A 72,089-nucleotide genomic window follows, 5' to 3' on the forward strand; every position below is an offset into this window, starting at 1 on the left:
AATGTTTCCACCTCCATGTTTGACGGTGGGGATGGTGTTCTTGGGGTCATAGGCAGAATTCCTCCTCCTCCAAACACGGCGAGTTGAGTTGATGCCAAAGAGCTCCATTTTGGTCTCATCTGACCACAACACTTTCACCCAGTTCTCCTCTGAATCATTCAGATGTTCATTGGCAAACTTCAGACGGGCCTGTATATGTTCTTTCTTAAGCAGGGGGACCTTGCGGGCGCTGCAGGATTTCAGTCCTTCACGGCGTAGTGTGTTACCAATTGTTTTCTTGGTGACTATGGTCCCAGCTGCCTTGAGATCATTGACAAGATCCTCCCGTGTAGTTCTGGGCTGATTCCTCACCGTTCTTATGATCATTGCAACTCCACGAGGTGAGAACTTGCATGGAGCCCCAGGCCGAGGGAGATTGACAGTTATTTTGTGTTTCTTCCATTTGCAAATAATCGCACCAACTGTTGTCACCTTCTCACCAAGCTGCTTGGCGATGGTCTTGTAGCCCATTCCAGCCTTGTGTAGGTCTACAATCTTGACCCTGACATCCTTGGAGAGCTCTTTGGTCTTGGCCATGGTGGAGAGTTTGGAATCTGATTGATTGATTGCTTCTGTGGACAGGTTTCTTTTATACAGGTAACAAACTGAGATTAGGAGCACTCCCTGTAAGAGTGTGCTCCTAATCTCAGCTCGTTACCTGTATAAAAGACACCTGGGAGCCAGAAATCTTTCTGATTGAGAGGGGGTCAAATACTTATTTCCCTCATTAAATTGCAAATAAATTTATAACATTTTTGACATGCGTTTTTCTGGATGTTTTTGTTGTTTTTCTGTCTCTCACTGTTCAAATAAACCTACCATTCAAATTATAGACTGATCATTTCTTTGTCAGTGGGCAAACATACAAAATCAGCAGGGAATCAAATACTTTTTTCCCTCACTGTATATGCCAATTATTTGATGGTCCTACCGCATTCTGTCCCATCAATACTTTTTCAACTTTAGGTGCCAGCGAGAATGACATCAGAAAGTAGTCAAGACGACTAGCTTGATTGAACCTCCGCCATGTATATCTCACTAGGTCAGGATATAAGCCTCCATATACCTACTAGTTCCAATATATCCATGATATTCGTGATTTCCTTAAGTGCATGAGGGTGATAGTTTGTAGTGTGATTTCTTTTACCTTCCATTGAGGTATTTAAATGTCACGAATTCAGCCGAGGCTGCTCCTCCTCTTTGCTAGGGCAGGCTTCGCCGTTTGTCGTCACCGGAGTACTAGCTGCCACCGATCTATGTTTCTGTGTTCTACTTGTTTTGTCTATATTGCACACACCTGGTTCCAATTACAATAATTTGTTTCCCTATTTTACCCTCTGGTTCTCTCATGGTGTTGTCATGGTTTGTTGTTTTGTTGTCATTGACATTGTGAGTCTGTATTTTCTTCCCTGCGTGGAAGATATGTTTATTTACTTGTGACAAATAAAGTACGTCATTGACTAAGTTCTGTGTCCTGCGCCTGACTCCATCCTACCGCTACACACTGACGCATGACATTAAAACCATATTATAATCTCCCACCCCTAATAATAGAGTCTTGTATTGCTTGTTGGCTTGATCAATTATTATATATATTTTCAAAGAAGCGTGGATCATCATTATTTGGACTGTATAGTTTAGTAAGCCAAATCTGTTTATGGTTCAATAACATATTTAAATAATCCATCTACAGTACTTTGCGGATCTGTTTGAACAATTTGCACATTCAGATCAAAATTATTGTTAATTAATATCATCACCCCTTTTAAGTTTCTTTGCCCATGGGAGAAGTATATTTCGCCATCCAGGTCCTTTTTCCACACAACTTCATCTAAAATGGTTGAATGAGTTTACTGTAAACAATAGATATTATATTCTTTCTCTTTTAGCCAGGTAAATACTGATGGTCTTTTCTTATTATGTGCTAAGACATTACAATTACAACATCTTTAAAATTTAGGTCAAAATAGTTCATATTAACAAAGGAAATAGAGGGACTAACAGTACATATGGATAGCAACTGTATCATAGAGGCACAAAAACAAAAAGAAATGGGGGAACTTATTCAAGAAAGATAAAGTGTAATATATTATAAAAATAAAGCGAACTGGATGGAATATGGGGAAAAATGCACCATAAAAAAAAAAAAATCTTAAACATAGAAATGCTACCATGGGCTGGGTGTCTAAGGCTCTGCACACTCTTGGATAACATCCTTACCTGGCAGGCCGCTCCTACCAGGTTACGTGGAGAGGATCTGTGTCTGTACCACGTACTCTCACTACTGGTGTCCCCCAGGGCTCGGTTCTAGGCCCTCTCCTCTTCTCTCCATACACCAAGTCACTCGGCTCTGTCATATCTTCACATTGTCTCTCCTATCTCCTATCATTGCTTTGCGGATGACACTCAACTACTTTTCTCCTTCCCCCCTTCTGACACCCAGGTGGCGACACGCACCTCTGCGTGCCTGGCAGATATCTCAACTTGGAAGTCGGCCCACCACCTCAAGCTCAACTTCAACAAGACGGAGCTGCTCTTCCTCCCGGGGAAGGCCTGCCCGATCAAAGACCTCTCCATTACGGTTGACAACTCCACAGTGTCGACCTCCCAGAGTGAGAACTTTGGCGTGACCCTGGACAACACCCTGTCATTCTCTGCCAATCAAAGCAGTGACTCGCTCCTGCAGGGACATGTTCTACAACATCCATAGAGTACAACCCTACCTCACACAGGAAGTGGCGCAGGTCCTAATCCAGGCACTTGTCCTCTCCCATCTGGACTACTGCAACTCAGTGTTGGCTGGGCTCCCCGCTTGTGCCATCAAACCCCTGCAACTTATCCAGAACGCTCCAGCCCACCTGGTTTTCAACCTTCCCAAGTTCTCTCATGTCACACCGCTCCTCCGCACACTCCACTGGCTTCCAGTCGAAGCTCGCATCCACTACAAGACCATAGTGCTTACCTACGGAACAGCAAGAGGAACTGCCCCTAACTACCTTCAGGCTATGCTCAAACCGTACAACCCAACCCGAGCACACCATTCTGCCACCTCAGGTGTCTTGGACCTTCCACCACTATGGGAGGGCAGCTGCAGCTGCAGCCCAGTCCAAGCTCTTCTCTGTCCTGGCACCCCAATGGGGGAACCAGCTTCCCCCTGAAGCTAGGACAGCAGAGTCCCTGCCCATCTTCCAAAAACATTTGAAACCCTACCTCTTCAAACAGTATTGTAATTAATCCTCCTCCTCACCTCGACCCTCCGCCGCCTCCCCTATGCCTGTGATATGTGGTTGTCCCACCTAGCTATTTTAAGATGAATGCACTAACTAAGTCGCGCTGGATTAGAGCGATTGCTAAATGACTAAAATGTAGTTGAAGTGATCTGTTGGTTTATTCTGAAGGTTGAACTAAGGGGAAGGAAAGATGGATGAAGAGGAAGTGACCTGGCTGACGACTGTGGCACATTTTGCGAGCATGGAGAGGCCAGAGATAGCCATACTATTAAATTGGTCTAAGGAACAGAAGTTGGGTATTGGAGAAGGGCCATCAGTGCGTGTTCTGAAAAGAATACAGTGGATGAAGGCACGCCATGAACATGGTGAACGGATATACGTGGTTATGGACAGCGAGGAAGAAGGAGAAGAGCTGAGTGCAGAGGGAAGACGTGTGTTGAGGAAGAATGGCACCAAGTACTACATTCCGTACTCTGCTGTCTCTGATTGCTCAGAAATTGAACCTGACAAGAGTGAGAATAAATTACCTGTGGTGGCAGGTGTGGTGAAGACCTCCGAGCCTCACCCTGATGGTAATGCAAAAGATGATTCTGGCCCAGTGGGAGTGACATTTTTGGAGAAAGTGGATCCCTGCCTTTCGGCTGACCTGTATGTAGTCTCAGGTTGGGTAGAAAATAAATTGAGTACTGGTAAATCAGTGAAGTTAGCTCAAAGAGGACTTGTGATGATTTTCTGTGTTTCTTCTGCCCAGAGGGAGCGGGCGCTTTGCATCACACGCCTCGGGCAAGACCTGTGACTTGCTTCGCTCTCCAGAGCAGGGCGCCTTTGAAATGAGTGATTACTGGGGTGGCGTTAAGTGTTGAGGTGGATCAACTGAAATTGAAGATTTCCTGTGTCTGTGACGCCCGTCGTTTGGCAAGCGTGGTGAAACTGAGAAGAAACTGTCTGTCCTTTTGAGTTTTGAAGCAGTCTTTACCTGACAAAGTCAGTTATCCCGTGATAGATTTTGTGCCAAACCCTCTAAGGTGTTTTAGATGCCAAGCATATGGTCATGTTACAGCAGTGTGTTGCTGGGGATCAGACGTGCCCAGTGCGAGAGAGACAGGTTAAGGTTGCCCGGGTCAGAGTAGAACAGAAGGTGTCGTATGCTGAGGCAGTATAGAGAGTAGAGGATGATGGGTCAAGGGTGAGTAGTAGGCCGAGGCCAATACAGAGTGATACCAATTTGTGCTTCAGTAATGTTGGCTTTTTAGCATTCATTGCCATGGTTATCAACCGTACCACAGAAATTGAACTTAAATTACAGAGAATAGATGTTGTGGTGGCAGCTGCAGAATAGTACTTGGGTGTACGAGGTTTTACTGCAGAAGAGTTACAAGGTGTGTTGAACGAAACAGTCCCGTCCTCCCAGGCCATTGGCCTGGAGTAGGATCAGTTAGGATCAAATAGTGGAATGGGGTGGTGTTTATATTTTTTTATGAAATAGTGTTATATAGGTGTAGGGTTAGTTGGTGGTGCAATGTTTTCCTTTCCCCCTTCCTTTTTAAGTTTTGTATCACAAAATGTAACGCGATCGACCACACACACCTGCACAGTAGGTGGCGGCATGCACAAACAAATGTGGGAACGCCATTATACCGAAGAAGAAGGTTGAATTACTTTGAACATCATCACTGCCAGTTTTAAAAGGTCAAAATGGGAAAAAAAGGAAAGGGTGATACCTAGTCAGCTGAATGTATTCAACTGAAATGTGTCTTCCGCATTTAACCCAACCACTCTGAATCAGAGAGGTGCGGGGGGATGCCTTAATCGACATCCATGTCATCGGCGCCTGGGGAACAGTGGGTTAACTGCCTTGCTCGGGAGCAGAAAGATAGATTTGTACCTTGTCAGCTCTGGGATTCGATCCAGCAACCTTTCGGTTACTGGCCCAACGCTCCTACCCGCCAGGCTACCTTTAATGATATTTCCACACTGCGAGGTCGAAATAACACTATGAAATTGTGAAAATGATGATAATGCCCTTTTAGTGAAAAAACATGCCTGTAATTTCAGCCTGTTCAGGTGTGATGGAGTTTATTCTGACCAGTCATCTTTTATTTGCATATGTATCCTCCTACTTTGAAGGGGTAAGAGGGGTAGGCTCTAGGGCAGGGATCTCCAACCCTGTTCCTAGAGAGCTACCGTCCTGTAGGTTCACTCCAACCCTTATCTAGCACACCTGATTCTAATAATCAGCGGGCTGATAAACTGATTGAGTTACAACTGGGATTGGAGTGAAAACCTACAGGAGGGTAGCTCTCCAGGAATAGGGTTGGAGTGAAAACCTACAGGAGGGTAGCTCTCCAGGAATAGGGTTGGAGAGCCCTGCTCTAGAGTCTAGACGATCCTATCTGCCAATCAGGGCTTTGTATGTCAATATATGTAGCTCAGCTGGTAGAGCACGGCGCTTGTAACGCCAAGGTAGTGGGTTCGATCCCCGGGACCACCCATACACAAAAAAAAAATGTATGCACGCATGACTGTAAGTCGCTTTGGATAAAAGCGTCTGCTAAATGGCATATTATTATTATTATTATATTTAAATTGGTATTTGTAATATTTTTTTAGTCATTTAGCAGACGCTCTTATCCAGAGCGACTTACAGGAGCAAATAGGGTTCAGTGCCTTGCTCAAGGGCACATCGACAGATTTTTCACTTAGTCGGCTCTGGGATTAGAACCAGCGACCTTTCGGTTACTGGCACAACGCTGTTAACCACTAAGCTAACTGCCTGCCGCCGTATCAACACACCCACACAATCAATGAGCATTTCAAATTGCAAAAGGAGGCTCAACTAAATAAATGATAAAAACAAATACATGGAGTTATTTTCATGAAATAAACTTAGTGATTTATTAGACATACGGTGATGCTTAAAAAAAAAGTAATTAAAAAAGACAGCATGGGGGGCTTTAAAGCTTTTGAAAAAGCTAACATAAGTGCATGTGATAGATGGGAGCATTAATACATATTCTGTTGCAATCTTCAACTGGCTCCTCTTATCTATATTACATGGATTTAAAAGTTATTATCGTGATATAATGCTTAATTCATTGAGAATGTATGTGCAGTTGAAATTTGGCCATAGAATCAATGACCAAAAAATATGTATTTTCAATGTCCATAAATCACTTATTTTCAACTTTCATTCCGAAACGAAAATTAGCCGGATTTCAATGTCCAGCAAATATGTATTTTCAATGTCCTGAAAATACATATTTTCAACTTTCATTCAGAACCAAAGAGAACCTGATTTCAACATCCGGAAAAAATGTATTTTAAACATCTGGAAAATATGTATTTTCACCTCATTCAGAACCTAAAGTGAACCTAACTTCAACATCTGGAAAATATATTTTCAAATTAATTTTGCTTACTGGAAAATCAAAGACCAGAGACTGGTTTAAGTAAATACATTTACTTACTGAGTATACATTTTAGGGACATTCAGAAAGGCACTTCTTAAAACATGATATAACAATCTCAGAGTCACTTGAAAGGACATTACAATTTTCAGTAACAGATGTTTCCCTTATAATTATCTCAACATTGATTGTCTCTATATTCTACACGCAAAAAAAATTGTTTTACAACTACAACAAAATAAAGCCAACAGTTACACTCTCTACCAGCACTGATTACTAACTGTATTACAACTTCAGTAAAATGCAGCCATTAATATATACATACAGTACCAGTCAAAAGTTTGGACACACCTACTCATTCCAGGGTTTTTCTTTATTTTTACTATTTTCTACATTGTAGAATAATAGTGAAGACATTAAAACTATGCAATAACACATATGGAATCATGTAGTAACCAAAAAAGTGTTAAACTAATCAAAATATATTTGATTTTCTTCGAAGTAGCCACCCTTTGCCTTGATGACAGCTTTGCACACGCTTGGCATTCTCCCAACCAGCTTCATGAGGTAGTCACCTGGAATGCATTTCAATTTACAGGTGTGCCTTTGTTAAAAGATAATTTGTGGAATTTCTTTCCTTCTTAATGCGTTTGAGCCAATCAGTTATGTTGTGACAAGGTAGGGGTGGTATACAGAAGATGGTATTTTACCAAATAGGGCTAAGTGAATATTATTGCAAGAACAGCTCAAATAAGCAAAGAGAAACAACAGTCCATCATTACTTTAAGACATGAAGGTCAGTCAATCTGGAAAATTTCATGAACTTTGAACGTTTCTTCACGTGCAGTCGCAAAAACCATCGAGCGCTATGATGAAACAGGCTCTCATGAGGACCGCCACAGGAAAGGAAAACCCAGAGTGACCTCTGCTGCAGAGGATAAGGCCATTAGAGTTAACTGCACCTCAGATTGCAGCCCAAATAAATGCTTCACAGAGTTCAAGTAACAGACACATCTCAACATCAACTGTTCAGAGGAGACTGCGTGAATCAGGCCTTCATGGTCGAATTGCTGCAAAGAAACCACTACTAAAGGACACCAATAAGAAGAATACACTTGCTTAGGCCAAGAAACACAAGCAATGGACATTAGACAGGTGGAAATCTGTCCTTTGGTCTGACGAGTCCAAATTTGAGATTTTGGTTCCAACCGCCGTGTCTTTGTGAGACGCAGAGTAGGTGAACGGATGATCTACGCATGTGTGGTTCCCACTGTGAAGCATGGAGGAGGTGGTGTAATGGTGCTTTGCTGGTGACACCGTCTGTGATTTATTTAGAGTTCAAGGCACACTTAACCAGCATGGCTACCACAGCATTCTGCAGCGATACGCCATCCCATCTGGTTTGCGCTTAGTGGGACTATCATTTGTTTTTCAACAGGACAATGACCCAACACACCTCCAGGCTGTGTAAGGGCTATTTGACCAAGAAGGAGAGTGATGGAGTGCTGCATCAGATGACCTGGCCTCCACAATCACCCGACCTCAACCCAATTGAGATGGTTTGGGATGAGTTGGACCACAGTGAAGGAAAATCAGCCAACAAGTGCTCAGCATATGTGGGAACTCCTTCAAGACTGTTGGAAAAGCATTCCAGGCGAAGCTGGTTGAGAGAATACCAAGAGTGTGCAAAGTTGTCATCAAGGCATAGGGTGGCTACTTTGTTTAACACTTTTTTGGTTACTACATGATTCCATGTGTTATTTCATAGTTTTGATGTCTTCACTTTTATTCTACAATGTAGAAAATAGTACAAATAAAGAAAAAGCCTTGAATTATTTAAACTTTGTTTTTGAACTGGTATCACCAAATCTTTCTGATATAAACTGAAACGTTCTCAGTAAATGAAAACTTCTGGCATGGCCTTAGCTGGCTGGAGTGGAAGATTCTGGCACTGTCACTGAGCAGCGGTCTGGAAGGCTGAGTAGGCCAATGGAGGCGTTTTTCACCTTGTCCCTACCTGACTGCCCTTCACTACAACTCCCATTCAGGGCAGGGGTCACATTGACTAGCCCTACTGCCCAAACAACTCCTCTTGCAGTACACTCCCCTCAGGACGCCTGCCTATATTGTCTGTACACTATAAACTCATCTACACAGAAACAAATGCGTTAGTTTTCTTTAGAGTAAATGGGTATTTTGATAAGCAAAATCCCTGATTCATGCTTCAAATTCAACACAATCATATGGACGTTGCGAGAATACACACTCCCCTGTAATGGATTCAGTAAACATTGGATTTTGCATAGTCATCTAGGTGAGAGAACATCGCAACTCATTGCAATGTTATTCCTGGCTGGCTTCAATACATTCGTCACTGCACCTATTAATGTATTCCAGGAATTTAAGCATTCAAAGAAAATGGGAAATGGCACGCAATCATAACAGTGTATCTGAAAAAGAAAAACAATTACATTGATGTATAGTAACAGCATTATAATGACTCTGCATTTTTTGGTTTGTTCATGTGATCAAGAGTACAACCAAAATAGTGATCACCTGTAGAAAATAAATATTATCTATGTGAATTAACTTCTTACAATCTCATTCACCTTGAATGTAAATAGTTTGGTTCCAGAAAGCTAAGACAACACAATATCAATCACTACTTCAACAAGTTGCAGCCCCAAAAACAATCATGTATCATTTTAAAAGCTACATAACGCTGACACAATCTTATATGGCATTCAAAACAGACAACATCTTCAGTGACTATATGACCATTCACCTTATTAACGGCAGCTCTATTTTTGCCAGAGTAACAAAGGAAAAACTAATTCTACAACAGTAACATTCCCACTGTTTGCACAAGAACCAAACATGGAGGAATAAATGAGGTGCTAAATCATGGACCAAAACCATCTCAGAACATTGCTATAAAAAACTTTGTCCTAAAGCTTGACATTGCATGACAATGCATTCTATCTTTGATGAGATTGTAACAGAAAGTTTGTTTTGGTCCACAGTTGGTCCACAGTCTGACAATGATAGAAAATAAAATAATCTTTGCTCAAAATGTTACACTGTGTAGCTATACTGTAAACATGACATTCAACTTCCGCCTCGTAGCAGAAGATGGCCACCCCAGGCTGGGTCTTGCAAAAAGTATCTAGAGAAAGGCACAGCATCTTGGATACATTTACACATGTTCCTGTATGGCTCAATAACAATATCGGTTGTGTTTTATGTTGTTTGAGATAGATACTGTATATGTATAAAACATTAGGAACACCTCTCTAATATTGAGTTGCACTTCCATTTTCCCTCAGAACACTCTACAAGTTGTCGAAAGCATTCCACAGGGATGCTTGCCCATGTTGACTCCAATGCTTCTCACAGTTGTGTCAAGTTGGCTGAATGTCCTTTGGGTGGTGGACCATTCTAGATACACACGGGAAACTGTTGAGTGAAAAACCCAGCAGCATTACAGTTCTAGACACACTCAAACCGGTAATCCTGGCACCTACTACCATACCATGTTCAAAGGCACTTCAATCTTTTGTCTTGCCAATTCACCCTCTGAATGTCACACATACACAATCCATGTCTCAATTGTCCCAAGGCTTAAAAATCCTTCTTTAACACTGACTGAAGGTGACATCAATAAGGGATCATAGCTTCACCTGGTCAGTCTATGTCATGTACCAGGGTAGGGGAGGGAATGGCCGGCAGGGATGTAGCTCAGTTGATAGAGCATGGCGTTTGCAACGCCAGGGTTGTGGGTTCGATTCCCACGGGGGGCCAGTATAAAAAAAAATATGTATTCACTAACTGTAAGTCGCTCTGGATAAGAGCGTCTGCTAAATGACTAAAATGTAAATGTAAAATGATGTAAAGAGGAGGTGTTCCTAATGTTTTGTACACTCAGTGTATATGTTGTGTATTAAGTAGGGTTGCAAAATCCCAGGAACTTTAAATTAATTCCATGATTTCCCAGAAATCCTGGTTGGAGGATTCAGGATTTCCTGCCTATTCCCTTCTGATTCTGGGAATCCTCCAATCAGGATTTCAGGCAAACCAGGGACTTCCCAGAATTATGCAACCCTAGTATTAAGATCTATTTCTGTAGATATACAATCTTTAAAGCTGTTGTTAACAGGACGTGTCACATTCTCCATTTTGAGATGAGAGGCTATGTGAGTAGTGGACGGCATTGCTGATGGTGAAAAACATGTTTTCCTTCTCTTCCTCAGGGTAGTAGCCACCTCTGTCCAGTGACTCCAGTACTGAGGTATTACACTGGGCCAGGAACACCTGCACCCCCAACTCCTTATAATCCTTACAGACCTCCTTCAATGCATTCACCCCTGCTGTGTCCAGAAACAGCACCGGGCTACAGTCTATCACCACAGAGTGGAAGTTGACTTGATTTGGTAGGAAGATTCTGGTGGCGTTGGTCAACTCTGTCTCTTTTTTAATCTTAGTCCCTCCCTCCCCTCCTGCTGTCATTGCTGCTTCTTCCTGTTTCTTCCTCTGTTTCTCCAGTTTCCTCCGCCGGGCCTTCTCCTTGACGGGGTCCAGGCCCAGGCGGCGGTACAGGGCCTTCTTGAACAGGCTCTGGTTGGCGTAGTAGATGGGCGCCTCGTAGCGGAAGATGGCCACCCCAGGCTGGGTCTGCAGGCCCTTGTAGGAGGCCAGGTCCTCGTAAAGCTCCCGTTGGCCGGCCCGGCCCAGCTCTAAGGCCTGGGCTCTCTGAGTGCGCCCCAACACACAGAAGGCTGAGACCATCACCCCCACCAGCAGGCCTAGCTCAGTGTTTATCAACGCTGAGGTTGCCATGGTCACCAGCCAGATGGCAGCATCCACACGGTTCACACGCCACATCCGCGGGATGTCTGTAAACTTCCGCAGCGCTCCCCGGAGATTCACCACGATGATCACTGCCAGCACACACCTAACAGACAGCATGAAAACATAGCAGGTTAATAAAGTAATCGCCAAATCAGTGGAAGACAATTATCTGGTAAACATGAGATGAACATGTGTAGAAAAGCCGAGTACACTTAGACACAGAATAGCATGGTCTTACTTCTGTAGAGAGTAGAATAGGGGAGCGATGACCAGCAGCACCAGTAGCAGCACCAGGGCCGTGACCAGGCCAGACAGCTGAGTCTGGCAGCCTGTGGACTCCTTCACCAGGGTCTTGGTCAGGGCAGCGCTGGTGGTGAAACAGCGAAAGAAGGAGGGCAGGATGTTACAGAAGCCTATGGCATACATCTCCTGGTTGGGATCCACCACATAGCCGTGCTTCTTGGCAAACATCTCAGACAGGGAGACGGTGATGGCAAAGCCCACGATTGATATGGAGAAGGCATCTACTGCCACATTGGGGATCAGAGACCAGGACGGGAGCTGGGGAGGCAGGAAGCCCGTGGGGATGGCACCGGCCACATCTGAGCCATACGTCTCCTTGAAGTGGCCGAAGTGGGAGGCCATAGTGGCGCCGATGACAACAAACAGCTCAAAGGGGATGGGGGCTTTGAGCTTGGCCTTGAAGCGATCGTTGAGCTCCTTGGTGGGGACCAACACCGTCAAGCACACCAGGCTGGTGACCAGGTCACACAGGTTAGTCTGGCCCAGGTTCTGGAAGAGGCTGACCCAGGTCTTGATGAGGGAGCCCCAGCCCTGGGCGCGAGGCAGCTTCAGTCCCAGGAGGTACTTGACCTGGGAGGTAAGGATGGTGAGAGAGGCCCCCGTGGCAAAACCGCTCAGGAGGGAGTCTGACAGGTAAACAGATACAAAGCCCACCTGCAGGAGGCCCATCAATACCTACAACCACAGATTGAAAACAGAGAGGGAGTAATGGCATTAGAAAAATGTATATACAATACAATTCATACTTTTTATGACCAATGTCAATCAACCTGTTAAAACATGAATGAGTTCTGTTTGTCAGTGCTTTTTATCACGTGAGACATGAGAAAAAAAAATTATTACACCATTCCCTTTCTGCACATATTTACCTGGTAGACCCCTGCTGTAAAGGTGACTGTGGCCCCCACCATGATGGCATAGCAGCTCCTATCACAGACCGGCCCTGTGGTGGCATTCCCCAGGCCCAGTGTAGTGTTGTTACTGCTACTCTCTGTGAGGTACCCTGCCAGGGCCAGCTCCCTGTCCACCACCTGGCCCACCAGCAGGCACAGCACCCCGAAGATGCCCACGGAGATGTGGCGTGAGGTGCCAAGCAGGGTGTAGATGATGCTGGAGTAGAAGGAGGTGTAGAGGCCGTAGATAGGGTCCTGGCCCGCCAGCAGAGAGTAGGCGATGGACTGGGGCACCAGCAGGATGCCCACTATCAACCCTGACATGACGTCACCCAGGATCCAGTCTCTGAGCTGGTAGCGTGGCAGCCATTTTAGGATGGGGACAAACCCCAGAACCTGGGCCTTGGCTCGCTCTGAGCTGCATGTGCACTGCTTTTTTAGTTGGTGTGAAACGGCTGTCCTCCAGTTTTCCTCCTTCTTCTCCCTTCTCTCCAGCACTAAGGGGACGTGTCGGCCACTCTTCGCTCCCTCATCTGCTGAGGCACAGCAGTCCTCTTCAGCCATCATACCAGGCCCCTGTTCTGTCCACTTTAGATAGAAAAAGTAAGTTAAAGTCAAGACCCAGCTAGCACATTTGGTTCCTTGGAAGGTGTGGGAACATGCGTTTTTGGTTTCCTATTGGTTCTGGGAATGAAGCCATACGTTTCCTGACCTGTAAAACTGAAGAAATATTTAACGTTCTAAAAACGGAAGTGAAAATGTCACCTTAATTTGTTGGTTGGAGGGAGATACTGAGAACGTTTTACTATGGTTCCCTGAAAGTTTTCCTGGGAGGTTTTATTAACGTAAGTGAGAACCAAATTTTTAGGTTATTTGGAGGTTTTTGAATAACTTTCTTAAAACTTTCACTGAACATTTCAATAAGACCGCTACCTTAGTTTGGGTTAACTGTTTTGAACTCCAAACACAGATAGGACATTTGCTTATGCATTAAATCGTGCAAACACATTTCTTTTTTATTGTGGCACAGCATCAGTTAGTTGAACCTATGATCTTTTGAACCTATGATCTTTTGATATTTTCGTAAAAACTACTCCACATATATGGCTCTTTTGCAACTTGTGGATAAAATCTTTACAGCCCTTAACAATAATGAATACGCTCTTGGCATCTTTTTAGATTTATCCAAAGCGTTTGGCACAGTTGATCATGAAATATTACTTTCTAAATTGCCTTATTACAGTTTTCATGATTATACATATAATTGGTTATATAGTTATGTTTATGATAGAGAACAATTTGTTTATGCAAACAGCTGTGCAACTACCAGGGCTAAGATATCCTGTGATGTCAAATCAAATCAAATGTTATTTGTCACATACATGTGTTTAGAAGATGTTATAGCGGGTGTAGCGAAATGCTTGTGCTTCTAGCTCCGACAGTGCAGTAATATCTAACAAGTAATATCTAACAATTTCACAACATATACCCAATACACACAAAACTAGTAAGGAATGGGATTTAAGAATATATACATATATGGACAAGCAATGACAGAGCGGCATGGACTAAGATACAGTAGAATATTATAGAATAGAATGCAGTATATACATATGAGATGAGTAGCGCAAGATATGTAAACATTATTAAAGTGACTAGTGTTCCATTTCTTAAAGTGGCCAGTGATTTCAATAGGCAGCAGCAGCCTCTAATGTGCTAGTGATGGCTATTTAACAGTCTGATGGCCTTGAGATAGAAGCTGTTTTTCATTCTCTCTGTCCCAGCTTTGATGCACCTGTACTGACCTCGCCTTCTGGATGATAGCGGGGTGAACAGGCAGTGGCTCGGGTGGTTGATGTCCTTCATGATCTTTTTGGCCTTCCTGTGACATCGGGTGCTGTAGGTGTCTTGGAGGGCGTGTAGTTTGCCCCCGGTAATGCGTTCGGCAAACCGCACCACCCTCTGGAGAGCCCTGCGGTTGCGGGCGGTGCAGTTGCCGTACCAGGCGTTGATACAGCACGTCAGGATGCTCTCAATTGTGCATCTGTAAAAGTTTGTGAGGGTTTTAGGTGCTAAGCCGAATTTCTTCCGCCTCCTGAGGTTGAAGAGGCTCTGTTGCGCCTTCTTCACCACACTGTCTGCATGGGTGGACCATTTCAGTTTGTCAGTGATGTGTACGCCAAGGAACTTGAAGCTTTCCACCTTCTCCACTGCGGTCCCGTCGATGTGGATGGGGGGGGGCACCCTCTGCTGTTTCCTGAAGTCCACAATCATCTCCTTTGTTTTTTTAACGTTGAGTCAGAGGTAATTTTCCTGTCACCACACTCCCAGAGCCCTCACCTCCTCCCTGTAGGTGGTCTCGTCATTGTTGGTAATCAAGCCTACTACTGTTGTGTCGACTGCAAACTTGATGGTTGAGTTGGAGGCGTGCTTGGCCACTCAGTCATGGGTGAACAGGGAGTACAGGAGGGGGCTGAGCACGCACCCTTGTGGGGCCCTAGTGTTGAGGATCAGCGAAGTGAAGATGTTGTTTCCTACCTTCAACACCTGGGGGCGGCCCGTCAGGAAGTCCAGGACCCAGTTGCAGAGGGCGGGGTTCAGAACCAGGGCCTCAAGCTTAATGATGAGCTTGGAGGGTACTATGGTGTTGAATGCTGAGCTATAGTCAATGAACAGCATTCTTACATAGGTATTCCTCTTGTCCAGATGGGATAGGGCAGTGTGCAGTGTGATGGCGATTGCATCGTCTGTGGATCTATTGGGGCGTTAAGCAAATTGAAGTGGGTCTAGGGTGACAGGTAAGGCAGAGGTGATATGATCCTTGACTAGTCTCTCAAAGCACTTCATGATGACAGAGGTGAGTGTTACAGGGCGATACTCATTTAGTGCAGTTACCTTTGCTTTCTTGGGTACAGGAACAATGGTGGCCATCTTGAAGCATGTGGGATCAGCAGACTGGGAAAGGGAGAGATTGAATATGTCCATAAACACACCAGCCAACTGGTCTGTGCATGCTCTGAGGACGTGGCTAGGGATGCCGTCTGGGCCGGCAGCCTTGCGGGGGTTAACATGCTTAAATGTCTTAATCGCGTCGGCCATGGAGAAGGAGAGGCCACAGTCGTTGGTAGTGGGCCTCGTCAGTGGCACTGTGTTATCCTCAAAGCGGGCGAAGAAGGTGTTTAGCTTGTCTGGAAGCGAGACGTCGGTGTCGGCGATGTGGCTGGTTTTCCTTTTGCAGTCTGTGATTGTCTGTAGACCATGCCACATACGTCTCGTGTCTGAGCCGTTGAATTGCGACTCCACTTTGTCTTTATACTGATGTTTTGCCAGTTTAATTGCCTTGCGGAGTGAGTAGCTACACTGTTTGTATTCTGCCATATTCCCAGTCACCTTGCCATGGTTGAACGCGGTGGTTTGTGCTTTCAGATTTGCGCGAATGCTGCCATCTATCCATGGTTTCTGGATAGGGTAGGTTTTAATAGTCACAGTGGGAACAACATCACCTATACACTTCCTGATAAACTCAGTCACCGTTTCAGTGTATTCGTCTAAATTATTTTCGGAAGCTACCTGGAACATATCCCAGTCCGCGTGATCAAAACAATCTTGAAGCGTGGATTCCAATTGGTCAGATCAGTGTTGAATAGTCCTTAGCACGGGTACTTCCTTTTTTTGAGTTTCTGGCTATAGGAAGGGAGAAGCAAAATGGAGTCGTGGTCAGATTTGCCAAAAGGAGGGCGGGGGAGGGCCTTATAACCATCCCGGAAGTTCGAATAGCAATGGTCGAGGATTTTAGCAGCGCGAGTACAACAGTCAATATGTTGATAGAACTTCAATATGTTGATAGAACTTCGGCAGCCTAGTCCTCAAAGTTCCTGTATGTTACTACAATTACACCATGAGTCGCTAAATCATGAAACACACACCTCCGCCCTTCTGCTTCCCGGAGAGATATTTATTCCTGTCTGCGCGATGAACTGAGAACCCATCTGGCTGGACCGATTTCGACAGAATATCCCAAGAGAGCCATGTTTCCGTGAAACAGAGTATGTTACAGGCCTTGATGTCTCTCTGGAAAGAAATCCTTGCCCGTAGTTCGTCGACCTTGTTAACCAAAGACTGAACATTAGCGAGTAGTATACTTGGAAGCGGTGGGTGGTGTGCGCTCCTCCTAAGTCGAACCAGCAGACCGCTCTGAGTGCCTCTCCTCCGCCGGCGATGTTTTGGGTCAGCCGCTGGAATCAGTTCAGTTGCCCTGGGGAGAGCAAACAAAGGATCTGCTTCGGGAAAGATATCCAATAGTTTTTCCCGGCTGCATGTAATGATGCAAAACACTTTCTGAGCTAATAGTGTAAAAAATAATACATTTAAAAAAAATACTGCAAAGTTTCCTAAGAGCTAGTCGCGAGGCCGCCATCTTCGTCGGCGCCTGGATACATCCTGCCACAGGGTTCGATAATTGGGCCTTTGTTATTCCTAATCTATATTAATGACCTTGCTGCCGTGTATTCTACTGTACTTCCCATTCTCTTTGCTGATAATACCAATTTGATTTTATCACACAATAATTTTGATTCACTAATTAATGAAGCCAACTCAGGTGTGGCCAGATTTTCTGAATGGTTCCGGATAAACTAATTATCTTTAAAAAAAAAAAAACTTTGTATTGTATTCACTATTCAGAATAAGAAATATTGTTTTTTTTTTAAAGAGCCAGAATCTCAATTGGTGGGAATGAAATGGAACAAGTCACATCCACTAGATTCCTCAGAGTTCTAATTGATGAAAACTTTTCCTGGAAATATCATATTCAATGTCTGCAGCAAAGTGATGAAATCTGTTGGTATCATCAGAAAGATTAGTGGTTTGGTTCATCAGGCTTGCTTCCTAACTCTACACTATAGCTTAATTCACCCATATCTCATTTACTGTAATATTGTCTGGGCCTGTACATATGCCTCCTATCTACACAAATGACTCATCATACAAAATAGATTTACAAGACTAGCCACCTCCTCTAATTACCGGGCTCCATTTTTATTTTACCTTTATTTAACTAGGCAAGTCAGTTAAGAACAAATTCTTATTTACAATGGCGGCCTACACCGGCCAAATCCATCTGCACCTTTGTTTAAGAAACTCAATATCTTGTCTATTTACTAGGGTTGCACAAGCCTGATGAACCAAACTATCCAATAATTCCCTCCATGTAGCCTAACTCTCTCTCTCACACACACACACACACACAAACACACAATCAAACAGGGTTTTTCTTAAATACTGAGTATATCATGTACAATTATAATTAATATGCTTTGTTTAACTAATTGAACAAAAAAAATATATAGGTCTGTAATTTTTATCAAAGGTACACTTCAACTCTGAGAGACGGAATCTAAAACAAAAATCTTAGAAAATCACATTGTATGATTTTTAAGTAATTAATTTGTATTTTATTGCATGACATAAGTTTTTGATCACCTACCAACCAGTAAGAATTCCGGCTCTCACAGACCTGTTAGTTTTTCTTTAAGAAGCCCTCCTGTTCTCCACTCATTACCTGTATTAACTGCACCTGTTTGAACTCGTTACCTGTATAAAAGACACCTGTCCACACACTCAATCAAACAGACTCCAACCTCTCCACAATGGCCAAGACCAGAGAGCTGTGTAAGGACATCAGGGATAACATTGTAGACCTGCACAAGGCTGGGATGGGCTACAGGACAATAGGCAAGCAGCTTGGTGAGAAGGCAACAACTGTTGGCGCAATTATTAGAAAATGGAAGAAGTTCAAGATGACGGTCAATCACCCTCGGTCTGGGGCTCCATGCAAGATCTCACCTCGTGGGGCATCAATCATCATGAGGAATGTGAGGGATCAGCCCAGAACTACACGGCAGGACCTGGTCAATGACCTGAAGAGAGCTGGGACCACAGTCTCAAAGAAAACCATTAGTAACACACTACGCCGTCATGGATTAAAATCCTGCAGCGCACGCAAGGTCCCCCTGCTCAAGCCAGCGCATGTCCAGGCCCGTCTGAAGTTTGCCAATGACCATCTGGATGATCCAGAGGAGGAATGGGAGGAGGTCATGTGGTCTGATGAGACAAAAATAGAGCTTTTTGGTCTAAACTCCACTCGCCGTGTTTGGAGGAAGAAGAAGGATGAGTACAACCCCAAGAACACCATCCCAACCGTGAAGCATGGAGGTGGAAACATCATTCTTTGGGGATACTTTTCTGCAAAGGGGACAGGACAACTGCACCGTATTGTGGGGAGAATGGATGGGGCCATGTATCGCGAGATCTTGGCCAACAACCTCCTTCCCTCAGTAAGAGCATTGAAGATGGGTTGTGGCTGGGTCTTCCAGCATGACAACGACCCGAAACACACAGCCAGGGCAACTAAGGAGTGGCTCCGTAAGAAGCATCTCAAGGTCCTGGAGTGGCCTAGCCAGTCTCCAGACCTGAACCCAATAGAACATCTTTGAAGGGAGCTGAAAGTCCATATTACCCAGCGACAGCGAAACCTGAAGGATCTGGAGAAGGTCTGTATGGAGGAGTGGGCCAAAATCCCTGCTGCAGTGTGTGCAAACCTGGTCAAGACCTACAGGAAACGTATGATCTCTGTAATTGAAAACAAAGGTTTCTGTACCAAATACCAAAAGTTCTGCTTTTCTGATGTATCAAATACTTACAGTGGGGAAAAAAAGTATTTAGTCAGCCACCAATTGTGCAAGTTCTCCCACTTAAAAAGATGAGAGAGGCCTGTAATTTTCAGCATAGGTACACGTCAACTATGACAGACAAAATGAGAAAAAAATGTCCAGAAAATCACATTGTAGGATTTTTAATGCATTTATTTACAAATTATGGTGGAAAATAAGTATTTGGTCAATAACAAAAGTTTCTCAATACTTTGTTATATACCCTTTGTTGGCAATGACACAGGTCAAACGTTTTCTGTAAGTCTTCACAAGGTTTTCACACACTGTTGCTGGTATTTTGGCCCATTCCTCCATGCAGATCTCCTCTAGAGCAGTGATGTTTTGGGGCTGTCGCTGGGCAACACAGACTTTCAACTCCCCTCCAAAGATTTTCTATGGGGTTGAGATCTGGAGACTGGCTAGGCCACTCCAGGACCTTGAAATGCGCTTCTTACGAAGCCACTCCTTCGTTGCCCGGGCGGTGTGTTTGGGATCATTGTCATGCTGAAAGACCCAGCCACGTTTCATCTTCAATGCCCTTGCTGATGGAAGGAGCTTTTCACTCAAAATCTCACGATACATGGCCCCATTCATTCTTTCCTTTACACGGATCAGTCGTCCTGGTCCCTTTGCAGAAAAACAGCCCCAAAGCATGATGTTTCCACCCCCATGCTTCACAGTAGGTATGGTGTTCTTTGGATGCAACTCAGCATTCTTTGTCCTCCAAACACGACAAGTTGAGTTTTTACCCAAAAGTTCTATTTTGGTTTCATCTGACCATATGACATTCTCCCAATCCTCTTCTGGATCATCCAAATGCACTCTAGCAAACTTCAGACGGGCCTGGACATGTACTGGCTTAAGCAGGGGACACGTCTGGCACTGCAGTATTTGAGTCCCTGGCGGCGTAGTGTGTTACTGATGGTAGGCTTTGTTACTTTGGTCCCAGCTCTCTGCAGGTCATTCACTAGGTCCCCCCGTGTGGTTCTGGGATTTTTGCTCACCGTTCTTGTGATCATTTTGACCCCACGGGGTGAGATCTTGCGTGGAGTCCCAGATCGAGGGAGATTATCAGTGGTCTTGTATGTCTTCCATTTCCTAATAATTGCTCCCACAGTTGATTTCTTCAAACCAAGCTGCTTAACTATTTCAGATTCAGTCTTCCCAGCCTGGTGTAGGTCTACAATTTTGTTTCTGGTGTCCTTTGACAGCTCTTTGGTCTTGGCCATAGTGGAGTTTGGAGTGTGACTGTTTGAGGTTGTGGACAGGTGTCTTTTATACTGATAACAAGTTCAAACAGGTGCCATTAATACAGGTAACGAGTGGAGGACAGAGGAGCCTCTTAAAGAAGAAGTTACAGGTCTGTGAGAGCCAGAAATCTTGCTTGTTTGTAGGTGACCAAATACTTATTTTCCACCATAATTTGCAAATAAATTCATAAAAAATTCCTACAATGTGATTTTCTGGAGAAAAAAATCTCAATTTGTCTGTCATTCTCAAATTGTCTGTCATGATGAAAATTACAGGCCTCTCTCATCTTTTTAAGTGGGAGAACTTGCACAATTGGTGGCTGACTAAATACTTTTTTTCCCCACTGTATGTCATGCAATAAAATGCAAATTAATTACTTAAAAATCATACAATGTGATTTTCTGGATTTTTGTTTTAGATTCCGTCTCTCACAGTTGAAGTGTACCTATGATAAAAATTACAGACCTCTACATGCTTTGTAAGTAGGAAAACCTGCAAAATCGGCAGTGTATCAAATACTTGTTCTCCCCACTGTATATACTTTTTGGTGTGGTTTTCATATGAGCACTTTTGGTCTTCCAACCTCACCTGCACACCGTTGTTACCCAGTTTTTTTTATCTGTACGGTTTTGTCTTTCACTTCTTTTCTTTGGTGCAAATAAATAAAACCTAAAACCTTCTATATCCATGGAATTAATCCACTGCGCCACCAGGATGGCTCTAGCATGCCATGTTTTTTTTAACTCATACAAAGCTGTTCATTTTAGTCTTAAAACAGACCCCATTTCAAATTAAACAAGCACTCATTAAGATCAGGTGTGGCCAATTAGTGGACACGGCCAACACATTTAACAAAAGAGGATTTTGTTGACGCTGAGAACTTAATGTATAGGTTTTTCAATAACATTCTTTGAACGTTACTAATGTTGTTTTCTTGTGATTTTTATGGAAAGTTGAGGAAAGCTGCAGAAAACATTGTGCTGAAGTCAGTGTTAATTTTGGCACTCTTTAGATTTAGTCTTAGTCATTTTGACTAAAATATAAAATCTTAGTCACAATTGTCATTTAAATAATGAATTAGTTTACTTATGATGAAAACAATAGGCCATTTTAGTCACATCACATTTGTATTGCCTCAACATATAGACAATATAAATCACTGCCTTCCAACATACAGTGCATTCGTAAAGTATTCAGACCCCTTGACTTTTTCCACATTTTGTTATGTTACAGCCCTATTCTAAAATTGATTAAATTGTTTTTTTTTCTCTTGTCAATCTACACACAATACCCCATAACGACAAAGCAAAAACCGGTCTTTAGAAATGTTTGCAGGTTTATTAAAAACAAAAAACTGAAATATCACATTTATATAAGTATTCAGACCATTTACTCAGTACTTTGATGAAGCACCTTTGGCAGCGATTACAGCCTCGAGTCTTCTTGGGTATGACGCTACAAGCTTGGCACACCTGTGTTTTGGGAGTTTCTCCCATTCTTCTCTGCAGATGCTCTCAAGCTCTGTCAGGTTGGATGGGGAGCATTGCTGCACAGCTATTTTCAGGTCTCTCCAGAGATGTTAGATCGGGTTCAAGTCCAGGCTCTGGCTGGGCCACTCAAAGACAGTTGGAGACTTTTCCCAAAGCCACTCCTGCATTGTCTTGGCAACGGTGAAGCTGCCACCACCATGCTTCACCGTAGAGATGGTGCCAGATTTCCTCCAGATGTGACGCTTGGCATTCAGGCCAAAGAGTTCAATCTTGGTTTCATCAGACCAGATAATATTTTTTCTCATGGTCTGAGAGTCCTTTAGGTGCCTTTTGGCAAACTCCAAGTGGGCTGTCATGCCTTTTACTGAGGAGTGGCTTCCTTCTGGCCACTCTACCATAAAGGCCTGATTGGTGAAATGCTGTAGAGATGGTTGTCCTTCTGGAAGATTCTCCCATCTCCACAGAGGAACTCTAGAGCTCTGTCAGAGTGACCATCGGGTTCTTGGTCACCTCCCTGACCAAGTCCCTTCTCCCCTGATTGCTCAGTTTGGCGTGGCGGCCAGCTCTAGGAAGAGTCTTGGTGGTTCAAAACTTCTTCCATTTAAGAATGACGGAGGCCACTGTGTTCTTGGGGACCTTCAATGCTGCAGACATTTTTTGGTACCCTTCCCCAGATCTGTGCCTCGACACAATCCTGTCTCGGAGCTCTACGGACAATTCCTTCGACCTCATGGCTTGGTTTTTTCTCTGACATGCACTGTCAACTGTGGGACCTTATATAGACAGGTGTGTGCCTTTCCAAATCATGTCCAATCAACTGAATTTACCACAAGTGGACTCCAATCAAGTTGTAAAAACATCTCAAGGATGATCAATGGAAACAGCATGTACCTGAGCTCAATGTCGAGTCTCATAGCAAAGGGCCTGAATACTTATGTAAATAAAGTATTTTTGTATTTTTAATACAAAAATTTATAAAAACCTGTTTTTGCTTTATCATTATGGGGTATTGTGTGTAGATTATGAGGGAAAAATTTTATTTAATCCATTTTAGAATAAGGCTGTAACGTAACAAAAATGTAACGTGGAAAAGGGGAAGGGGTCTGAATAGTTTCCGAATGCAATGTATATACAGTATATATATATATATATATAGATATAAACAGTATACTGTATAGAGAGAAAGATACTGTATATAGATAGTTATAGCTGTCCTAGCCTACCTCTTTCAGGTAATACATTAAATGCAGTATTAGCCTTATATTTAGCTAATGAATAATGGGTTATGTATAAGCGTCTAACTTATAGCCTTTGTCTCTTGTGCAGTACGCACCTGCGCTCCGCTGGCCTCTCTTCTTAAAAAATGCTCCTTAGCTCTTGCAAATGCTTTTTTAAATATTATTATTTCTTATACTAATGGACTAGTTGAAGAGGGATGCAAGCTCGTTTGCTGAATATTAAATACAGCAGCCAATAGAACTCACAGGGATTTTGAAAGAAGAGAGAACGCACGATGGTGTTAGGCTATAGCAGTTATTTGTTCAGATCCATAAGCATTCAATCTTCGTGAAGAGAAGTGAAAGCCTTTTGCATCTTATTCTAGTCCTATATTATTCAAGCATGTCATTACAATGAAGAAGATATGGACAATGATATGCAGCTGGCCTACCTATGACCAAATCGCTCAGTTCAGCCTCCAGGAAAATACTAATGACAATAACCGTCAACCTGCGACCGGTGGTTCTTTATTTAAAGAAATGTGACCGACCGCCTGATTCGGTCTTATGTAGCAATATTTGAAATTGTGTTTTTTTTTACATTGGATAAAAGTAGACTCAGAGCTACAAAATGGTATATCATATATTGCAGTTGAGGAACAATGGGTAAATAATTCTGTTTTGAAAGTTGATAAACTTGTAACCCCACTTTTTAAAGAAAATGGCCCTTGAATGTTTTGGTACAGCTCTTCTTTGTCTACACCCATTCAGTATCGTTCACACCTTCTTAAGCCTTAGCCCCACCCATCTCCTTAAGGATTCACATGTGAGGCCATGTGCTAAACAGAGTGAGTAAGTTTAGGTAGTAAACAACCAAAGATTTCAAGACTAAAAGTGGTGAAAGTAGTAGCCTACAATTAGGAAAAACTTCAGCTAAAAATACACTTTTTCTAGTCTTTGGCCTATATCCTAATCTGACTTTGGTGCAGGTCATGTTGTTCTTCACATTACCGTCTCTGGTATACACACACGACATCAAATAAAATCTAAGTTTATTTGTCACATGCACAGGATACAGAAGGTGTAAACAGTTCCATTAAATGGTTACTTGCATATTTGCATAGTAGCAATATCAAAAATAGAATGTGTCCAGATAAAAATATCGTATAAATATTTTATCACTATTATATGATGCTTACCCAGACACACTTGTCTAAATTGATGGGTCATGTGAAAGAAATGCTATAACCACTCTCCAGCCACATCTAGCTAAGTGGATGGGTCACTATTGTCTAGACATGTACACATTAGTAGTGCGCGGGTCAGCTGTTTGCTCACCCGCACCCGCCCGCAATTGCTAATAACCAATCTGCAATCGCCCGACTATATGTGATAAAGTGAAAATCTGAGGCCCGCACCCAACCCAAACCCGCAAATATAGAAAATGCGCTATAGGCTACAGTCAAAGACTGCAGAACGATTTTTTGACATGGGGTGCAGGATTCTGTTTTGCCTGATTTTTGCCTGCTTATAATTTCCGACATTTTGGTAGGCTATTTGTTAGTCAACTTGTCTTTAATTAGATACATGTAGCTTCTCTTTTGTCATTATATGTTGCCCTAGAAGACAAAACAAACCCTTGTTTAACAGAATAATGTAATAGATTGATAGAATGCTTCAATCTATTTGACATCAGTAAAGTTTTCTCTGTCATCTTTCGCAGAGCAAAGACATTTTAGGGACTGGGGAAAAAATACAATAAAGCAAAAAAAATACGGGAAAGATTTTCTGTGCAAAATGTCCAAATGACATCAGTGTGACCGGTTGTAAGGAAAAATAATGCTGTGAAAACGAACCAACATGTTTCTGATAAGATTTCAGTTCGGCTTCGATGCATATTTTATGTGGTTGAAACACTATCAGCTTTTATTATGCTTTTATGATGAAGACAGCACAGATCGTATCTAACTGAGCATTGCATTCTCTCAAGATGCAGAAAGAAATCATATTTTTCCACTCCTGTTCCCAAGTCCAAATTTTGCCTACATTTGGTGTATCATTTTATTGCAAGAAATGCTTAATTCTGCAGGAGTTATTATTAAGGCTATAGCCCTATTCACACAGGACTAGTATTACTAGAGAACATTGGTTATGTATTTATTACCCCAGAATGTCAATTTTTCCAGAGGACGATTCGGACGGGATACGTTTTTTTTCCTCAAACTGCCCCCTGTAATTATTTCTCTTTTTTTATTTTTTATTAAATGACAGTTATGACAGAAGCCTGGAGGTTTTTTTCTAGGTGTGAAAATATTTCAACAAGTCCAGGGGATAACCGGCTACACTGATAACTCGAGCTTGGTTCCCAAGTTTCTAAACCATACCAAACCATCTTTGGTACAGTGTCGCCATAATATTTGAATTGAGGAAGTAGACAGGAAGTGATCGGCAGTAGAAGACGTCCTAAATGCCCCCCAGCCTTCAGATGTGAGCTAAACAGCTAACTTGCACTTGATATTCGTTTTTAGGCTATGGATGAGAAAGTGAACTTGTTCCAAACGTTTAGCTCAGTTGTATGCTGCTTTGCGATCTATTAACAGCAAGTGTTGCATTAAATAGGCGCAATATTTTTTTATGATGCCTTTGGCGATGTTCAATTCATTTGCACAAAACATATAAACAAACGCATTCACTGTGAAAGTTGATACATGTAGGCCCTTCATATATAGGCTATGCGCAGCACTTAGTTCAATTTAACAAATCAGTTCCCAGCTAGCACAGTGGATCTTGGCCGATTCCGGCTGAGAGTCGGGGCACTCGGCTGAGAGTCAGACTCGGCCGACGTCATGTGGCCCGAGTCTGGCCCGCCTTCGGCAGTATTACTTATGGCTAGGATGCAGGGATTGAGCGCGGGCCGATTCCGGTGTTAGATATCTGGCCCAAATGTATTACTTGGGGCTCGGGCCGATTTTGGCTACTCTCTGGCAGATGATTACATGGGCTGCTTTATATAATTAACATTTCATTATTTATGTATTTTTCCATAAAATAGTAGTTCGAATAGAATTGATACGGAAGACAAACTAAATTCAGATTACAGCTTTGAAAGTCATTTTGCGCAGCCGTATTCAGTATGGCTACTCGTTGAGTTTAAACATCCACGGTGGACCACCACCTGCGCTCTAGCAGATCTACTTCCTGTCTACCAGCGCATGAGTTAATGAAGCGCTTGCTATTCCAACTGTCATAAACTGTCACTAGAGCTCGACCATCAAGACGGTAGGTCTTATGTTAAGATGGAAACAAAATAGCTAGCCAGCTAATTATTTTGATTTTGTGACAGATTACTTTTAACGTTAGAACTATCTATGATATTTTGTTTGTATTTCTAATATTTCTTATCCAATTTGGACATAAGTAACTGGATAATGTTTGTAATAATATTCTGCACAAAAGTATGTTAAAAAGTTATTTTACTGCCGCTTAAGTTACCAGTGTGAAAAGGCAGGTTGCAGTAGCCTAACGTTAATTTATAGGACTGAGTAGGATATCGACACATAAACAACTAACGTTAAGGGATTTCTAACATGTTGAGGCCAGTTTCATAATCCGCAATCAGATTGTGTTGTCTGTGATGTTAATTTACAGCAAACTGCTAACCAACCTCTACTGATTAATCCAGGTGAGTGTTCCCTGAAAATTACATGTTTTTGAATGTTAATGCGGTCCCTTTGACACCTAAATAGCTCTGCACTGTCTCTCTAGCCTGCCAGCTAATTCCAGCAGTAGCCTCAGCTCTTCCTCCTGCAGCCAGCCAGCTATTCAGCCAACAAAGGTGATTAAGGTTCCTAAGAATTAATGCAAGTCGCTATATATGCCCTTTAGTAATTCAGTTAATCAATGTGTGTTTTAGAGCTCCGGCCCTCAACATTAGCATGTCAGAAATGACTGAGAAGTATTCAGAGTATAGCGTGACTTCAAACATCCGGCGTAGGTGTACTGCAAACGTGTCAAGATTTGACATCTATCCAACATGAGCAGTCTACACTTAATATAGAAAATGCTGCTGTTCCTCAGACATTGTATATGTCCAATGAGGCCGCTGAGGAAATGTTGTTCAATGGTCAGGACTTTGAGGATGAACTGTTTGTGGATGCTTTGATGGACACTGCAGGTGTAGGAGAAGGTGAAGGTCAGGGTGAGGTTGATGATGCTGAAGAGAACGTTGATGATGAGGGTGATGATGACGAGGAGATGGTTGACGATGAGGTTGAAAGTCCAACGGACCATTTCAAAGGCTACTTGGTGAACTGGGCTCTTGAATTTGGAATAAAAGTTGCGTTAACAGCCCTGCTTTCGATTCTGAGGTTCCATCATCCAACCTTGCCAAAAGATGCAAGGACCCTCCTCAATACCAACAGAGGCTACAGAGTTGACAGGGTTGCTGGTGGCACTTTTTTTTTTTACTTTGGTATTCTAAGTTCTCCATCTGGCACGCTTGATAAACTTTGGCAGAAACTCCCAAATAGGTATACGTTGAAATTACAACTCCATTTTGATGGGCTTCCTCTTTTCAAAAGTTATTCTATGCATCTGTAGCCCATATTGGGACTGATGCAAGGATTTAACATTTAAAATAAAAACTTCCTGAATGCACTTTTTGGTGGAACATCTAAACCAAATTCATTGGCAGCGAATCTAAAATATTTAGTGGAAGAAGCAAAACAATTACACTCTGGCTTTACGTTTAAAGGGAAATAACTCTTCATTACAATTAGTTCAGTAATGTGTAGGCCCTGCACAGGCTTTCATCAAAAGCATCAAGTCACACACGGGCTATGCAGGGTGTGATAAATGTACAGCATATGGTTTACATTTTCAAGGTAGGATGACCTTTCCTGAGACTAAATGTGGCCTAAGAACTGATAGGAGCTTTAATGCAGTCAGATGAGGAACATCACAAGGAGACATCCCCACTAAGCAAACTTAGTTTTGGTATGGTAACAGCATTTCCCCATGACTACATGCACCTTATATGTCTTGGAGTGACAAGAAAACTGTTAGAGCTATGGAGTGGCAGGTAGCTTAGTGGGTAAGAGCGTTGTGCCAGTAACTGAAAGGTCGCTGGTTCTAATCGCCGACTAGGTGAAAAATCTGTCGACGTGCACTTAAGCAAGGCACTTTACCCTAATTGCTCCTGTAAGTCACTCTGGATAAGAGCGTCTGCTAAAATGAGTGGCAGCACTGGTCCACATCAATGCCGGTTATCATCTCAGAGGGTTACTCAGTTGTCTCAGAATCTACTTTCTCTAAAAAGCTATACTCCCTCTGAGTTTGCAAGAAAGCCTAGGGCTGTTGCTGAAAGACACAGGTGGAAGGCTACTGAATTCAGACAGTTTTTGTTATACACTGGGCCAGTTGTGCTGTACAATGTTTTGAGTGCACCGGTGTACAATAATTTCATGCTCCTTTCAGTTGCAATATCAGTTCTTGCTAGTCCTTCTCTATGTGTTCAGATGTGTGACTTTGCTAAAACTTTGTAGAGCACTTTGGCCAGCTCTATGGGGATACAAATTTGGTATACAGTGTGCATGGTCTTATACATCTAAGTGATGATGTGAAACAGCACGGTCACCTTGATACTATCTCGGGTTTTCCTTTTGAAAACTAAAAAAAAAAAATAGTTAGAAGTCCACACTTTCCTGCGGTACAAGTTATAAGACGGATATCAGAGTTGGAACATATGACCTCTGATGGTTGTAGTGATATTTCTTACCCTAAAGTGAAAACATTTCACAATGATGGTCCTATTCCTCAACATGTTACCTGTCCAGTCAGTGTATACAAGGAAATATATCTAGCCAAATTCTGCATCAAGGTTGTCACTGGAGCAATTTAGTTCGAAATATAATTTTGATTAAAGGGGAACCCTATGTTGTATATAATGAGTTCACTTCTGTCACAGACTTTTTTGACTACCCAGTTCAATCATCACAGTTGGGAGTCTTCCTTCTGCCAGATATGTCTTTGAATCTGAAATGTGTCAAGGTAGATGAAAGCATTGTAAAGTATGTGCTCTTGCCATTTAAAAACACATTTGTGGGTATGCCGCTTCTTCATTTGGTTGAAGGTTAACAGCTGCAATCTAACAGATATTGCCAGATATGTGATCGTATTTTACAAACATAATATATAAAACTGCTGCATTTTGGTTGGATGCCAGAGCTGAGAAATTGTTTTTTGTAACATCAGTATGTAAATGGTTGTATTAAATTAGTGTGAAATATATATTCACTTTAAAAGACACATTTGTATTTAGAATAGTTCATATATATATATATATATATATGTATATATATATATATATATATATATTTGAACTATTCTAAATACAAATGTGTCTTTTAAAGTGCATGAATTTGTGTCTAAAGTAATGAGCACTACATCATTCATATCATATTGAAATATTAAGTAAACCTGTGATCACACATAAGTCTCCAACTAGCATGGAAAAGTAAAACATGTCTAAAAAAGAACCATGACACAACTACACAATATAATGGGCTAAATGTGGGACATTCAGAATCAGTGAGGGTCAGCGGTTACAATCAACACCACAGCCTGCGTTTGGCTGGTCAGCAGAGCTAGTCTTCTTAGGAGACCCTTACTTTCAATACTAGAAATGATGCATATTCATTCTCAATTTACACAGCATGTTTCACATTGTGGACTTTATATCCGTGGAGAAGGAGGAGACCGAAGTTGTGCCTTCATCATGGGTCCAGGATGGCATGAACTACTGGTCCCCTTATACATCCACAGAACGCTGCACAAGGGCAGTGAAACGTCAAGAAGCACCTGATGAAACATGGGGTTTGTTTGATGTGAACATCAGGTACACTAGAGGTGAGTTAATGTTATATTTGCAGTCAACTATTTATAACTGACATCAACCTCCTGACACAACAATATGTATCTGAAATCTAAACACAATACATTAATATTCCCTTACAGACACATATGAAGAGGCTCGCCGTAAGCTTCCTATGGCTGTGGTCCAATCTGATCTTCAGACTGAGGAGGAGGATGACCGCCCCGCAAATATGAAGAGAAAAGGAAGGTATAACAACTATAACAAATATGGTTAAAAAAAAACATTTCTCAGTGGATGGCCTAAATATCCAACATATGTTTACGTCACTGGTCGTTCTTATGAGTTCAATAACCTTATATTTTTAACATCAGGGGCACAAATACGCAAATATTCAGTGCCACTGAAAGTAAGGATGAGGAGCCAAAGGAAAAGGTTCCACGCAAGGGCCAGTCAAACACCTCTAAGGGTTTGCCACCTGCACCAGTTATCAGACCTCCAGAGGACAGAAGAGAGACACCTGGGATTTCTGATAGGCCAACAAGGATTGAGCCAAACATTCAACAACATCAGCAGCCAGTGTGTGATCGCAGGTGTTACATGTAAGGTACATATTGTGGCCCCCACCAACATAAAAGCTGTCCACCCCTGATCTACAGTGGGGGAAAAAAGTATTTAGTCAGCCACCAATTGTGCAAGTTCTCCCACTTAAAAAGATGAGAGAGGCCTGTAATTTTCATCATAGGTACACGTCAACTATGACAGACAAAATGAGAAGAAAAAAAATCGAGAAAATCATATTGTAGGATTTTTTATGAATTTATTTGCAAATGATGGTGGGAAATAAGTATTTGGTCAATAACAAAAGTTTCTCAACACTTTGTTATATACCCTTTGTTGGCAATGACACAGGTCAAACGTTTTCTGTAAGTCTTCACAAGGTTTTCACACACTGTTGCTGGTATTTTTGCCCATTCCTCCATGCAGATCTCCTCTAGAGCAGTGATGTTTTGGGGCTGTCGCTGGGCAACACAGACTTTCAACTCCCTCCAAAGATTTTCTATGGGGTTGAGATCTGGAGACTGGCTAGGCCACTCCAGGACCTTGAAATGCTTCTTACAAAGCCACTCCTTCGTTGCCCGGGCGGTGTGTTTGGGATCATTGTCATGCTGAAAGACCCAGCCATGTTTCATCTTCAATGCCCTTGCTGATGGAAGGAGGTTTTCACTCAAAATCTCACGATACATGGCCCCATTCATTCTTTCCTTTACACGGATCAGTCGTCCTGGTCCCTTTGCAGAAAAACAGCCCCAAAGCATGATGTTTCCACCCCCATGCTTCACAGTAGGTATGGTGTTCTTTGGATGCAGCTCAGCATTCTTTGTCCTCCAAACACGACGAGTTGAGTTTTTACCAAAAAGTTATATTTTGGTTTCATCTGACCATATGACATTCTCCCAATCCTCTTCTGGATCATCCAAATGCACTCTAGCAAACTTCAGACGGGCCTGGACATGTACTGGTTTAAGCAGGGGGACACGTCTTGCACTGCAGGATTTGAGTCCCTGGCGGCGTAGTGTGTTACTGATGGTAGGCTTTGTTACTTTGGTCCCAGCTCTCTGCAGGTCATTCACTAGGTCCCCCGTGTGGTTCTGGGATTTTTGCTCACCGTTCTTGTGATCATTTTGACCCCACGGGGTGAGATCTTGCGTGGAGCCCCAGATCGAGGGAGATTATCAGTGGTCTTGTATGTCTTCCATTTCCTAATAATTGCTCCCACAGTTGATTTCTTCAAAACAAGCTGCTTACCTATTGCAGATTCAGTCTTCCCAGCCTGGTGCAGGTCTACAATTTTGTTTCTGGTGTCCTTTGACAGCTCTTTGGTCTTGGCCATAGTGGAGTTTGGAGTGTGACTGTTTGAGGTTGTGGACAGGTGTCTTTTATACTGATAACAAGTTCAAACAGGTGCCATTAATACAGGTAACGAGTGGAGGACAGAGGAGCCTCTTAAAGAAGAAGTTACAGGTCTGTGAGAGCCAGAAATATTGCTTGTTTGTAGGTGACCAAATACTTATTTCCCACCATAATTTGCAAATAAATTCATTAAAAATCCTACAATGTGATTTTCTGGATTTTTTTCCCTCAATTTATCTGTCCAAGTTGACGTGTACCTATGATGAAAATTACAGGCCTCTCTCATCTTTTTAAGTGGGAGAACTTGCACAATTGGTGGCTGACTAAATACTTTTTTTCCCCCCACTGTATAATGTGATTGTGTTGATTATATTTATCTTTATCATCCTTTATGACTTTACCTACTGAAAGAATGTGAGGGATAAAACACAACTGTGTCCTGTTTTGTATTTTTGCAGCAATTCTTCATGAGATCTTAACCTCCATAGAAATGAAGCTGATTTTGCTGCAGCTGCAAAAGCTCCAGGCGAACAGATCAACCCTGGATGAAGTTCCAGATTTGACAGACCTTCGACTTCCAATGTTCTCGCTGGAAGACTTGAGGAGAGTTGAGGGCCAACTTTCAGATCAAGACTTAAAAAAAGAACCTGGTATGACAAGATATCATTACATGTATTGCTGAAAAGTAAATCAACCAAGCCACAATCTGACCCAGAGTACCATTCCAGCATTCTTCACATTAGTATTATATTCATAATATACAGCTGAAGTCGGAAGTTTACATACACCTTAGCCAAATACATTTCAACTCCGTTTTTTACAATTCCTGACATTTATTCCTAGTAAACATTCCCTGTCTTAGGTCAGTTAGGATCACCACTTTATTTTAAGAACGTGAAATGTCAGAATAATAGTAGAGAGAATTATTTATTTCAGCTTTTATTTCTTTCATCACATCCCCAGTGGGTCAGAAGTTTACATACACTCAATTAGTATTTGGTAGCATTGCCTTTAAATTGTTTAACTTGGGTCAAACGTTTCGGGTAGCCTTCCACAAGCTTCTCACAATAAATTGGGTGAATTTTGGCCCATTCCTCCTGACAGAGCTGGTGTAACTGAGTCAGGTTTGTAGGCACACACTTTTTCAGTTCTGCCCACACATTTTCTATAGGATTGAGGTCAGGGCTTTGTGATGGCCACTTCAATACCTTGACTTTGTTGTCCTTAAGCCATTTTGCCACAACATTGGAAGTATGCTTGGGGTCATTGTCCATTTGGAAGACCCATTTGCGACCAAGCTTTAACTTCCTGACTGATGTCGTGAGATGTGGCTTTAATATATCCACATAATTTTCCTTCCTCATGATGCCATCTATTTTGTGAAGTGCACCAGTCCCTCCTGCAGCAAAGCACCCCCACAGCATGATGCTGCCACCCCCATGCTTCACGGTTGGGATGGTGTTCTTCGGCTTGCAACCTCCCCCTTTTTCCTCCAAACATAACAATGGTCATTATGGCCAAACAGTTCTATTTTTGTTTCATCAGACCAGATGACATTTCTCGAAAAAGTACGATCTTTGTCCCCATGTGCAGTTGCAAACCGTAGTCTGGCTTTTTATGGCGTTTTGGAGCAGTGGCTTCTTCCTTGCTGAGCGGCCTTTCAGGTTATGTCGATATAGGACTCGTTTTACTGTGGATATAGATACTTTTTTACCTGTTTCCTCCAGCATCTTCACAAGGTCCTTTGCTGTTGTTCTGGGATTGATTTGCACTTTTCGCACCAAAGTACGTTCATCTCTAGGAGACAGAAAGCGTCTCCTTCCTGAGCGGTATGACGGCTGTGTGGTCCCATGGTGTTTATACTTGCGTACTATTGTTTGTACAGATGAACGTGGTACCTTCAGGCGTTTGGAAATTGCTCCCAAGGATGAACCAGACTTGTGGAGGTCTACAATTTTTTGCTGATTTCTTTTGATTTTCCCATGATGTCAAGCAAAGGGGCACTGAGTTTGAAGGTAGGCCTTGAAATACATCCACAGGTACACCTACAATCACTCAATTGACTCAAATGATGTCAATTAGCATATCAGAAGCTTCTAAAGCCATGACATCATTTTCTGGAATTTTCCAAGCTGTTTAAAGGCACAGTCAACTTAGTGTATGTAAACTTCTGACCCACTGGAATTGTGATACAGTGAATTATAAGTGAAATAATCTGTCTGTCAACAATTGTTGGAAAAATTACTTGTGTCATGCACAAAGTAGATGTCCTAACCGACTTGCCAAAACTATAGTTTGTTAACAAGAAATTTGTGGAGTGGTTGAAAAACGAGTTTTAATGACTCCAACCTAAGTGTATGTAAACTTCCGACTTCAACTGTACAAGTTTTCGTTTTTCAGACCATATACTTGGGACTGTCTGGAGGGATGACCACCAAGGAGAATGTGTGGAGAATACTTTCAAAACTCCTTACAAATGGCCTGGCCATGAAAATGAATTGGAGAGGGGCCAATGGGAAACAGGCTTTTGAACCTCTTGCCTTAAAAAGTGTTGTTATCCGTAAGTTTGCTTTCAAGGCAACTGCATGGGGCAGAGAGGCATAATGTCAAAGAAGTGATTAATTAAAGAAAACAGGCCAGCATGTCAATTTGATTGTCAGCAGGGAAGTTCATTATTACAACACAGTTTTCAAGATGTATTTCAATAAGTGTTCTATTTGATCTCTTTCTGATATTTCTGAAGTTCCTGATGTGGAGATAGAAAAAGACATAAAACGATGGATGCAGCTAGCCCCTGGCAGAGATGGAAGGAGAAAAAGGAGAGAGCGAGTGAGAAGTGACCAGACCTAGGAGGAGTGATGGAGAAAACTGAATGCCTACTAGAGCTTAAAAAGAAAGAAAGCTTAAATAGACAAAATCAAACTACTTCTCATTTCTGTGATTAATTTTTTAATTTTTTATTTAAATTAAATTATTTAAGAGTCTTTCCTGTTTAAGTAGTATTTTAGTATTTTTATACTTTGTGCAAGGCAATTGATCAGCATTAAAAACGTTGTGGATTGGTATAATTTGTATATATACAATGTATAATAGTAATATTTAAAATTAATTTTAAAAAATTGGGTCATTTTGTTGTATACATTTATTTAAATTAGCATCGGGCCGCTTCTGGGGGGATTCTGGTAAGATGCCGGCAAAGTCGGCTGAATTCCGGTAGACGGCGATTCTGGGCAGTCATTCATTTTAATTCTGGGCTGTGTCCGACACCGACCCGATTCAATCAGTTCCGGCACCCCGGAAGAGGACCGCTTATGGGCCAATTCCTTATTGCTAGCTGGGTTATTGTTTTCTTGCTCAAATCGTGAGCAACACCGGTAAAACTCAGACATTTCTCTCAAAACACAGCGATGTCGATTCGCACGGGACTAGTATTACCAGGGGACTTTGGAGTTTGCCAAAAAACAGTAGGTTATTCTGGTTAGTCAATGTCCAGATTTCAGTTTCAATTTAACCCATCTAAACAGTAGGCTACAGTTCCCTTGACATGCCATAGGCCTATTTGACGTCCCGTCTTGTGACTGTCAAATTTGTATAGCGCCTCACAATCATCACACATAACATAGCTGCCACTGCTATCATCCTCTTTTACCACTTCACCAAATATTTTCCAAACATTACTTTTCTGGCCCTCCCTTATTTTCAACTCTCCTATTGCAGCTTTTGTCTTATTGAATTAATCTTCGACAACGTCCTTTTTGCCTCTGTGGATTGATGTTAACTTTTTCCGGGCCGATCCCAAAAGCATTATTTGGCGATTGGCTGTGTAGGCAATTTGGCGAGCGTACAGTTAAGCCCTAAAGTTTAGGCTTATGCACTAATACCAGATAGCCTAAAATAATGAAAGAAAAACCTCAATGTAGACTATATAAATTGCACAATAATTATACATTTATGGATTTTCTAAGGTATTGTTTCTCTTTAGTCAACCCGCCCGCCCGCCACCCACACAATATTTAATGACCCTAAACCCGTCTGCTTCACAGATATAACCATGGGGACGGCGGGTTATGAGTCAACCCGCGCATCACTACTATACATGTTCATGAAATACAATAGATGGCCGTAATCACCCCCAGACACACCTGGCTAACTTGATGGGTCATGCAATCATCTGGTGAAGTGGAGTCTTTTGTTTAGACATGTAGCTAGCTAAACAATGAACCATAATCCCAAACCATAGCTACAGTACAAATGGATAGTCATAGCTAGCCACCATGCATGAAATGCTGTAGTATGAATCTGCAGGTAGCTAAATCTAACCAACTAGATTCAGTGTTAGGTAGCTAACATTAAGCTGTAACTAGCAATGCAAATGGCTTTGCAGTTCTCCATGGCTAACATTATATCTTTCAAAAAAGCCACGGTAGCAAGGTATATCTACATATACTGAGCAGCTCATAATATAGACAGAAGTGTGCTACATGGCAGACCAATCCAAACTCATCTCTCGGCATGTCCAGCCTATCCATTATCTCAGCCAATCATGACTAGCGGGAAGGTTCCTGTCTTTTTTCGTGGCTAACCCAACTAGGCTTGTAATTTAATAATTGTATTCGCATTTACAGATGGCATACACGTTTGTTATTAAGGCACATGAAAGTTCACATGTTCCAGAAGGCCTTTCTGCCCAAAAACGCATTTTCATAAAAATAAAAATAAAATGTTCAAATGCCTCTCCTGTGAAGTAGTGGCATGCCACATCTGCCTAGCTTCTTGAAACTAGACTCACATATGCTTCTCTGCTAAAATCTGGGTAAAATATTTAAATGAATGTGAGTCTTATTCAGTAAATTTAGTTATTGCTTGCTTTTCTAAAGTCTACCAACCTTGCCACCTAAGACAGTTATACAAGCTAGCTACTGTAACTTGATAGCCTGAAATGGCTTCTTGGTGTAGCTAGTGATGAGGTTGGGAGATTGGAAACCTATCTGGGCTAGCTAAAGCCAACTTCATAAAATTGCTATGTGCTAGTAGTAATAAATAATAATAATATGCCATTTAGCAGACGCTTTTATCCAAAGCGACTTACAGTCATGCGTGCATACATTTTTTTGTGTATGGGTGGTCCCGGGGATCGAACCCACTACCCTGGCGTTACAAGCGCTGTGCTCTACCAGCTGAGCTACAGAGGACCACAGAGTAGTCCTACAGAGTAGTATTACAGAGAAGCATAAATAAATAGTTATTTTAAATTTTAAAGAGGACAAATCTGAGGGGGATGTGCCCCCTATGGGCATGAAGCCGCTGAGCCTACTAATTATATTTTTTAAATAGGCCCTATTATATTTCAAAATGTAAATCAAATTCGCTAGCCTATAACTAACTTTGTAGGCCACATGTCCTGCACCAGCATCATATGTTCTCTCCCAGCTTCATGGTTTGAATGAGGTGTGTAATTCAAGTCCATATAATACAGTATAATACAATACAGTTATACAGTCCACACTCAAAATGATTAGCCTACTGGAGCTTGTTTAATTTATTTACCCAAGAGAGCATATATAACTACATCTATGGCCTTATATATATATTTATGTTATGCTTAATGTCTGCTAGCCATATCATCGGCTATGTATTGGATAAAGGAACAATCATTTGGGGATTGGGCTCATAAAATGTCTTTAAATGTAGGGTTCATCATGTTTATCAAATGTCATGTCGATCAACGCTCCAATCAAAGCTTTAGAAAAGTTATTTATTCTCGGGATGGAACATTTGTAAAATATCGGGAAAATATTAAACACTAACAACAAGCACTGATCTCTATAGCTTTGTTAATAGGATGAACTGGTCATGCAACAAACTGACTAGGAGAGAGGAATACGTGGTATTTGCCTTTAAGCAAAAAGTGCATGTCACATTGCCATCCCATCTACTTCGGTCTACTTCATACGCTTTTATAACCCTGTACATAATGGTTATAACGACTTTAACCTCGTTTCAATAAAGTATTTGTTATAAAGTTGTTAGGCTATAACTATCTATATAATAGCCTACAATATTTGTCGATAACTTTTACAAAGCTAAATGCAGATTACATTATGTTATGAATGGGAACCATTGTAAACATGTTGCCAACGTGTCCACCACCAGCTTACCTCCTGTACTTTGTTGACAGCAGTTTAGACTACGTGCACATTTTTTAATATCTAACAAATCATTCTATTCGGTTACTATTCAATCCATCTATTCATTTGCAGAACGTTACTCACCTAAGACTGTTACAACTCTTCGTTTATACGGCTATTAGTAACAAAATCATTGGATACTTTGTGTATGGTTCTGCCAGGGATTCAGTGTAGCACTCGGCTTGTGTGGCCTACGTAATGACATATGAAGCCAAACGCAAACGCCCCCATCACGTGATATACACATTCAATGAGTAAAAGTGTTTCATTTTATTCTCACACTATATCTTTCAAGGGAGAAAAACAGTCTGAAGAATCATCCTTAAGAACATCACACCATGAATGTAGTATGTCAGTGTTCTGATAATTTAATGTCTGATTGAGAAACTATACGGTGCTGCAACTGCATTCTCTTTACTGCCCCCAAATAGCATGATGTGTAACTTTGACACGCTAGACATCCTAAACCAGGGACCCCTAATAGGCAGAGCGATTTTATTTGGCCCCCTAAAACGGTCAAAACCTTATTATTCTTTTTAAATCATTTTCATTTTCGGACATAAAGGACTGTAAAATCACCAGGAACTCAGCTCAAAGTGATTTTAATTTAGGAAATCTGTTCCCAAGTATTCCCACATTAATATAGAGGCATATGTGAACGTATCCCAGTGTAATCAATGTTTGAAATGACTCTATTTTTGTCAAATTCTTTATCTGTTTGGGGTTATTGTGGTCAATTTGCAGTGTACAAATTATTTATAACTATGTTCCAGATCCCTGACCATCCGCTCAACAAAGAAATCGGCCCGCGGCTGAATGTAATTGAGGACCCCTGCCCTAATCCCAACCCATGGATGCATTGGCTTCTATTTCCAGCTCCTCCTGAAAGGATAGTCAAATCTGGGTGCAGGTGCATGGACAAACATTGGCCAAAGGCTATACACTACAGCAGGGGTTTTCAAATGTTTCTTGCCCAGGGACTCCCACCCAGGCAAACCGGCGAAATTGTACCATGGAGCTGTGAAAAAATTTAGCAATTTTAAAGCTAATTTCCAGCAATTCTACACAGTTTGGCATAGAGCTGTGAGACAAGCAAATTTTCTGCAATTCTATGCATTTTGCCATGGCTAATGCTGTGTTCCTCAGCTCAAACATAATAAGAAAATCAATGGGCATGTGCCCTGAATACCCGTTTTTTGGAATTTCGATTCTCCCTTACTGTCTAGCTTTTATTTGATTGTTAGTTCTCAAAGATGGTATTATTTTAAAATATATATAGTTCAATATATTTTCTCCATGCTTTCTATCTGGTTTTGGTCGTTTAAGTTGACACTGAAACTACTATTTTTCCATCCCGAAAATTACCACTTAGATGTCCTGCCAAATTTTATATACAGAAAAAACCCTGTAATTAGCTCCAATTACTGTAATTTCCTTCATATTAAAGGGATATTTCGAGATTTTGGCAATGAAGCCCTTTGTCTACGTCCCCAGAGTCGGCTGAACAGGAACAGCTAGCATGCTAACTGTTCCTGTAGACTTCCAGTCATTGCACTAATGCTAGTTAGCATTGCTTGTGAAACTACCTCTAACTTCCTTCATACTGGACGCAGAGACATAAATGTTTTATCCACGATGGTATTCTGTTGCAGCTAGTGATATTCATAAAATAAACATTTTTCACCCCCCCTAATTTTTTAATAATAATAATATCAAAAATAAAACATTGCGGACACCCTGCACTATCTCCGCTGGACACTTGGAGGGCCACGGTCTCCAGTTTGAAACCCCTGCACTACAGCACATGACATGTAGCCTGCAGGCTGACAGAAAATATAGGTCAGGAGTATTTGATACAAATATTGTCATATTTGTCATTGCCAAAACTCAAGGCTTAGTGTAAGGTTTTCATTAGGCAAGCACGTCACACAAGCTGTAAACTCACACTCTGGGAAATATTTGAACATAAGAGCTTGGTAGGTCACACTCCATCTCATTTCAACATTTAATAACATTATTTATTAGCTCAACTACATGAGGGTGATACACTAAACCAGTTCAAATCATTCTAGCCCTCCTCTGTTTATTGCTTTTAGTGCCATGATAATTTTTCTACTCAGTCTGTGAGTAAAATAGCACAGTAGGCTATGGATTATTTTCACAATACTTTAAGATATTTACCGTAGGACGTTCTGTACAGCTATAAGTACTGTAGGCCTACAAAAGGTTACTGATTAAGGAGACAAATTCCAGGAAGGCGTATATGTCTGGCAACATGTGAACATAACATATCATAATCTCAATGTGTAATTGGATGCAGGCTTATCAACACACATGACCATTTAAAACAATCCTGCTAATCCCTGTTCTTCTCAACCACCTGCAGACAGTTTAGGTACTCTCTGAGGAGCTGTAGGATACGCACACCACATACAGCAACTGAAAAATGGCAGCCGTGGACAAAGATGTGGCCGAGAAGTTTCTGGACAGCAACCCTGACTTCGCCAAGCAGTACTATGATGCCAAGTTCCGCCCAAAGGTCATCTCTGACCTTTTTAAAGACAACAAGACTTCCCAGGTGAACATCAGCAGCTTCCATGAGCTGAGCATGGTGGAAGAGAGTGAGATCATATTTGACATGGTCAGAGACCTGCAGGACAACCTCCAGATGGAGAAGGCCATCTTTAATTTCATGAAACATCTCAGCTTCATGATTCGGTCAGAGAAGATGAGCCTGTTCATGTACCGGATGCGTAACGGCACGGCCGAGCTGGCCACGAGACTCTTCAACGTGCACAAGGACGCCACCTTGGAGGAGTGCCTGGTCCAGCCGGACAGTGAGATAGTCTTTCCCATGGACATTGGCATCGTGGGCCATGTAGCCACCACCAAGAAGACTGTCAACATTCCAGATGTCTCACAGGTAAACATATAAAGCTGTAGATCAATTGTGGAGAAACCTTGCAATTAAATGTTCAAATTCCCAATACAGGTAAGAACCTAATCACCACTTTACAGTTGACCTGCCAGTTTGTGTTATCTTATACAATTGGACATGTTTATTTCTATGAAATGTAGCAAATATGAAGTATTCCATTCCCCTGAAGAGATGAGAGCACAAGTACTGACAGATTCAGAGGCCTACTTGCCTACTGCCTCTAGATGGCAGCATAAGGCCATCATATTTGTAATACTAACTCCCTCAAAGCCAGGTCAATCTTATTAGAGCCAATACATTTTACATTTGAAAATGATTACCAAGCTTATTTTCATACTTTACATGTTTGTCACGCTACTGCTTATCCTCAGTGGATGGCCATCATTGTCCATACCTTTATTAAAATGATTTATGTGACCTAAAACTAATAAGATGATGCTGTTTTCATATTAAACCATGCACTGCCTTTGATTACAGATTCTTAATATCCACATCTAGAATCTTGTTATTCATTTGACCAAATAGCGCAAACACTCACAGATAATATATCCTTTATCAAAATAATAACAAAGTAATACAGCCAAAGTATCATCATGATTAGACATTTTTTCCTATAATAGACCTGCTCAAATGTAGCATTGTTTGTGAAATAGAGACATATGATGACTCAACTGATATCAAGGATTACAGTGTCCAACCACTGAGAGAGACTGCTCAGTTCACTCTGGTGTAGTTGGCAGAATTATTTATGGTAATTAGGGACAGGATGGATCGAGCTCTGGGTCTTCCCTTTCCCTAGTGAAAGGCAGAGCCACCATTACTGCGATATGTAAGTGTGGTGTGGGATTGCCACGACAAGGCAGTCCCCTCCCACGCCAGTCAGATGTGCAGGGAGGCATGGCTGCTGGGTGTTACAGGGCCTGCAGGGGATAAAGCCGTTTAATCTCAGCTGAATTAGAGCAATGCTGGATTATTTCTAAAGGTCATAGCCCAAAGCCATTTTCCCCAAGTCAGCGGAATAGCAAGAGCTCACCTTCATTCTATTGAATGTCACCTGTAATGTCCTTTCTCCTTTAATCCAGATGTTTTTAATCATGATACATATTCTCCAGTCAAGAATAGCCCACAATGACACTGAGAGAACAAACCATTCTTATCGTTAGATGATATGATAGTGAATTAATTTATACTTGGATTAATATGAGTCTCCACAAAAGCATATTATGTTTTTAACAATGCAAATGTTCCCCTCCCTTGGTAGTGTTATCGAAGTTAGTTTTTACATAATCAAATAATAATGTGACTTTTTTTTAAAACTTTGCGTCTAGGGATTCACTGTGACATGCAAGTTAGATGATCTCAACAATGGATTTATGGTCAAAAGTAAGAATTAAATGTAACAGGATGCAGCACATTGACAGATGTTTGTTTATTAAAAACCTTTCTCTGGATTACCCCTCAGAGCAGCCACTACAGTGACTTTGTGGACCAGATCCAAGAATACCAGACCAAAAGTGTCCTGGCTACCCCCATCATGAACGGCAAGGATATGGTGGCTGTTATGATGGCTGTGAACAAGATTGGAGCTCCACACTTCACTAAGCAGGATGAAGAGGTAACCTCTCTAACCCTACCCACTCCCCTCAGCAGGGGCGGACTGGGACCAAAAATCGGCCCTGGTATTTCTAACACACCAGCCCATTCTTTTCCTTGAGGCCCCCACACCAGCCCACTTTTTTCCTCGAGGCCCCCACACTGGACGTTTTCTTCCCCTTGCAGCCCACATTATTAGCCAGATAATGATAACTTTGTGCAAACAACCCAAGTTAGACAGGCCCACTGGGCGAAAAATGGACCAGCCCATCTCCCCTGCCCCTCAGCCTCCTTATATTTACAGATTAGGCTCAGAAATACATCACTGCTAAAGTAAGACTGAATGTAGATGTTTTTGCACTTTACAGACTCTGTTGAAGTATCTCAACTTTGCGAACTTGATCCTAAGAGTGTTCCATCTGAGCTACCTTCACAATTGTGAGACCAGAAGGGGACAGGTAAGACCTCTCCAGATTATATTGATGATGAGGCCTGCTTATATTTCATTATTACTAAATGATATACTTTTCCTGCTTGACTCCATAACCACACCTCCTCCCATCCTATAGGTCCTGCTCTGGTCTGCCAGTAAAGTGTTTGAGGAGATGACAGATATTGAGAGACAGTTCCACAAGGCCCTCTATACCATCAGGAATTTCCTCAACTGTGAACGCTACTCTGTTGGCCTCCTGGACATGACCAAGACTAAGGTGAGGTTGGACAGGAATTTCAATCTACTAAAAGCATCAGCATGCCAATGTTCAGGAACCACCATTATCTTGTCATGTTAATTTGACCTTCTATTATGTTTACTTCAACATGTTGAATTGATGTGGGTTAATATGTTCCCCTTGTATTTGAGTGTGATTAAATTAAATTACCCTGTGTGTTGCAGGAATTCTTTGACCTTTGGCCTGTGCTGATGGGAGAGGTGCCTCAATACGATGGACCCAAGACTCCTGATGGCAGAGTGAGTGACTAGTGACTAAACATTACAGTAGGCAAATTACCTGTACAGATCTGAGTCCATACACTGCTGTGTCCAATTATGTATTCATACATCAACTCAAACATGAATAGGGTAGTATACTTAATTTAATACATTATCAGTATTCAATCTGATTCTAATTACATGTAACTCATTTATCTCCAGGAAATAAACTTCTACAAAGTGATTGACTACATTTTACATGGAAAAGAGGAGATCAAAGTTATACCGTGAGTCATTTCATCAATGATGTGGAAAATTGAATTATATACCAGTACATTATCTTAGAATATGTATGTGCAGCTTTTACACCCTTATTATACAGTTACATTTGGGTGCATGTATTACTGAATTTTATTTGGTACTTTTTGAAATTACACATCTATAAACTTCTTTCCTTGGAACTTGGAAGAAATAGTATCATATTATAATCTCCTTCTCCCCCCTGTCCTTGTCAGGAACCCTGCTCCGGATCACTGGGCTCTGGCCAGTGGCCTGCCCACCTACGTGGCTAAGGAGGGACTGGTGAGCTGAGAAGTCCCTTACTTACTGAAGAATTAATGCATCCAATATATAGTGCACTACTTATGACCAGGGCCCATAGGGACTGTAGGGTGCCATTCAGGATGCAGCCCATGTCTTCTCTTCCCTGTACGTGGTATCCATGGGCACTAGACAACCAGAAAGCCATTAGAGTTAATTACGCAGCTGTCAAACGCACACAGCCTGGGAATGACATGTACTCTTGCACTGAAATGATGGTTAATTGCAATTTCGTGGACATTGTAATTAATCGTGCAGTGCTTTTCCATCTGAGTGACCATGATCATCCTCTCCTCTCTTCCCTATTTCCTCTTCTCCCCTCCAGATCTGTAACATTATGAACGCAGCCCAAGATGACTTCTTCAGCTTCCAAGTAAGATCAGTTATCTGTATGATTAGCTCAGTGCTGTTGAATGCACACATTTTTGTTGTTGTTGTTTTTGTTTTTTGGTAACTATTTTTATTGGTATTGTTTCACAGTTACAGTGTAAACAATGATTGAAATTCAGTATATTGCACATGTGATTTTATACATTCAAATATACCATGGGAAAATACTTTTTGAAGGATGTTGGAATGTATATGCCCATACAAAAATATTAAAGACTTAAGTAACACTTTCATAACAAAACACATAATAAACAACAACAACAAACCAAAACACGGCTAGTCTTCAAAATGAATAGAACAATTATAATAATAAGTCAGTCTAATATTAAACCCTAACAAAGGTAGATACATTAAATACAAACCTAGGGTAGGCAGTTTACTGTGGAGTAGATGGAAATTGCAGTGTCTCTACATAGATAAAGAAAGGCTGCCACATTCGGTAGAATTTGTCAGAAGAACCCCGTAGGGTATATTTTATCTTCTCCAATTTGCTCAAGTGTTAGACATCTTTAATCCACACAAAATGAGAAGGAGGAGAGGGTGATTTCTACCGAAGTAAAATCAACCTTCTTGCCAACAAATAATTATGTCATGGCAGTAGGAGAAAAGGGTACCTGTAATACTTTAGATGTGGTATCAAATATGACAGACCAACAGTTATGTAGTGAAGGGCAAGACAAAAACATATGTATCAATGAAGCAGTAGCTTGCCGACACCTGTCGCAAACAGGGTCGACATCAGGATAGATCTTAAAGAGTCTGAGTTTGAATGCACAAATTAAAACAAATCTAATCTCTGCTACTGAAGGGGCTATAGTCCTGTGGCCAAGTGGAGTATCATTGTAGTAGATAGGCCTAGACACAATTGAAATAGATTGATCCTGCTATTTCCAACACTTGGCAATGACTTACCCATACAAAGTACTGTAAATATTAGTTCCAAGTGCATTGCTGTGGACTAACACATTCAAAGTCAAGTATGTCAAGTTCAAGTAATCAAATATTGTGTTTGTACTGCTATGAACCCAATGCAAAGCCATTGACGTCAGGTGGTTCCTGTTTCCTTGTCCTGTTCAGAAAGGGCCCGTAGATAAATCTGGCTGGACCATTAAGAACGTGCTGTCCCTCCCCATCGTGAATAAGAAGGAAGAAATAGTTGCAGTGGCCACCTTCTACAACAGGAAAGATGGGAAACCCTTTGACGAGCAGGATGAAACTCTAATGGAGGTATGCTACTCTCGAGTGTTACTGAGGGGGAAGTAGAGCGAGGAGACTGAGTCACCGCTGTATAAATAAACACAGGCCATTGACAGTATCTGCATTATTTATTTGTTAGAGTCAAGCCTCTTTCTGGATGAGGGCTACTCTACTCTCATCTACTCTCCTCTACTCTTATCCACTCTTACATTAGGGATAGTGCCAGTTAACACATAATATAACTTTATAGAGCCTTTTGAAATATTAATCAATAACATTGTCAGTTACAGTAATCCATTAAAAAATATAGCTTCCCAATCATTATTGTACCGCATCCCCCTCTCAATCCCATTTGATAGTGTCTGTGTATACTGATTATGTAAACCAAGGTCTGAAATACAATAGTCTAACTCTATCGCTGGCCATTGCAGTCTCTTACCCAGTTCCTTGGCTGGTCTGTGCTCAACACTGACACCTATGACAAGTGGAACAAGCTGGAGAACAGGAAAGACATCTTCCAGGACATGGTGCTGTACCACATCAAGTGCAGGACGGATGAGACCCAGAATGTCTTGGTGGGTAATGTAACGTTATTCACACACAGGTGGTGAAAAACACATTTATAACATGGAAAATAGCCTGTCATACTAGATACGGGGTAATCAATCAATGGTGGAATGTTAGTTACCGTCTGTGAGATTTAGACGGAGAGCTTTTTACAGAAAAATAACCAAGGTTTTCAGGGAATCCAGAAATGGATTGATATAGCGTTACGTCATCCTAGGTGAACACTGATGGTGTGATTTGCTTTTAGAATACCAGAGAGAGGTATGGAAAGGAGCCACATGAGTGTGAAGAGGCTGACCTGGAAGCAATCTTGGTAAACAACTATTCCAAATTCCATTTATTTTCTATTTGCCTCTTGTATCAGCTGGCTGGCTGACTGGCTGGCTAGCTGCCTTGGTAGTCTACATAATGCACTTTGTTTCCCTGTTTCCGTACAGTCTGAAGTTCTACCGCCCTCTACCAAGTCGGAGATCTTTGAGTTTCACTTCTGTGACTTTGAGCACAGTCATTTAGACCTGGTCAAGTTAGGCATTAAGATGTACTACGAGTTGGGTGTGGTGGACAAGTTCCAGGTCCCCCGCGAGGTGAGACATCTCTGATGAACAAGCATCTTTGCAAGTCTCTTGGTCCTACTGTTACCAAGTCATGTTTCCCATTATAGATGCGTAGTTCTGCTCAATAGTGTGTAACAAAGCAACACTATACAATTCAGTCTTAACAATTGTATGAGTAACATTTAATAACTAAATCATGACAGTTTATGTTGGTTATAGGTAATGATCTGATATGATCCTGATGTGGAAGATGTTAGCTACTGTGGTTACACTGGCGTTATGATATGTGTTTCTGCTATAACTAGCTGATCCATAACTATCCCTATGTATGTTCCTCTCAGACTCTCACCAGGTTCTGTTACTCCCTGAGTAAGGGCTACAGGCAGATCACCTACCACAACTGGAGTCATGGCTTCAACGTGGGCCAGACCATGTTCACTCTGCTCATGGTGAGTACCTCCTCTCATCTACAGCTAACCAGCCTTCTATTACAAAAAGGGTATGTCCCAAATGGCACCCTATTCCCTTGTGTCCCAAATGGCACCCTATTTCCTATATAGTATACTACTTGTACTACACTCTATAGGGAATAGGGTGCCCTTTGTGATGTATTAGGCCTTACATTACACAAACCCTCAGGGATAAAAACATAACCTACATTACCATACACTTACACCATGGATGATGATACCATGACAGTTGATACATATAATACATATTCTAGATGTGGTGGCCAGGTGTAAGGGTTTATCTTTACTGCGTTGTGATCCTCCTTACACTGATACCCTCCTCCCATGTATTGTAATGAGTCATCCAAGCGTGACCCTTCCTCTCGCTGCATTGTTCCTATAATGTCTAATCACAGTGAACTCCTTAGACATTCATAACTCGCAGAGGAAGGAGGAGCAGGGAGGAGCATCAGGCTCATTATCAGCAGCCCTGCGTGGCTGCGTGGCTGTGTAGCTCGGTGGGTCCATGCTTCATTGGTTCTAATGAGGCCTACAGAGCCAGGCGTCTCCATAGGAGCAGGCTGGGAGCGGCGTGGGGGTGGAGGGGGTGTCACTGCAAGGACATTAATAAGAGGCCCAGGTGTGACTCCGTACGGCCCCTGGGGGAAGCTCCATGAATCCTGGCCCTAACCTAATTTCTTGTATCATTAGACATGTGACCTAACCTAACTTTCTGTATCATTGCATTAGACAGGTGACCTGAAGCGTTACTACACAGACCTAGAGACCATGGCCATGGTAACAGCCGGCTTATGCCACGATATCGACCACAGAGGCACAAACAACCTCTACCAGATGAAGTAAGGGAATGACTGGGTTCAAATAGTGTTTGTTGTCTTTCAAATACTTTGAGTGTTTGATTTGAGCCTGTCTAGAGTACCAAAGTAAGCTGGAGTAAGCTCAATCAAGCTTACTCAGGTCTGCTGCCAACAGTGATACCTGGAAAGGTGTAAGGACAGCAACTGAGAAAGCAATGACTCGTTACTTACCAATGGCTAATCTATCTTTGCAATCAATCTCAATCTTCCTCTCCCTCCTCCTGTGTTTGTCAGGTCTGGAAACCCTCTCGCCAAGCTCCACGGCTCCTCCATCTTGGAGAGACACCATCTGGAGACTGGGAAGACCCTGCTGAGAGATCCTGTGAGTGAGGTTGCCTCCCAAATGGCACCCTATCCGTACATAGTGCACTAGTTTTGACCAGAGCCCATAGGGCTCCATTCAAAAGTAGTGCGCTATTTAGTGAATAGGATGCTATTTGGGGTGTAGACTGAGCCTCTCTAGGTTCTGAGAGGGGTTGGTTTCTCTCTTGGAGAAGCCAGACTGTGAATGATGCAGTTCTGATGGCACAGAATGTGCCAGGGAGAATCTGCCCACCAGCCATCAGATAATTAGGCAACTTTCAGTGTTCACATTATCACCGACCATGAACTGTGGCAGGCAGCGGCTTCACATTTCCCTCTAGGAATTGGGATATTTTTTAGAGTGAATTATCCTAGGACTTTGTTTGTTATTCCTTATTCATACATTTGATATATTATACATATGTGTTGGTATTCCCAGATTCAACAGTACATGTTAATACTTATGCTATCACATTCAAACTTATCTTGATATCTGTTTCAGGCCTTAAATATTTATCAGAATCTAAGTCGTGCTCAGCATGAGCATGTCATACATCTGATGGACATCGCCATCATCGCCACCGACCTCGCTCTCTACTTCAAGTGAGCAGCTACTGCTGTATATCTAAGATATTTAAAAAATGCATGGCCCCATAATACATACAGTACATACCTGAGAGCATAGAGATTGCCGATGCATCCCAAATGGCACCCTATTCCCTACATAGTGCACTTGTGTTGACCAGAACCCTATCGGCCCTGGTCAAAAGTAGTGCACTATATAGGGAATAGGGTGCCATTTGGGAGGCATCCTGAGTCATGGTAACTGAGGATGATTTTCTCCTGTCTGTAGGAAAAGAACCATGTTCCAAAAGATAGTGGACCAATCGAAGACCTACGAGAGCTGGGATGATTGGACCAAGTACATGACACAGGAGACCACTCGCAAGGAGATAGTCATGTAGGTGAATTCCCTAGCTGAGTAGTAGGCCTAGGCATATGAGGGTAGTAGTGCTCTATGGAGGAAACTATGGATGTCTTTGTATTATTTCACTTTTAAAACAAAACAGGGCAGAAACTAAGACTAAACAGAGCAGTAACTAAGACTAAACAGGGCAGAAACTAAGACAAAACAGGGCAGAAACTAAGATTAAACAGGGCAGAAACTAAGACAATACAGGGCAGAAACTAAGACTAAACAGGGCAGAAACTAAGACAAAACAGGGCAGAAATTAAGACAAAACAGGGCAGAAACTAAGACAAAACAGGGCAGAAACTAAGACAAAACAGGGCAGAAACTAAGACAAAACAGGGCAGAAACTAACACAAAACAGAGCAGAAACTAAGAAAAAACAGGGCAGAAACTAACACAAAACTAAGACAGGACAGAAACCAAGACAAAGATAAACTATGGATGTCTTTGCCTACAGGTCCAAGACCATACTAGACTTTAAAACACAATCCGTCATCAATGATGGTTTCACTAAGGTGTGGAGAAAAGAATTGTACTTCTGTCACAACTGCTTTTCCTACAGACCTTCGAACTGTAATCCTACTCACACTATATCTGTCCTCTACATGCACAGGGCTATGATGATGACAGCCTGTGATCTGTCTGCTATCGCCAAACCATGGGAGATCCAGAGCAAGGTAACGCCTCATGTCCACCAGATGCATCAAACTCTTTGCGTTCCGGCGGAAGTCATTCATTGTCAATGGAGTAGTCTCCAACGCTGAGTTGGGGGTGCCACACTAGGCTGCGGTGCGCTCTGTGTACGGCATGCGTTCAATATTTTCCACTCGTGTGTTGCTTTACCTTGCGGTGGTACAAACGGAAGTACACACACAGACTCCAATTAGCTAGCTTTTAGCTGGTTGAAAAGGGAAGCACATGTGCGTCAAGTACGGAAAACGCGGATTTGAGACCCTGGCGGCGTAGTGTGTTACTGATGGTAGGCTTTGTTACTTTGGTCCCAGCTCTCTGCAGGTCATTCACTAGGTCCCCCCGTGTGGTTCTGGGATTTTTGCTCACCGTTCTTGTGATCATTTTGACCCCACGGGGTGAGATCTTGCGTGGAGCCCCAGATCGAGGGAGATTATCAGTGGTCTTGTATGTCTTCCATTTCCTAATAATTGCTCCCACAGTTGATTTCTTCAAACCAAGCTGCATACCTATTGCAGATTCAGTCTTCCCAGCCTGGTGCAGGTCTACAATTTTGTTTCTGGTGTCCTTTGACAGCTCTTTGGTCTTGGCCATAGTGGAGTTTGGAGTGTGACTGTTTGAGGTTGTGGACAGGTGTCTTTTATACTGATAACAAGTTCAAACAGGTGCCATTAATACAGGTAACGAGTGGAGGACAGAGGAGCCTCTTAAAGAAGAAGTTACAGGTCTGTGAGAGCCAGAAATCTTGCTTGTTTGTAGGTGACCAAATACTTATTTTCCACCATAATTTGCAAATAAATTCATATAAAATCCTACAATGTGATTTTCTGGAATTTCTTTTCTCAATTTGTCTGTCATAGTTGACGTGTACCTATGATGAAAATTACAGGCCTCTCTCATCTTTTTAAGTGGGAGAACTTGCACAATTGGTGGCTGACTAAATACTTTTTTTCCCCACTGTATGCATCTGGTGGACATCGGGCATTAACACAGATGTTTGAAGAATGAAGTCCTGCTGCTATTCTCATATTACACAGCATAATAACTGCAGCATTATACTGTTGCTCTCAGCAGAGGATGTGAGAGGAATATGGAATATCACAGTGTTCTTCAATTCCGGTCCTGGAGGGCCGAAACACCTCTGTTTTTCATCCTCTCCTTCTAATCAGGGGCTAATTCAGACCTGGGACACCAGGTGAGTGCAATTAACTACCAGGTAGAAATAAAAAACAGAGTGTTTCGACCCTCCAGGACCGGAATTGAAGAACCCTGGAATATCATTTCTGTAATGGCGTTTTGCTCGTGAGGTCTGGATTGTATCAGGAGCAGGCCTTTCCTACTACAGTATCTATAAAATCTTAATAGAATATTTCCATACTAAGCAAGAGTGCACAAACCAATGTACTCTTGTTGCTATGGACATCATAATAGTTTCATAATGTTGATCAGTGTTGTGTGTGACCGTTCCTGTGTGGGCCTGCAGGTGGCGCTGTCTGTGGCTGCAGAGTTCTGGGAGCAGGGTGACCTGGAGAGGACTGTGCTGGAGCAGCAGCCTATTGTAAGAACTGCATGGAGGGAGGGAGAGAGAGAGAGATAGAGGGAGAGGGAGAGAGATAATTCCCATTGGGCATGTGGTGATGTATTGCCGATTATGAACTGCACTGAATCAGAAAGAGCGGTCATCACGGCCTAGTCAACTGGACCATATCCTGACTCACACCATTTTACCCAGCCAGCTCCCTAGGAGTTTAATAGCATTTGTGTCAGAATGGGAAACTTTAGTTTAGGTTTATTTGATTGCTTAAACTGGAGTAAGTAGAGCCCAGTTGTTGGCTGTTTGTTTCAGTACATTTGCACTACTAATCCCCTGATTCATTTCTTTCCCCCCAGCCAATGATGGACAGGACTAAATCAGCTGATCTTCCCAAGATGCAGTGTGGTTTCATCGATTTTGTGTGTGCTTTTGTGTACAAGGTGAATCCCTGCGTCTCTATCATAAATCAATAACTACTAGATGGCACTGAAGACCAATCAAAATAGATCTAACTAAGATTTTGAACTGAATGTTTTCCCTCCCTCCTCATCTACCGCCCTCTTGTCTCACACCTCCCCTTCTTCCCCTTTTCTCCCCCCTCCCACCTTCCACCTCCTCCCCATCTCCTCTAGGAGTTCTCCCGTTTCCATGTGGAGATCACTCCCATGCTGGACCGCCTGCTGAACAACAGAAAGGAGTGGAATGCTATGAAGGAGGTGCACGAGGCCAAGCTGGCCGCTCTGGAGGTGGCCAAAGTGGACAAAGAGGAGGTAGCTGTTGCCGCCACCGCAGCCATACAGGGTAAGACACACACACAGTACCAAGAGACACACAGACAGACACAGGAAAGACCAGGGATTAAGACTGTTGATATTAATTACACAGTGGAATTTATAACTTTGGTGAAGAACCTCATTCATAGTAACGACCATATCATTAAGAGGCGCTCCAAACGTCCTCTTCAGACATGGAGGAAACTACTAAGAGCATCTATTTTTTGGGGGAATCCAAACATTGCAGACGATCTCTCAAAAACGTGGACTATCTCTATTTGAAACAATGTATAGCTTATGCTCTGGGGCTAATTAAACTTTATAAATGTGAGGTAAGGGCCCATATTCATAAAGCTTCTCAGAGTAGAAGTGGTGATCTAGGATCCGTTTTCCCTTTTAGATTATAATGAATACAAGTATATGGACAGGGAGGATCTTAGATCAGCACTTCTACTCTGTGACACTTTGTGAATACGGACCTTGTACTCTAACCCTGTGTTGTTCCATCTCTCACACAGCGAGTGCAGCCGAAGCAGCCCCCCAGTCAAAGACCTGTGTTGTCAACTAGACTAGAGAGATCCCAGTCCTGGACCAAAGTGACTGTTCTTCTCAGCACCAAGACAGGAACTTTCTGTCCCTGTACCCGATATCGGTTTACTAGAGCTGGTTAGCATTAGCCTAGCATAGCTTTACAGTATACTGCACTGTGCTGTACACTGACTTATATATGGAAGGAATTGTATCAGGCTACAGGATCCACAGGATGGAGCAGGGTGTGGACAATGTCAAACACAGCCTATTCTTGTACAATGAATGTGAATACTTAGGTATTTTAGTGGAATTTACAATGTACTGATTGTACTCGTTGATTAGGCAATATGAAATTGACTTAGAAATATGGAATTCAGCTAGAAAAAAAGTGGTTGGGTATCATTTCCAACAGCTAAACATATATGTAGTAACCCATCTTTGATTTCAACAGTGTATCCCTGTATTTCATTGATTCTATGCTACCCTATCCTATGGTTATTAATAATGTACATAAACCTGTATTCAACTCTCTGCACTGGTCCCTCACTGCAGAATTAAGTCTAGAGCATTAGCATCCACCCCCAGGATATAGTGTGCGTTACAGTGTGTGTGTGTGTGTGTGTGTGTGTGTGTGTGTGTTAACTGTCCCACTGGGGCCATACATAACAATCTTACAAAACACAGAACGATGCCCGGGAGGGTGGCAACCTAATTGAGCACAGAGAATGAGAACTGATTGGAAGAGGGGATCAGAAGGCGGGTTTTCCTTTCCTGTAGCGAAGAGCCGTGCGTCACCAATATACAACACTGCTACACACGCAGAAGTGAGCACACGTAAGCACTGTGCTAAGCACTGCATTGTAGTGTCGTCACTCGTGATGGTGACGCTGCTGCCTCTCTCTCTGTGTTTCACCAATAGGGGAGAGCTGCAGTCAGGGTTGCCCGTATAGGGCTGTGATGCGCTGTGATGCTCAGTGAGGCTCGTAGTGTCTCGTCCTGACACTAGGGCAGCGTAGCCGTGTAGAGGCTGAGGCTGCAGAGAAATGAGTGACATCCAGTTAGAGAGCATCACACTGATATGTGAACCACAGGCAAAAAGAGTGGAAAATTGGCCAGTGGTTCCTTAAGACAAATTTATATGTTAGTCATTTAGCAGACGCCCATATCCAGAGCGACCTACAGGAGCATTTAGGGTTAAGTGCCTTGATCAAGGACACTTTGACAGATTTGTCACCTAGTCAGCTCTGGGATTTGAACCAGCAACCTTTCGGTTACTGGCCCAACGCTTTTAACTGCTGGGCTACATGCCGCCCTAAATCAGTCAGTGTGTCCGTCCGTCTGCTAGGCTAGCTAGATATGTCTCCTTAGCAAGAATAACTGCTCAATGCTGACATTGACACTCTACACCAAGGGACCTCACCACCCCTTCCCCAAGCTACTCTATCAAAATAATGAATTATAGAATCATACCAAATATGCTTGTGTCACATGGGATGTTACTCTTTATAGAAAGCAGGGGGAATGGTAGATATTGCTTTGCTGTGTAAGCCTTTAAATAGAGAAATACCCTTTTGTTGCTTTCTTGTATTGTAATTACTGGTAGATGCAGGTCAAGAATCAGTGTTCTAGTATGCCTAGTATCAGTGGCCATGCAACAATGTGTCAATGCACTTTATGTATTGGCTCTGAATATGCAACACATAAAAAAGGATTGTAAAGATATGAATTCAACAATTTTAACTACTGCAGTTGCGTGTTGTCTTGTCCTTGTGGTGTAACACCGAATCATAGTAGCACAGTGATACTTGTAGACCTGCTCTACTCTATTTGCTCCAGTACAGTTGTGGTCAAAAGTTTTGAGAATGACACAAATATACATTTTCACAAAGTCTGCTGCCTCAGTTTTTATGATGGAAATTTGCATATACTCCAGAATGTTATGAAGTGTGATCAGATGAATTGCAATTAATTGCAAAGTCCCTCTTTGCCATGAAAATGAACGTAATCCCAAGAAAACATTTCCACTGCATTTCAGCACTGCCACAAAAGGACCAGCTGCCATCATGTCAGTGATTCTCTCATTAACACAGGTGAGAGTGTTGACGAGGACAAGGCTGGAGATCAGTCTGTCATGCTGATTGAGTTAGAATAACAGACTGGAAGCTTTAAAAGGAGGGTGGTGCTTGAAATCATTGTTCTTCCTCTGTTAACCATGGTTACCTGCTAGGAAACACGTGCCGTCATCATTGCTTTGCACAGAAAGGGCTTCACAGGCAAGGATATTGCTGCTAGTAAGATTGCACCTAAATCAACCATTTATCGGATCATCAAGAACTTCAAGGAGAGGTCAAATTTTAGGTCCATGGCCAGGAAACTCCCCAGATCTTAATCCCATTGAGAACTTGTGGTCAATCCTCAAGAGGCAGGTGGACAAACAAAACCCCACAAATTCTGACAAACTCCAAGCATTTATTATGCAAGAATGGGCTGCATTCTCAAAACTTTTGACCACGACTGTACATGTGTAAAGTCTCAACCATTGACACATCAAATAACGCACAATTGATAGTATAATGTCCAAGGGCGGCAGGTAGCTTAGTGGTTAAGAGCGTTGTGCCAGTAACCGAAAGGTTGCTGGTTCTAATCCCCGAGCCGACTAGGTGAAAAATCTGCTAAATGACTAAAAATAAATAAATAAATCTTCATGTTGTTCATTAGGATTTTATTTTTTGGAGGCAAATCAATAAAATATGTACTTTTTACAGTATATGAGGAACATTTCTACAGTTTAATAATGTAAACAATCTCTGAAGAGAAATGTATTCAGTTTAAAATGAAGCCACAGTCTTCATTTTGAAACTATTTACATGAATTAAAATATAATTTATAACATCAGATAATTTCCGCTATAGATAAATGTATCTATGAAACTAGATTTTAACAATTCAAATGTCCTGAAATGCATTGTCTCCACATTCTGAAGACATATGAAATCACACAAAACAGAAAAATACACCATTAAAAGACATCCAAACTAAGTGGCTTATAAATAAAAAAGAATAAATGCAAAATAAAACCAACATATGTAAAAATATAAAATCTCACTAGCAGTATTTACTGTTTACCAAAACTACATTAAAAAAGGAAATCATTTTGTGAATTTTGATAGTCATTAGATGTAAATAGACAAAAAAAAAATCAATAGCAATAAATAAAAACAAGAAAAACAAACAATGTATGCCCTTTTATGTCAATTGTTCTTCCACCAAAGACCCGCTCACAGCTAGCTAGGTTGTGACAGTTTGCAGCCCCCAAAGTGGCCAATGACATCACATTACCATTATGTTATCAGATGTTTTCTGTGTGTTGACTGTCTGGGATACAAAATAACCTTTGATACACATGACTCAGGGTAGTAGTGCAGAAATATCCATTTACATCCAGAGTACAGTGAACAGTGGTGATTCAGGGGCCCACAGAGGACCAGTATTGCAAGCGCTTTCTTTCTATAGGGCGAGTTTATTAACATGGTGGTGAGTTTAAAGAGACATTTTCCAATGAAATGAAATCGGAAAATTTAAATATGTATTTGTGTGGACTATGTAGTTGGATAATGACATTTAGAAAATCAATCTGACAAGGCTCTCCGAATTCGATTTAAAGCCAACATCAAATATAGTTTTGGTCAACTTGCCTCAAGTTTATTTTTTGCCATTTTCTGAAATGAAGAGTGGGAAGACAGTATTGCATTCTGTTCTGACGAGGGTTGCCTTCGGAAGGAGTTCAATTCGGATAATCTCTCAACCTAACAAATCCTAGATTGACAGTAGTTGTTGAAATGTGCCGAAGTGCTCTGAAACACTGAGGAAAATGGTTAACATCAAAGTTTTCTATAAGAAAGTATATAATGATCTTAATATCTACACAAACACACAAATATATATTCATATGTATATATATTTATATACCTTTTATAATATGGCTGTATTGAAAAAAGTTTTAATAATAATAAAACACATAGGATTTGAAAGGAGATAAAACAGTAATATTAAAAGCTATAGTGATAGCATTCGTTTTCCCCTATTGTTTTAAGGCTCTCCTCATGAGAATCGTTTGTTGTCATTCAACTCTACTGATGTAAGCACGCCACTGGCATCAAGTAGTCTGAAAATTCAACAGGGGCTGAAAGCATAGTGACCATTTTCTTTCCCTCTCTCCAAAATTAGAGTCATACATGTTCACAAGTTGCCAATCATTATACAAGTGTCCACTGAATTTCAACAAGTTTAACAACCTGTGTACCAACAACATGTGTCATTAATAGGTCTAGTTCCTTTCATGAAAAGTTGTGAACAGATATTTCACTATTTGGGGCTATTATGTGCAACGGTATTATTGTTCTACATTATTTTTTAGATGTATGGCATGACTGACCACATTATTATTTGTCATTTTATATCTTTTTTTTATTTTTTATTTTTATTTTTTTTTAGCAGTTCTACAACGTACAGTACAGGATCAGTTTTCAAGGATTTATTTTAATAACCAACCACTGAAATAACCACTTCCAATTTTTGAGAAAGGCTGTCTCATAGATATATGTATTGCATCTCAATTGCGTTAAAAAAAGAAAAATCATCAAAAATATTTAAATCATTAAAAAAGAAATGAAACTTTCTATAGCATATCTAAAGGGATACTTTATACAACAGTGTGACTTGTGTCAAGTCATTTTAAAAGAAATTCCCTTCAGTTCAGTTACTCCCTGTATTGTTCAACCTTGCATCTTTAAACAGTTTATCCTTACCAGTCTGATTAGCGATGGTGTCCCACCACCTTTATAACGCACATCTACAAATCGCTGTATAGACACAACGATACATTTCATGTTTACACTACGCATAGTGCTATATACACATTATATAATATCATATTTATATTTTTTATCATGTAAACCAGCACATTCTCTCACTTTTTAGTAGTATACATACTAAGCACAAATACTCATTCAGCTTTTCTTCTTTTGATTAGCAACCTTTTTTTTTTTTATCAGTATGTATAGCACTAAATATTGTACTTTTTTTTACTTCAGTAAACCTACTAGGGTAAGCCAAGAAGGCACATCCTGATAGGATACTCAAACACTGAATAAGGCGTCTTTGTACTTAGTGTGCAAACTAATAAAGTCGAAGGAGAAATCAGTGATGTAAACATTCAATTTCATGTGTGTTACAGAGGAGAAGATTAGATAAATGGGGAAGAGAGAGAGAGAGAGACAGGGATAATCTGTTAGAAAAAATGAAGGAGGTTTGCCAAGGCTGGGGCAGCACGAGGCCCCATGCCCACACACAGAAGAGCTAGGCTGCACAGTATTGAGGGGCTGGGGGACAGGGGGACCTGGTCTTCGAAGAAAAAATAAAGAGAGGGGGAGAGAACAAAATAGGTCTTCAGTCTCCCAGCACACCAGAGGGCCATGGGTCCCCCTGGGATCCCCAGCGATGGCAGCGCCAACCCGAACACGAGACACAGACAGACGACACACTCAGGTACACATTGGATACACAGTCCAAAAACTGACACGCAAACTATTTTGAGTTTTTAGCCACGAGGCGAGTTGTGGGAGTTTTAGCAGGAAAAGCAAGCTGAACTCCTCCACCAATCAGAAAGGATAGCTTGGGAGAAGTAAATGAGTGTATCAGCGGAGGAAGAGCGAGAGTAAAAAGAGGAAGAGAGCACCCGAGAAGAAGAGGGAAGGATCTAAATGAGGTGGAGACGCTTGTCTGATGTGGTACCATCCATACCTCTGGGAAATTTCAACAGAGTTCAACAGACTCTTTTGATTTACCACCACCCCTCTCTCAGGTGTTAATCGTAATATGACCTCTACCATCACCATATACAGAAGTGGTACCCCTGTACGGTGAGCCTTGGATGCTCTCTCCCTCAGCTATGCTGCTGGCTGCATCACAAAAAGACAGGCTACAATGGAGCTCTATTAAAGGAGCACAACTACAGAGACTTGGATTCAGGTAAGGGCTCTACATTCAGATCAGTGAGGTGTACATTCCATTACTATAGTATACGGTATAATCTAGAACCTGGAGTAAATGTCTGATTCTGCTCTGTCCTTGGCTGGGTTGCACTTACAGACATGTTCAGATAGTACAAATAGTGCAGAGTATTGGCTGGGATGGATTATGTGATCTTGCTCTGGAGAGTGAGTTTTCATAGGGTAAGTATGCCTTGAAATTTACTTCATGACATAATAGCGTTAGTTGTCATAGGCCCATTTATGTGGCATTGGTAGGATAGGAAGTGACTGCCATCCTAGATTAGTGTAACCAGGTTGTGAGAGTGGCTAGCTCAGAACCTATAGAGTAAAGCAGCCAACAGCATAGCAGAGTTGCGTGGCAGAGTAGCGGGAAGAAGTTGAGAGAAGAAACATGATTACCTCGTTAGAGTGCATAGATGAAATTAAGGAAGCACTAAAATTACAAAAAACAAGATTTTTTTCTTTTCATTTTCGATTTGTAAACTCTAAGCTGTTCCAAATATTTTTTTGTTTTTGTATTTTATGTCATAACACACAGTTTTAACATCCACAATTTTGCTAATATTAAGCAGGTTTTGCTATATACCGTACAACGTAATGGCGAATACAGCTTGCAGTTCCACCAGTAGTGACCAAGGGGGTACAAAAAAACGACACGCACGCAGACACACACACCACAACGACCAACGGAGGGAGCAAGGTTTGCTACAGAGGTCTCGCCCGCCCACACGCCCATTGGCTCTCAACGGGACCACGATGAGTCACAACAAAGTCAGGAACACAGACAGGAAGCAGCTTTTTGTGTTCAGATAAATGTTATGTTGTTTCGTTGCTTTTTTTCTCCATCCCTCCAACCCCTGCTAGCTTCCTCGGGAGTATCCTCAGTTGAAAGAGAGAAGGTCAGTTTCTTATTCCAACGTTAAAAATGTAAACATGACGAGGTGCCTTGGTTGAGGTACTGAGGCAAGTCTGGGGTGGTACGAGGGTTCTAAGGCGAGGCCAGCCGAGTCACCGTCAGCGATGCAGGCTCTTCTGGGCCTCCTTTAGCAGGGTGTCAAAGTCCAGGGCGTCATACTTGCTCTTCACCGGCCCTGGTCCTGCTTCGTCTGGAGAGAGAAACACACACACACAGCTTTGTTAGAACAGTGTCATCATGACCATCAACATTACATGGAGATACAACTTGTACAATATCTTAGTATTGCCACCATCCAACAGTTCATACTCCTTAAAGGTAATACACATAGGATTGTTATTTTATTTTTGCATTGTAACTTCAGAAAAAATTCCATAATATATCTGCCGCTAATAGTGAAATGATAGTATTTCACAGTATTACTTACCCGCCATTGTTGTGATTGGCTGTGATATTTGCCTATTTATTTCTCCCGTCAGAGCGGCATCTGTTGTCAAACTGGGAAAGCTATTCTGGCTTTGTGGCTGTTTTATCTAGTGGAAATCTCTAATTTCCTTGTTGCTAAAATTATACAGTTCTCTCAATTTCAGTTTATGTGAGAAAACAAGCACTGAATAGTGTAGGGAATCATTGTACCCTCTAAATCGCTGTGAAATATATTTTCAAGAACAAAAAATATAGTTTTACAGCTGTTTGAAGCTGATGGACCTAAACGAAAGTTACAGTACTTTCGGTTTTGTTCTAGCATCTTCAAAAAGCTGTTTTGGTCCACCAGGTTCAAACAGCTGTAAAAAAATATATATTTTTTGTTCTTGAAAATACAGTATATTTCACAGCGATTTAGATGGTACAATGATTCCCTACACTATGGTTTGACTTTACTTTGACTGTATCTCTGCTTACCCAGATCTATGTATCTCTTCCTGCTGAGCCTGTGCATACCACCCCCTCCGTTCTGGAAGAGCGGCTCTCGTCTGTGCCGCTGGATCTGCTGCCCGCTGGGTGCCGGACGGAACTTGATGACTCCACAGCGTTCCCTATGCGCACACACACACACACACGTGCAAACACATGCACACACACACAAACGCATGCACACGCACACGCACAAAGACAGAGGGATGAGTTTCAGCACGTGGTCCTCACTTTCACTGCATTCCGTACTCTGGAAGGTCGCAGACAGGCCAGACAGGCTGATAAAAAGGACCTACTCATGTTTGGTGATGACTTTGCAGTCCTCCGGGTCTCCAAAGGCCTCGAAGCGTTTGCGCAGCATCGTTTGTGTGACGCTGCTCGGCAGGTTGTGTATGTAGAACACTTGGCAGTTGTCCTAGGCAACGACACAATGGCAACTGTCAGAACAAGACACTTGCCGCAGTGGCAAATCATGCCAACTTCACACACTGTGAAACTCATAATAGCTCTTAATTGGTGTTTACCTCGTCAATTTGAAACACAGACTTGGAGATTTTGTTTCTCTGCTTGTCTCCGTGGCACGTCTCAGAGTTCTCACAGCTGAGGAGGAGAGAGACACAGTATAAGACGGGAGCTAATGGAAGAACCTGAGTCACATGCCAATGAGAGGAGACAGTCCTCCTGGCTGTGACTGCTAATCAGACAAACAGTGGTTTATATTCTCACCTGAAGTCGGGCTTGCTGCTAGGCGAGTGGGGCTGGCAGCAGCCGGAGTGGAGGATGGGGGAGGGTGAACGGGAGGAGCGTTCCCCCTCTTCATCTGAGTTATGGGGGGATAAAGCGTCCACCTTGCTGTCAGCCCTGTTACCGTTACTCAGGTACTCTGGCACCTTGGAAAAGAGCCTGTCTTCATGCTGCTGTTCCAGCCTCTTGTCCCCCTGGACCCTGGGGTCAGCCCTGTCCCCCTTAGGCTCTGGCCCCTCCGGAGAGGGGCGTCCGAACAGTGAGTGGGACAGCATGGCGGTGGTTCTCTTCCGGCTCTCCCCCAGACTCAGCAGGCAGTAGTCGTGGTCTCCGAACGTCCTGTGGACTTTGGGTTCTGCATCGATGGCCTGGCCCATCTTGCGGAGCTGGGCGTAGAGTTCAGTCTGCTCGGGGAGCTTGCGGGAGTGGGCCCGGGTCAGCCACGAGCCCTTCGGGGGGGATTCTCCTTTCCCCTCTGGCTTGAACAGCTCGTCCTCCACTTGCTTGTGAGGGGGGGTGGTGGGAGGGGTGAGGCCTGAAAACACACACCACTCCAATAAGTCAAATGTACCTCACAGTACAGTTGGGTTAACATTAGAGAAACATCAACAGTTCAGACAATTTCACTGGTCACGTTTTAAAATCTTGCTAATATTTAACTGTTACTGGGTGTACTGTCTGTTACTCTGTTCACTTTTATTTGTCTTTCAATGGCTTTCCCAATACAACAAATTGCTTTGATGCTGTTATTTTGTAACATTACAGTAACACAGCGACTTGATACGGCACAAGGCGAGCACACAATCTCATATTGATTTGAACTGAAGTGCGTATTTGACTTTCAATTGTTATTAACATTATGGCTTTTGAGGAAGATATCAGCGGCAGACACTGTAAAGTATTGTTATATCAGTCTTCTCCGTTCCCAAGTAGCTATACAACCAAATTAGCCCTGTCAAGATGACATTTACACAGGAGACAGATCACGTCATTAGACTCCAGGCATGCTCTTTACAACACAATACAAATACATTCCCCCTCTCCTCTACTACCGAGCTCTGTGTTAGCAATAGTATATCTACAAGAGATAAACTAGTCTACAATACAGTTTGTTAGCTAGCTAGATTTTATTTCCCTCTAGACACGCTTCTTCTGACAGACACAATAGGATATAGCTCCAAAATGCTGCTCTTATTCAGTCTTGTCAAGCCAAGGTGTAAAAGACGTTAATATTATCAACACCGACTCAAAGCCCCAACATTACCTGCTGTGCCACACAGATCCACGCTGAGAGTCTGCTCAAAGGGCTTGTTGGCATACTGTGTGTCTCTGATCATGGGGAAGAGAGAGAGAGAGATTGCAGAGTCATCATCAGGGCCAGGGGTGCAGGGGTCGAGGTAGAGGGGCGACAAAAGGATGTACTGCACAGTACTATGATTTTTTTAAAGGATTTCTTTTGTAGGGTTTATGTTGGAGTTTGTATTACATTTTTATTGTGAACGTGAGCTATATGAGAATAGCTTTTCTTTTTTTCCCTTTACAGCCGTCTATGATTGGTCTTACAGTACAAGCTCCTTCTCCTTTTGAGGTCTATTTTGGGATCTGTGTTACCATGAAAGGCTTGTGTGGAGTGCTTTGGGGATATTACAGAGTCCACAATGCAGCACAAAACTCTCTGTGAGCCACAGAACACCACAGTAATTTTACACATGGAAGATTTCCAGAAGTGTACATTAAAAATAGCTTTGTGATTCCAGTGGGGCTATGGGCTAGCAGTATATGTATTGTAGTGTATAGGAGTATAGTATGGAAAACAAACCCAGTAGATTTCAGCGGCAGACAGAGGCAGGCGCGTTTCTCTGCAATCAGAACGACAGAAAGAGTCATTGGTACCAATGATTACATACATGGTCAGAGAACACTACAGCAGATCTAGCAGGTATAAAAACAACCTTTTACCAGCCTTTTATCAGTGGCACTTGTGTTTTTCATTCACATCAAATTGAAGAAAGATACCTCATGATGGAGCCATGTGGACTGAAAAATCAGGACATGCCTTGAGAGCTTGGGGGTTTCTGACATCGTCGCCATCTTACCGTTCTGACAGCAGAGGTTATCGGATTCGGCTGCGTTTGCCGTGGTTTGGAAAGTGCTGTTGTTATTGGCGGCGGAGTCCTTCTCCGGGTCGTCTCCCAGGGGGTGTTTGACCGCCTTGTCCTCCTCGCCAGGGCGCCGCGCCCCGGACGCAGGCTCCACCCTCACCTGGCCTGCACGCACCTTCTTGGCGAAGCGGCTGGGGAAAGAGGCGAGCCTGCGGGAGCGGCGGACAGAGAAGGAGGCGTCCTCCAGGTCAGGGCTCAGAGGGGCCTCTAGGCCGTGCTCTTTCATAAGCTCTGGTTTGGTTGAGCTGGCAGCCAGGCTGGGGGTCTCAGTCTTTCTGTCATGCACTGGCTTGGTGATAGCTCCTCTGTTATGGGTGTAGGGGGGGCTGTGGAGTCTGTAAGGCTTGCTCACGTCAAAGGAGTTGACCGCTTTGAGCAGTTCGCGCAGGAGAGAGTTGGCTTTGACCTCCCGTCTGCGGGTGAATGCGAGGCGCGGCCGAGGGGTGCTGCTTTGGGCCTGGGGGGCAGCCTTGTGACAGTTCGGGGGGATCAGGAACGGGGTGCACTCGGGCCTGACCCTTCGTACCTGGCCTAGGCACTCGCGCTCCTTGCGCTCCCAGACGGCCTGCTTGCGCGCTGGCAGGCAGTATGTGTGCATATACTTGATGAGCTCCACCACAGATTTGAGTTCTTTCTCAGAGGAGAACTGGGGCTTGGTGGGCTCAAGGGGAGTGGAGCGTTCACTCTCACTGCTCGAGGACTCCTCCTCCTCCTCCTCCTCTTCTTCCTCCTCGGACTCACTGTCCTCCTCGTCATCATCTTCCTCCTCGTCCTCCTCATCCTCTGTGTCGGCTGAAGGAGTGTCCTCCGCCTCCTGTGCGCTGGTCAGGTGCCGGTGGAGCTCTGTGCACAGACGTCCTGCTGGTCGCACCGCTCGGGGCTTACGCTCCTGTGTGCTTTCACGCTACAGAAAGAAAGAGTTAGAGTTACTACCTATAAAATGACCTTGGTGAGCCTCTGTGCACTGTATGACCCAAAATATTAATGAGTGTCTAGGCAATGAGAAGATACAGTGCAGAGTGAACATTTTGAACTTATGAGTAACCAAAACCAGCACAGAGAGCAACAGAGATTCATACCAATGTTCCCAGAATCACGACTCAGAGAGAGAGAGAGAGAGAGAGAGAGAGAGAGAGAGAGAGAGAGAGAGAGAGAGAGAGAGAGAGAGAGAGAGAGAGAGAGAGAGAGAGAGAGAGAGAGAGAGACAGAGAGCGAGAGATATTCTATGATGCACTTTATATAACCACCAGCTCATTGCCAGAGCTGCCCTAGCCTTTCCCCTGGTCGAGACTACAGCCATCTGTCACTCCAAAGCCTCAGCATCACTCACTCTAATGCCACAGATGTCACATGCCTCGGCCACCACCACGGTAAAGGAAAAGCCAGGGTAGGACAGGGGTAATAAATGAGAAAATAAAGGCTTAAGGTTACTAAAAGCTTCACTCCGTTGATCTACATGCATGCGCGTGGGTGGAATGGGATTTTTGGAGCAGTGGACACCTTTTGGTAACATGATGTCCACATCGGTCCCAGTCCCATTCACAAGAGGGAGAAAGCTTTTTTGCTAGTAGTAGCTAGCTGGCAGCCTGGCTAGCTGTCTTAAGCCTCACTAAAAACATAGTAAGCTAGCTAGCCTTTTTAGCTTTCCACATCTCCATGTGAAATAATCAGATTTATAATAAAAAAATATGCCCAGGCAAATATTTGTATACTTGCCGGAGTAACCTAAAACATTATCCCAGTTTGATATGCTGTTTGTGTATTAATGCCGATATCAGCTAAAAATAGAATGTCATCATGTTTTGGTCATGGAGAAAAAAGCACCTGGCTAGCTGGTTGGCTATAGCAAGTTCTACCATTTCACAATAGCCTGGAATCACTAGTTATTATTTCTAAACAAAATACCTTTTTGAGTGGATTCTTGTTGTTTGGTTTACTGTTTGAACAGCTGCTGAGATTATATTTGGTTATCAATGCAAAATAGGCTACCTATACAGCCTATATATCAGATCAAGGAACCAAACACTGCTGCGGAAAGAATGATACGGCACATCTCCATTTTCAGGTAGTACAAATGTACGTCGAATGCCGGAGCGAATGCCACCCCTTCTGTGACGAAAAACTACCTTGCACCACTACACTGCGCTATGCTCCGAATCTTGTGTTTCCGTAGAGCTTGTAGTATGTTTTAGTCTTTGAAAACACTATAATCAAAGCATTACCTTGGTGATTAGGTCCTCTATTCAACCCGTATCCTGGATCCGGATGGCAGAGCAGTGAATGAACTAGAAACGGACTAAGGGTCATAGCTATAGAAAACCTTTCCTGTCGTCTAGCCTATGTATCCGCTCTCCCTCGCTTTAAGTCTCTCGTGTTGCCTTCCCTGCTCTATTCTGAGCTGCTAGAGCTCTATGCTAGACAGAGCTCTATTCCAGAACACCACACACAGAGCTCCAACTTACTCACCTTAACCAAAGGCCTGACAGGTTTCAGATGCAGGCTCCTGCTGCAATGGCGATGCCCGCTGTTGCTGCTGCCCTCTTTGTGTGACTCCAGGCCCATGGGCACGTTAGGGGGGGACAGCAGGAGCTTTTTCAGCTGTAGGGGGACATGGGTTGGGACAACTGTAATGTACATGTCTGCCAATCAATCAATCAGCAGAACATACAGTAGCATCAACATGTATTATCACTCTTGACATGACTCATCCACCCGTAAATGTATTTCCCCCGCTTTCTTCTCCTCCTTCATCCAGCGTTTGAACAATATAGAGCTCAAACCGAAGCTGGCAGGAGGAAGCCGTGTGAATATAAGATCAAACGGAAATGCGATTCTATAGCTCTCCCGCATTTTGCAATGAGGAGGTAATGCTGTAGTATTGCATATCAAATGGAGATTTTACTTCCTCGCATTTCCTCCATTACACTTTCAGGCAGCAGCAGCAGCATCGCATGTGAAATCATCAGATGATATAAATCTGCTTACAACAACAATCCCGTAAGCTGCATTGGTTTTGGCAAAGACTGAGGATAGCACCGGAGCGCCTACTGTAGATGTGAGGGAATGATGCGGCTGGTTATGTTTGGCTGATAGCTAAATACTGTCTGGTCCTATATGTCATGCTTAGAGCCCTTGTTGAAACAGATAATGAAATAGATGAGAAGAACAGTGCTAATTGAGTTGCCCATCCCTGTCAGCATGTGCCAACTTGGCATGGGCTTCGATGGTGCCTCTCAGTGTTTCATTGAGGAAGTTAAGGGGTGCTGAAGGTTTCCATCTTTGTGTACAAAATGCTGTTGACACGCCAGGCCCATCCATGCCATGAAAGACTACTCTACTCTGGCCCACTTCCTGGCCTGCCTGGCTCAATGCAGCCCTTGTTCTCTGCCTGCATACAACCTCACACGCGCACACACTGCCTCGCACACACAGGCACGCACGTAATGTTAGGCCCCCCATCTTGGCGGTGTAGAGACAATGTTGAATTTTTGAGCCAATTTACTGCAATTCTACGCATTTCTCCATGGAGCTGAGTGGAATTTTTGCAGTTCTAAAGATAATTTCCTACAATGCTACACATTTTGCCATGGCTAATGCTATGTTCTTTTTCTCAAACATAATAACAAAATCAATACTGCTAAATCAATTGTTTTAGGAATTTTCAATTCTCTTGGACTTTCTAGCTGTTATTTTGGTGATTGTTAGTTCTCAGAGATTATATTATAAAACAAATATATAGGTTCATTCTCTTTTCTACATACTTTATATTTGGTTTTAGTCGTTTAAAAGTTGACACTGAAAGCCTTATTCCATCCCGATAATTTTTGGTAATTAAATCATTGGCCCAAAAAATGTTTTTACACTGTTTGGTCTTAGGCGGCCCGATAAAACACCCACCCAAAGATTTAAATGGCCCCAAAAAACCTACACACACACACACACACACACACACACACACACACACACTGAGGTCAGCTGCAGTTACAGCTCCTGCCAGCAGAGGGAGTCCTCCTCCTCTCACACACCAGTGATGACAACACCAGGGTCACATGCAACAAATCCTCTAGGCTGTCTCTCTGGGATGGAAAGGGACTGACAGGTAGGGAGGGAGGGAGGAAGGTGGACTGGTACATGTCACCATGTTAAACCACATTTCACCATATGGATGGGCCTTTTTTTGTGTGTCTAAAAACAGTGCAGGAAGTTATGAACATTATAATGAAATGGTGGCATCTCATTGGCCATCATTCCACTCTTCTAGCCTATAGGATCTACGGTATGTATATTTGTTTACCTCTGCATTACTTAGCATGCACAACAACAGAAGCAGAATACCAGTTTTTGCTAATTTTGTCTTATTGCTGTTATCAGTGCCAACTGATACCAACTCCTATTAAGATTCTTAAGCCATCTAAGGACATCATGAGGGAAATGTAATCCATTTGTGAAAAATTCCCTTCAGTGGGTATATATATATATATATATATAGTCTGTATGTTATCCTGTAATTGCAATTATCTCTGAGAGGCAGAGTGAGTATGGGCAGTGAGTGACCATGCAGGTATGCACATAGCTTGTTTCACTCAGAGCTGTAACACAATAGGACCTTTGTAACCCTTGCCTTGATAATGTGAGATCTCTGTGTCTCTTTAAACCCGGTCCAAAGTTTGTGTCAGTTTGAAACTTAAGGAAACTTAAGGAAGTATGTTAGCTTCATTGTGGACAAGAACAATGAGGATATATTCCAGAAGTAATAAAAGGACATACAGTATATTACACCAGACTTCCTAGTTAACTTGCATGCTCATCCGAGCACACCGAATAGCAACCGGACAAATGTTTCCCAATGTAATGAAATCCTATCGTATTCTCTGTAAAAGATACCAGTTTTCTGTTGCAATCCAGAGCAAGCATGAGTAGATAGGGACAACAGTTGAAAAGAAAAACATGTTTTTCCTGGAAGCGTGGTTCTGAGAGGAGAGGGGTGCGGGGAGACAGGGGTGGAGAGAAAAGGGAGGGAGGGTCACAGGGTACTCTGGATCAGGGTTGGCTCCACAGTTTAACTGCTGGAGCTATAGGAGGCTGGGCTAGGTCCTAGGAGGCAGACATGGGCATGAGAGTAGTATATTACCCCTTTAAGATGGCCAGGGAGTGAGAGAGAAGTAGAACAATGGGGGCAAGGGGAAAAAAGGTAGATTTAATGAGAGCCACAGTTCCTTTAAGAGACCATAGTTGTGGTCCAGCCAGGTTGCCTGCCTGTGCCTGCCGATAAAAAGCATTCTTATTAGAAGTAGTGGTTGCTAAAAAGAATGGAAAAGCCCAAAATGAGAAAAATTCAGACCTTTGTTGCCTATCATACCCATGCTGTGGGGTAGTCAGAGCAGAGGCCCATCCAAATCCACCTTAAACAGTGAGGAAGGGTTCTTACTAGAGACGGGTCTTCAGTCTCTGAGCTCAGGGAGCCGTCACTCAGGGAGCCTGAAGGGAAGGGGAGGTCCTCCTCAGACCCCTCCCCCAGCGAGGGAAACACAGACAGCCCCCCCACCTCGTCCTCCACCATGCCGTCCAGGCTGTCTGTGAGAGCAGCCAGCAGTGCCGCATTCTCATCTTCTATCTGGAGGGGGCAGGAGAGAGAGAGGGGGCATCAGTGAACACACTACCCATTTACAACACAGTTAGTTACAACACAGTTCATTCCCCTCTTCTAGGGGGCAGGAGGGGGAGTAAGTGAGCATACCACCCACTTATAGTACAACACAGATGAGTTCCTTACAACACAGAGCACTCTGCTTTTAAATTCTACTCTTTCCCTGTAGTCTGAGGGACGCCAACCATCCACACACTGGGTTGTTCGTTTCAACAGCTGCCATCTTGCTGAGAGCATCGAATCAGGTGGTGGGATGATAGCGGAGCGGAGACAGCCTACAGGAAGTGAGCGAGGTTTCATCTTACACCCCCCACCCCCAATCTGAAGGTTAAATGAACTAAGCTGGGAGATCAATGGCTTCCACACTGGCATCCAAAACAAGGCCCGGAGGTAATCGTCCCAATCCAACCTCTACTCTACCCCTCATAAATCAATCTGAACAAGGGATTATAATCAAGTGGATGGTAAGGTAAAATAGACCCAGGAACAACAGTGTTGTGTTGGTGGGGCCCGGCTCACTCAATCACTGGATGATGTTTATGAACACATTATGTGAGATCTGTGCATTAGACAGATCGATAACGATCACTGAGGGGGATTCTAAGATGGGAGTCTACAACCTTATCATAGACTCAGACTGGAGCTTCTTCGGTTTACCACTAATCTGTGTAGTCTAGTCCTACGCCATAGGAGTCTACAGCCATATCACGGGGCTATTCTCTATGTTGCAGTTCCATTACATAGGGGTGGGAGGAGATGGTCCTGGTGGAATCCTAGCCTGGTCCCAGATCAGTTTTCAAGACAGCACAAACAGATCTGGGACCAGGCTAGTGGAATCCTGAGCGGGGGGCCGAGCGTCTCACCTCAAAGAACTCGGGGTCTCCTGTGCTGTACTGGATGGAGGCAGCGGAGATGTCTGATTGGTCGTTGCACCAGTGGAGCTCGCTGAGGCAGTTGACTGAGTCAAAGTCGCTGGCGTCCAGCTGAGAGAGGTCAATGTCAGGGAAGTCAGAGTCCAGGCAGTCCGAGCAGACCTCCTCCTCCCCATACTGTAGAGAGAGAGATAGGGAAGGAGGGAGTGGAGGAAGAAGAGGGTGGAAAGGTCAGTTTACATCAAAGGGTGACTCATTTTTAAGAAATACAGTACATTGAAGATATCTTATCAAATATCAAATTGTTTGGAAAGTTCATGGGACTGATCATCAGCATCAGTACACTCATGTTAATGACACAGAGAGTAAACCACTACAGTAGAGTACAGTGTGGTTGTCAATGACACAGAGCCCTCTGAAAGAGACAGTACCCCTAATCTCTCTGCACATGCTCATTACAACTAATGGACATAGTGCTGAAACATGCGCCACATAGACAGACCAGAGTCACGAGACTGAGACCACCATCTCCTAATGAGCCCTTAGTGAAAGCGTGATATAATATAACACAGATGACTTGGCGGTCCACGGATAGTAAAAGTATTTAGGGGAATAGGCCAGTGTGAAGGGAAGTGACTCTAGTCACCTGGGGGGAGAGATGGAAACCACATTTCATGGAGAGAGGGACAGAACTGGAAATAGGCTATGCCTGTAGAGAGTGGAGCTGGAGAGGAGGACATGGAGGAGACTTGTACTGTCAGTGTGTGTGTGCGTGTGTGTGTGTGTGTGTGTTTGTGTGTGATGCTGATCGCCTTCTCCACCTGTTGTCTTTGGCATGCCAAAAGGGGGGACACTCGTATACAGGGTGTACCTGACTTTGACAATGCAGTTTGCAGGAGGTCCCTAGCCTAGCCTAACCACAACCTGAATATTCTGTGCCATAGAGCCCTAGCTATGCATCTTTGATGAGTGACTAACACTAAATACTCCAGCTCTGTTTCACGTCGCACCTGCCTTCGCTAACCAATCCAATCCAATTCCACTCATTTCATTAAACTGGCCTGGGGTCAGCCCGGTTTCAACCAATCATCAGCCATCACTTACAAAGATGCTTTCTGGGGACAATGAGATGGGAACAAGTAGAACAAGTGTCATTTCGTCCTTGTGAAAAAGACACCTTTCTAACACACATTCCATTTCCAGGACATAGATGTGCCACAAACTATCGGTGCCTCGTTGTCTAGTTAGTGAGATGTACCCAAACCTTATCACAGGAAGGCTGTGTTCTCTTTGATATAACACCAACCCTCCGTGCCATTGTAGCAACTCTACAGTATGTGTGTTGGATCAAAGATTAGGGGGTAATAAATTGATACCATTTATGAGTTCATAAATTGCAGATGTAGAGCAACACAGTTGTTTGTGTGTGTGCCATTGTAATGAGCAAATGACTGGTTACTCAAGCAAACTGAATGATTATGTTCTATGACAGAGAGAGAGAGAGAGACAGAGAGAGAGG

At 42.6% G+C, this 72,089-nt stretch overlaps 3 protein-coding genes and 1 long non-coding RNA gene across 5 annotated transcripts in view; 2 read left to right on the forward strand and 2 right to left on the reverse strand.

Moving 5' to 3' along the window:
• Positions 1–10,584: 10,584 nt before the first annotated feature.
• LOC121544779 (sulfate transporter) lies at positions 10,585–38,518 on the reverse strand. The gene is made up of 4 exons (XM_041854924.2): positions 38,446–38,518; positions 12,697–13,308; positions 11,763–12,502; positions 10,585–11,627 (listed from the first exon to the last, which is right to left on the reverse strand). Exons 2-4 carry the CDS (start codon positions 13,285–13,287, stop codon positions 10,826–10,828), a joined length of 2,133 nt encoding a protein of 710 aa, XP_041710858.2. The 5' UTR covers positions 13,288–13,308; positions 38,446–38,518; the 3' UTR covers positions 10,585–10,825.
• Positions 32,660–35,157, forward strand: LOC121544794. The gene is made up of 3 exons (XR_005996150.1): positions 32,660–32,823; positions 34,574–34,733; positions 34,917–35,157. It is a non-coding gene; the product is annotated as an uncharacterized LOC121544794 (long non-coding RNA).
• Positions 38,519–40,752: 2,234 nt separating the features above from the next.
• LOC121544799 (rod cGMP-specific 3',5'-cyclic phosphodiesterase subunit alpha) lies at positions 40,753–54,473 on the forward strand. The gene is made up of 22 exons (XM_045209424.1): positions 40,753–41,284; positions 42,762–42,914; positions 43,261–43,350; positions 43,462–43,602; positions 43,788–43,862; positions 44,046–44,110; positions 44,339–44,405; positions 44,749–44,796; positions 45,891–46,040; positions 46,442–46,585; positions 46,825–46,890; positions 47,015–47,161; positions 47,473–47,580; positions 48,331–48,440; positions 48,693–48,780; positions 49,264–49,364; positions 49,615–49,722; positions 50,348–50,411; positions 51,908–51,982; positions 52,315–52,398; positions 52,591–52,759; positions 53,250–54,473. Exons 1-22 carry the CDS (start codon positions 40,808–40,810, stop codon positions 53,297–53,299), a joined length of 2,580 nt encoding a protein of 859 aa, XP_045065359.1. The 5' UTR covers positions 40,753–40,807; the 3' UTR covers positions 53,300–54,473.
• A 1,494-nt stretch (positions 54,474–55,967) lies between these two features.
• LOC121545395 (peroxisome proliferator-activated receptor gamma coactivator 1-beta) overlaps positions 55,968–72,089 on the reverse strand; it is a 61,519-nt gene continuing 45,397 nt past the window's right edge. Inside the window, exons 2-12 of one of the 2 annotated variants that reach the window (XM_045208269.1) lie at positions 70,562–70,747; positions 69,480–69,665; positions 66,518–66,649; positions 63,986–64,955; positions 63,709–63,748; positions 63,154–63,218; positions 61,872–62,424; positions 61,670–61,745; positions 61,442–61,560; positions 61,134–61,267; positions 55,968–60,420 (exon numbers count right to left, since the gene is read on the reverse strand). In XM_045208269.1, the coding sequence (XP_045064204.1) occupies positions 60,329–60,420; positions 61,134–61,267; positions 61,442–61,560; positions 61,670–61,745; positions 61,872–62,424; positions 63,154–63,218; positions 63,709–63,748; positions 63,986–64,955; positions 66,518–66,649; positions 69,480–69,665; positions 70,562–70,747 (2,553 nt within the window). In that variant the 3' untranslated portion in view covers positions 55,968–60,328. The other variant, XM_045208271.1, reaches the window with a different exon arrangement.

Source organism: Coregonus clupeaformis, chromosome 3 (genome assembly GCF_020615455.1).
Source record: "Coregonus clupeaformis isolate EN_2021a chromosome 3, ASM2061545v1, whole genome shotgun sequence".
In the NCBI taxonomy this organism is placed as follows: Eukaryota; Metazoa; Chordata; class Actinopteri; order Salmoniformes; family Salmonidae; genus Coregonus; species Coregonus clupeaformis.

Excerpts from the sequence above, each read along its gene's own strand:
- LOC121544779 (XM_041854924.2), bottom strand. The coding sequence starts at position 13,287 with ATGATGGCTGAAGAGGACTGCTGTGCCTCAGCAGATGAGGGAGCGAAG. Across the intron at positions 12,503-12,696 it reads TTACAGCAGGGGTCTACCAG|GTATTGATGGGCCTCCTGCA; the intron begins GTAAATATGTGC and ends CTGTGGTTGTAG. Across the intron at positions 11,628-11,762 it reads CTATTCTACTCTCTACAGAA|GTGTGTGCTGGCAGTGATCA; the intron begins GTAAGACCATGC and ends GCTGTCTGTTAG.
- LOC121544799 (XM_045209424.1), top strand. The coding sequence starts at position 40,808 with ATGGCAGCCGTGGACAAAGATGTGGCCGAGAAGTTTCTGGACAGCAAC. Across the intron at positions 43,863-44,045 it reads CCAAGACTCCTGATGGCAGA|GAAATAAACTTCTACAAAGT; the intron begins GTGAGTGACTAG and ends ATTTATCTCCAG. Across the intron at positions 48,781-49,263 it reads AGACCCTGCTGAGAGATCCT|GCCTTAAATATTTATCAGAA; the intron begins GTGAGTGAGGTT and ends TATCTGTTTCAG.